Consider the following 72,089-nt stretch of genomic DNA (forward strand, 5'->3'; position numbering starts at 1 on the left):
ATGAAGCTGAGGAGAGAGAGATTAAAAATACAATCCCATTTAAGATAGTATCAAAAAATATCAAGTATCTAGGAATCAACCTTACAAGAGAAGTGAAAGACCTATACCAGGGAAACTTCAAAACGCTTCAGAAAGAAATTGAAGACGATCTAAAGAAATGGAAGAACATCCCATGCTCATGGATAGGTAGAATTAACATAGTCAAAATGACTATCCTACCCAAACTTCTATATAGATTTAATGCAATCCCTATCCAAATCCAGACACAATTCTTTAAAGAAATAGAACAATCAATCACAAAATTCATCTGGAACCACAAAAGAGCCAGGATAGCCAAACACATACTCAAAAACAAGAAGCTGGGTGGAATCTCCTTACCTAACTTGAAACTATACTATAAAGCCATAGTAATCAAAACAGCATGGTACTGGAACAGAGACAGGACCTCAGACCAGTGGGTTCGAACAGATTTCCCAGACATAAACCCCCAGATATACAGCCAACTAATATTTGATAAAAGAGGCAAGAATCTGAAATGGAACAAAGAAAGCCTATTCAACAAATGGTGTTGGCACAACTGGAAAACCACATGTACGAAAGTGAAAATCAACCCATACCTCACTCCTTATACAAAAGTCAACTCAAAATGGATCAAAGACCTTGAAATCAGACCCGAATCTATAAAATTTATTGAGAATAAAATAGGGAGAACACTTGAAGACCTATATATCAAAAAGGTCTTCGAGAATGGAACACCAATGGCAAGAACCTTAGCAGCAAACATAAACAAATGGGACTACATCAAACTAAAAAGCTTCTGCATGGCGAAAGAAACCTTACTTTATGCAAGAAGACAGTTAACAGAATGGGAAAAAATCTTTTCACTAGACATATCAGATAAAGGACTGATATCTAGAACTTACAAAGCACTCAGAAAACTGAGCCCCTCAAAACCAAACAAAGCCATTAAAAAGTGGGGAGAAGAAATGAATAGACACTTCTCTGAGGAAGACAGAAGGATGGCTAACAAACACATGAAAACATGCTCACCTTCACTCATCATCAGAGAGATCCAAATCAAGACAACAATGAGATACCACCTTACACCAGTAAGGATGGCTCACATCAAAAATACTGAGAACAATCTTTGTTGGCGGGGATGTGGTATGAAGGGAACCCTCATCCACTGCTGGTGGGAATGCCCCCTAGTCCAACATCTATGGAGAACAGTCTGGAGAGCGCTCAAAGAACTCAGAATTGAGCTCCCTTTTGACCCAGCAATTGCACTTCTAGGTATATACCCCCAAGGTGGAAGAACATTCATCCCAAAATACGTGTGCACCCCACTATTTATTGCAGCACTCAGTATAATAGCCAAATCTTGGAACCAACCACGATGTCCAACAACAGATGAATGGATCATTAAGATGTGGTATCTATACACAATGGAATATTACATGGCAGTCAGAAACGATACAATCACAGATTTTGCAGCAACGTGGATGGACCTAGATCATGTTATGTTAAACGAAGTAAGTCAGAAGACAAAAGATAAACACAGAATGGTAGCACTATTCTGAAGCACACAGAACATACATCTTAATCACAACTAATACTTAACAATCAAATAACAGGGTCTAACAGGATAGAAACTCCAAACACTGTAATAGTCAACATATACCTGGGAACAGTGCCCAAAACACATGAAAAACTAACAACACAAACTTTCGACTACACATTATACCACGAAGAAAACAGCAACACCAGAACAGCAGCATAGAGAGAACAGGTACGTAATCAACCTTCTACAACAAGGACTCATAATAGTCCTGTAGAGATCGTATACAGGAACACAGGTAAAGAATACCAAGGCAAACCACTGACTCCAATGGAAACATCCCATAACACTACGTATTAATGCCTCTATCTTACTATATGTAAAATAACCTCTCAGCTTCTCTGTCCACAGGCGTTCTTGGACACAAAGGGCGGACAAGCTAAGATGGCAGCTCGGGATACCACACGAGATACCATACCTAGTTTGCACTACGAGATGACCCCGAGAAAACTCTTTATTTTTTTTTATTTATTTTTTTTTTGAGAAATCTCTTTAACATACACTTTATCTCTAGGTTTACCTTCTTTTAGGGTTTCAAGCACGTGACCAGTCAAACCACCAAAGCAGTAACAGCAACGAACAGACTCAAACTACATACTCTATTCACTGAACACATTCAAGCAAACTAGCATTCCCTTGTTATTCTCTCCTCTCTTCTCACCACTTGCTTTTTGATTTTTTTCTCTTCTATTCTTTTCTTTACTTTCTATCTTTTCTTTTCTCCCTTTCTTTCTAATGTATTTTTCTCTTTTCTCCCTCCCTACCCCTTCCATACACCTTACCCTTTCCCCCCTCTGGAAACCCAACTATCCCTCCATCCCTCAATCCCATCCAGACCTCCCTCTATATTAAAACACTTCACCCTCAGTTCCTAATCTATTAGGCAACAAGATCGACCTCCTACCCCAACGAACCAGTACCCAGCACCCAAGAGAAGGGACACCCAGTCAAACCCACACCTCGTCCCGGACAAGAAAAGACAGCCAACTCCCCTGCGGACTCATGCTGCGAGGCCCTCCCTACCTACTCCCCCTAATGTGGACTGTTACTTGAATCCGGACCTAGGTCCAAAAGTATCCCCAATGCAAGAACTCTTCCAAGACCTCCCTGCCGCAAATTTTTACCAACCTGAAGAAGGTCAGGGGGTGGGATAGGAAGATGCCTGAGAACCCACACATTACAACAAAAACCCAAAAGACAATGGGAAAAACTGTACTTCCAACATAGGCATAGGACCTGTAATACACCACCTCGTTACCTGCTCTCCCCCAAATGTAAGGTAGTCTTTTGCACCACTTTGGCCCTTTAAAACCTTCACGAACTCATTTTTCTTCTTTTCTTAAATTTATTTATTTTTTTAAATGTTGGTCCTACATATACATTTGCGAGCACATACATTTTTATTTATTTCTTCTTTCTTTTTTTTTTTAATTTTAATTTTAATTTTTATTTTTATCATTTTTGGGTATGTGACCTGTGTCTGTTATACCCTCTGTCCACCCCCAGCTACACCAACAATATAATGTAGCACCACTTCCCCCTGCATAGACACACTAAATAAAGGGGAAATCTTACATATATTATATTATATATATATAAAACAAAAAGAGCTCTTATCTACTAGAGATAGGAACTCATAGTTGTTTACAATACAGGGATATCTCCTACCTTGAAAATATGTCATGTGGAATCAGCTTAGACCTCAGGTGATTAGATACCATTCATCCAGCCTTGAAATCTGGATCCCAGACAAAGGATTGGCACAGCTCTTCACAACAGCTACAGGAAACAAACTCCATCTGAGCCAGCCTTAATACTGCGGGGTCAACAACAAGGGCCAGCTCTAACATGATATCCTGACAATGAGGAAAATGCGAACAACTTGTCCTGAGAGCAGATTAGCATACCTTACCAGCTAACGACAAGACAAAACCAGAAGACGCGGCACCATTTGGTAGGCCCAAAAGCCAAGATCGTGACTTACAGATGACTGGCTACTAGAACCACGACCAGACAGTATACACCTTGGGCCCAATATAAAAGCCCTAGTTCAGGGTTTGCACTATGACTTGCACAATAATCATGATCCCTAGTCCCAAAGGTCTGACAGAGACAACTGCAACAGAATGGGGCTTCTGGAAGCACAAAGAAAGATGCTATCCTAGGAGCCATCCTAGGTTCAGTGCAAAGACCAAGATCACCAACCACAGAAGATGGATTAAAACGACACTGAGGCAACAGAACCTCTAGAACCACAAAGACTGACTTCATCATAAGTCCCACCTCAGGATCTGTGCAGATACGGAGACCTCTACACACAGAGCTCTGATTGTATCACCCTGGACAGAGCAGAAGTCTTCCACACACAAAAAAAAAAAAAAAAACACCACCGGGAGAATAAATGATCCTGAGCAAAGTCTAGAGCTGATCCCATGACAGTATACTCCAAGGACGGAGAAACCCCATATTTCTTAGGCCAAGTGAATTCCTTTTAGAATGACCCCAATATTTACTGTGCCAGGGCAGGAGGGGAAAAAACAAAAATACAAAAACCACAAAACCTTGGTTATTTCATATATACATATATTTTTCCCTTCATTTAATATTGTTATTATTATTTTTATATACCTATCTATTTTGGTCGATTTCTCTGTTTGGGTGTGACTACTGAAATCGTGGTCCCCAATTATACTTATTTTTTTTCTCTCTTCTTTTCTCTTCTTTCGTTATGTGCTATGCCATGTTTCTTATTTCAAGACCATGGCGTGTTTTTGGTTTGTTTGTTTGGTTTTTGGTTGTTTGTTTTGTTTTGTTTTGCTTTCTTTTTCATCTGTTTTTTTTTTTTTTTTTTTTTTGTGGTGCTTACCGATATAGATGGAGTCCCCACTGGATAATTGACTCTTTTTTTTTGGTACTGGTGGAGTGTTTCAACTTCTTTTTCTCCTTCATCTCCCAAATCGATGATGAGAGCCTCTAGAAGGATTCCATCCATTTTTGGAGTATTAGACTCTTACCCCAGTTTATTTATCTTCTCTTTTTCAGGCAAAATCATGCAACTTGAATTAGCTAGTCCTGCCTACAATTAGAGGGGGAGATAAGGGAGGCATTAAGACCAAACAGGGGCAAGACTACTAAGTAGTGGGTTGGATACAGAGGGGACCACATATTCTAGCCGCCCTGGGGGTGAGGGAAGAGGAAATGGGAGGTAGGACAAAAACGGAGGTGTAGGGAGGACAAATTGGTGATGGGAATCCCCCCTGATTTTATGTAAATATGTACCTAAAATGTTATTGTCAACAATATGTAAGACACTATGATCAAAATAAAAATTATATATATTAAAAAAAAAAGATGCTGGGGCTCAAACTCAGGTCACCTGCATGCAAGGCAAATGCCCTACTCACTGTGCTAGCACTTTGTCCCAGTATTTAACACATATAATATTAGTGGACACTAGACTAACAACATTTTGCTAATGAAAGTGTTGTCTTATTAATTTTAATGGTAAGTTCATAGATACAGAACTATAGGGTCAAAAAACCAAGGTTTTCAAATATTTGTGTTTAAAGGCACATGAGAATTGTCATAGGAACTTCCACCTAAATAATAAGGGTCATATTTTTTAAAAATTACTTTATTTAAACTTCTTGGTCACAAGATTGTTCATAATATGTTTTTTTTCCTCCACAGATGCAAAGTTACTCATGACTGAGTTTCAGTCATACAATGTACAGCACCCATCACCAGTGCATACTTCCTGCCACCGATGTCTCTAGTTTCTCTCTTGCTGATGGATCAGAATTTAAGGGGAGATTCTAAGAATACATTGATGGCCCTTTTTGGGTTTGCCTTTGTTTGAAGCTTGAGGACTGAGAGACTGATCTGAGATGAGGTAGAGGACCATGTGGAGTCAGCACTTCTGTTATGCTGTTGCCAGATCAGACTGGGATCATATTGCTAAGGTACTTAGGGAGGCTCTGTGAGAGGGCTCTGTGGTGCCTGGGTAGAATTGGAACATCCCATAGGACCCAAATACACTGCTTCTACTGATGAAAACTTTTCTGGAACTAAGTTTAATAAAGAATGTTATTGAATAAAAGCTACAAAAGATCATTATGATAATACTCACTAAGTTAGAAGTGTTAGAAATAACAATAGTGGTTAAAATCCCATAAAAATAACGATAAGGCTTCAATCTAATTTGTCAGTGGATTTTCTAAGCCAGAGAATTTGGATACCTCTCAGGAGACCCTCCATGATTCTTGATGTGCAAACGCGTATGATGTTTAACACTCAGCACAGCATTTGGTGGAAATAGTAGAAGGGCTTTGCAGGCCTAGGGTGCCCAGTGGTGGAGCAAACACCCAGCTTGGGCATGTGTAATCCCTATGTCACCATCACTACCAATGACAACAGTAAAAGAGCTTTGCAGAGATTGATAATTTTTTTACTTGTAAAGAAGTTACAATTTTCTGAAGAAAAAGTACAGTGTCAATAAAACTGACCGGGTTTGATCTCTGGAACTCCATATGACTGCCCTGAGCTTCCCAGGAGTTTTAAAGCATGTAGAACTAGGAGTAAGCCCTGAGCATTGTTGGGTGTGCCCTGCTTCAAGGTGAAAAAGTTTCCAATTACTGGTAAGAAACAGTATAATTAATCAAAAGCCAAATGCAAATGAAAGTGGCATATAGCAGAGAAAACACCTCAGAATATCATTTCTCTAAGCTTAATGACTCTGGATTTCACTGAAATAAAAACAGAACATTGATCTCTTGATTAAAGGATTGATAAGACCTCTCCTGTAGCTAGAATTTGGTGCTCAGTTCTTGCAGGTAGTAGAATGGACCAATCCAACTTGACCAGGCTTATTATTCCAAGTCTTTTTGAGCTCTTTAGAGAGCAAACTCAGCATTTCAAAGTTTGGGATAGAGTTAGTACTTGAGCGGTAGGATGCTGTAACTTCTAGTGGAAGGTAACTAGGCTACTCAAAGACCTCACATTTCTGTCTTTTCAAACCTGAGGTTGAGGGAGAAAAAAATTACAGTTCGCCTCCTGCTATGTTTAGAATTGCAAGGTCCAGACACAATAATGATTCCAGTCATGCAAACTCCCAAGTACTGTGGGTAAACCTTCCCTTGCTGTACTGGAATAAATGGTGCATAAAGCAGGTGAAAGCAGAAATGTTTGTTTATTCTGCTTCACAATCTCTATTCATAGAGGGAAATGAGAGGCATTGGATTATGGGATCTTTGTGTTTCTTTGCTTATTTACTTTTAAGTCTCTATTTGTTTTCTCATGCTGAAAATGAAAGCATTCATGTTGAAGAAGACAGTTCCATAATTCAGAAGGGAGCAAGAAGCAAAGCTTTCTCCCCGGCACCCTTGCATTTTCTTGTGCTCTGGGGTCTTCTGAACTCACTTCACAAGTTTGATCTCATGCTAGTCTCACTCAGACATTTGTTACACATTCAAGGTATTATTCTTAAACTTTTTCCTATAAAAATAGACTAGAGTTGGCTGGAACAAGGCAGAGGATGGGGGTGCTGATCAATCCCCTCCCCTCCTCTTTTTCCCTTCTCTTCTCTACTCTTCTATCCACACTCCATCTGCTGAAAATACAACTATAACCTCTGACTTCCTGCAAACTTAATGCCAAGATCATTGTTGATCATTATTAATTTTCTTTTTATTTTACATTTCCCTCCATTTCAAATAATGCCATGTATGGTCTTTAAGTACATGTGATTTTTGATAAAATTTTGTTGTTGTTGTTGCTGATTTTTGGGCCACACCCACTGATGTTCAGGATTTACACATGGCTCTGCACTCATGGTTGACTCCTGGTAGGCTTGGGGAACCATATGGATTTCCAGGGATAGAACTTAGGTTAGCTGCATGCAAGGAAATCACATAACCATTACTACAGCCCCTAAAGTTCAATTTTTAATAATTGCATATTTTCATGATGGTAAATAGACTGCCATTAATGTATACATTTTATGCATTTGTGGCATAACTAACTTTTCTTAAAAAAAAGAATTCTAGCTCATGTGATTTGGGAGTCTTTACAAATGTTTACAAAAATGTTACAAAATGTTTACATTTACAAAAATGTTTCTGATTTTTTTATTTTTAAAAACTTCGTGGGATACTGGAGTGATAGCACAGTGGGTAGACTGTTTGTCTTGTTCACGGTCAACCTGGGTTCAATACTCATCATCCCATATGGTCCCCAAGCCTGCCAGAATTAATTTCTGAATGAAGATCCAGGAGTAACTACTGAGCACCACCAGATGTGGCTCAAAAACAAACAAAAAAATTCTCGTGGAGCTGGAGAAAGGCAAGGTGCTTGCCTTTCATGTGCCCATCTGGGTTTGGTCTCTGGACCATATGATCCTCTGAACACTGCTAGGAGTGATCCTGGAGCATAGTATCATGATTCAGCTTTCAGAGCCATCTCCCTAACCTTTAACTCTATGTGGTTTGGGGCCCCACCAAATGGTGCTCAATGGTTTCTTCCAGCTCTGTGCTTAGGGGCCATTTGTAGTGGTGGTCAGGGAGCCAGGTGGCACTGGGGATCAAACCTGAGCCTTCAGCATACGAAGTATGCACTTAGCTCCACTGAAATATCTCTATGGACCTCTTAACTGTAATTTTTGTGGGAGGAGAGCACACAGGTAGTGTTCAGGTTTTACTCTTAATTATGTGCTCATATGTAGTTGTGGGGATTGTCTCAGAGTCAGCTGTGTGTAAGGTAAACACTTCATTCTTATCTCTTTGTCTATCTCCCAAGTACTTAAAAGAAAAATCATGATCAGATATTCTTTTTGGGAAGGACACACCTGGAAGTTTTCAGGGGCCACTTCAAGCTTTGTCCTCAGGGGTCACTCCTGGTGCTGCTTGGGGGACCAAATGCAGTACTGGGATTTGAACCAGAGTCAAGGCCACAGACTTGTGCCTTGCAACTGACTTAACCTTTGTACTATTTCTCCAGTCCTGTCACACATTCTTGCTTGAGATGACCCAGACTTTGTTTTCATACTGAAACATTTTAGAAGGATGCAAAGCAGGAGGAGATCACACCCACTTACACAGCTTTTTGCAGCTGGAGACCATAAGGGATTATGCAGGACTAGCAAATATCACCTGTCTCTAAAGAAGGTCCAATTCTCCAAAATGGAAGGAACAGAAAAGGTTTTAAACATACCACAATGAAAAGTGTGAAAAGTCAGGACAGAGGGAGACTTGGTTTTGTCATTAGTTGCCATTTTCTACTTAGAATAGAATAAAATAAAATATAAACTCTTTGCAACGTTATATTAGAAAATCACTGGAGTCTATTTCTTTGACCAGATGAGAACAATAACATAACTAAATTCTGTTAGATATTTGCATATTTATTGCTGAAAATACTCAAAAGAGGAAGTTCTGGGACTATTTTAGGATGCCAGCAGGACAATTAATTGATCACATACTGCATTTTTTTCAGGGGCCTTTTTGATGCTTTCTGGTGCTCAAGGTAGAACAGCTGGTCAGCATCTTCTTGGATCCTGAGAAGCCTCATTTTATTGCCATATTTACTTTGTGAGCCTCTTATGCTAGACCCTGAGAAATTACTACCCATCACCAATTGCTTCCTCTGCTCTCTGGGCAGTGAACAAAGAGATGAAGTGGCAGTGGAGCTGTTGTGTGGGGTCAGGAGCCTACAACAGCCAGTTCCTGGAACCAGACAAGTATGATCTGTGGCTGGAATTACACAAACACACACACTCAGATCTGTCTCTTTCTTTTCCACTGATCTCAAATAGTCCAGGAGACATAGGAGACCACAATGCACACAGGGTACTGACACCTCCCAGCAACCCTGAGGCCCTAATCCTATTGGAAACCAGTGGGTACAGTGGTCTTCCTAGTTTTGTGTTATCCAAATGACAATGAAGTTTTTTTTCCTAATCTCATTTGTTTCTGACAAAAAGTAATTCCAGCTCATAATTTTATTTTAAAAATATTGAGGGGGTGGGGTTGAGTCATACCCATCTGTGCTCTGGACTAATTCCTGGCTCTGCACTTCAGGATCATTCCTGAAAGGGATTGGAAGAACATATATGTGATGCTGAAGATCAAACCCAGGTTAGGGTCAGCTATTTGCAAGATAAGCACTTCACCCTCTGTATTGTATCTCTGACCCTCACTATTTATTTTTTTTATTAAGAGAAACTAGAGAGAAGGAAGTAAAATTAACCAAATCCTATTATTCAAAGATTATATCTAATAACATTTTTAATGAATATGAATTCAGGTAACACACAGAGCTCTATTCTTAGACTTGGATCTGAAGGCAAAATACATTTTTTTTTTTTTTGGTTTTTGGGCCACACCCGGCGGTGCTCAGGAGTTACTCCTAGCTATCTGCTCAGAAATAGCTCCTGGCAGGCACTGGGGACCATATGGGATGCCGAGATTCAAACCAACCACCTTAGGTCCTGGGTCAGCTGCTTGCAAGGCAAACACCGCTGTGCTATCTCTCCAGCCCCAAAATACATTTCTTTTACTGTAATTCTATAAGAATCCAAGGAAAACTTATGTTGCCTCTTGTGGAATTCAGCTCAGATCAGGCAGAACAAGCTGGTCCTAAGCACTTTCTTGGTTTTACTTTCCTGTCATCTGATCCTAGTCTTTTGTAGAACTTGCTCCTGTCCCAATCATCTCCATGCATTCTGGAAGTTCAAGGCTTTTGCTAAGTACATTCTTATATTAAGAGGTGCATAGAGTTCTGTGCTGTACAGAGATCAGACATGAGAGTCAGAACACACCACCAGGCTCATCTTAACAGCTATTCCTGCTTTTGCCCCTGGCACCTGCACTGCTCTGTCAAAATAAACTCTAAACAAGAGCAGCAAGACTGATTTCAGCATTGGAGGATTAGCAGCAGCACCAACACAACTTGAATTCCATCTCCATGTAAAGTGGAGATAGATTATCAGGTCAGATTTCCACCTAGCTCATCCTCTTTAAGTCTTGGTATTTTTATTGGTGATTGCAAATAGTGAGATCCAATTCCCAGGAAGAAGGTCAAACATGGCATATACAGCTAAAATAGGTTCAAGAGGAAGATCGGAAGAGGGTTGCTTTCCAGGAATCTCTGAACAACAGGTCTAGCTTTCAGTCCCTGGACCTGGTCCTAAGTCCAGTCCAGGCCATTTTTAGGTCTAGTCCAGGCCTTGTATCTGAAGGACTGTTGTGAAAGATTTAACTAATTTATGGTTTTTAAAACTGTTTTCTCATAGATTAATCTTACTAAGTTTCTTAGAGACTAATTCAATTTGCATAACACATGGAAAACCCAATATGTGACTTGGAGAGATTGGTGTATTATTTACTTGCTCAATTATCTTACTCATCCAAGCCTAGATATCAATGAGGATGAAAAGTGGAAAACCCCGTAGCTTCTTCCTGACCCCTGAGCAGCCTCCCAGTTCCAATTGTTTATTTTTGGACCTTGTTTTCCTCATTTGGAAAATAGCATTTATCTCTAAGGGCCTTCCCAGTCCTCAGAGTCTGCTAAATCTATATTCTATAAGCTCTAGAATGATATTGGAGCAAAGAAAGTTTTCAATAAATGCTTGTTGATTGAAATGGGGCCAAGGTAATGAGAGATACACTTTTACAAAATTGTTTCCTCAATGCCAGAACAAACTGTTCCCACAAAGACATGGAAGATTTTTTGAAAGACCTTAAAGCAGCCAGAGAAAGTCCCCCACAGCATGACTTGGCTAGATGGTGGTAGGATGAATAGCAGGAAATTGCACAATTTTGTAGGAATCAGCTTGAAAATACTATGGAAGGAGATAATCCTCTTTCAAGAGATAGGAAGCAGGAGAACACCTTGCTTAGCCTGAAATTATGGAAGAAGTTCACTGACCTTTAACATTTTTTTTATATGCTCAAAGGTCTGCTCTTGGTGGGGATGCTTTGGGAGGAAAGTTATTATCCCCACCAGCAGACAGAGTGAGCTAATGTTGGCACCTAAGTTCACTTTTGTGACCCCTATTTCCCTCTCATTGTATTCCTATGGCTAATTTGTGGACCATCCTCTCCCATACTTTGTCTTTTCATCACCAAAGGGAAAGGAGCCTCTTGTTTTGTTAATGCATCCAGTTTCTTTTTTTCTTTGTATTTTTATTTTTTATCTTTATTCAAGCACCATGATTTCAAACATGCTTGTAGTTGGTTTTAGTTATAAAAAGGGGACACCCCCCCCTTCATCAGTGCAAATGGTCCACCACATTACCTCCATTCCTCCTCCCACCCCTTGCCTGTATTTGAGAAAGAGATTCTCTTTCTCTCACTCACTACCATTGTCATGATAGTTTCGAATGTACATCCCAAAGATGACTTTCCTTACAAGGACATACCCTCTCCTTCCAGATGGTACCCACTGCCCAGAGGAGAAAAAATTGGCTTACTAAAGGAAAGTGAACAGGTGAGAGGAGGGGCAAACATAGAGGTGAATGTATGAATCCCACATACTGGATATATATGAATACCAAACATGACCTAAAATTGCTTGTTCATCTCTCCATATTTTGTATCTCCTGAAAAGAGTTTTTTAGGGGAGGTTTGGGACATACACATGGGAGTGCTCAGTGCATCCTCCTAGTTCTGTGCTCAGGGATCAAATCTGGTCATGTGGGAGGGGATATATGCAGGGCTGGTTGACCACAAGCAAGGAAAGCACCATACTTTCTGCACTTCTTTGAGCCCCTGAAAAAGAAGTTTGAGACAGACATAAATTGCCTGAAATTACACTAAAAGATCTACTTTTCAATCTAATTTTCAGCTTGGTCTGGCAGATAAGGAGGATCTGGCTAATAGAACAGGAGAGGAAGTGATGTGTCATTTCTCACAGCACCTCTTAAAGGGAGTCCCACACCTATTTGTTCTTTTCCTACCTTTCAAGTTGTAATGTAGATTGTAAGAGTGGAGTTAGAGCCACTACTTTGGGTCACAGTATGTTTTTGAATGATGTCTTCCTCCCAAAATCACACGTTGAAGCTCTACTATCTCATGTAACTGTATTGAAGGCAGAGAGACATTAAAGAAATAATTCAAACTGAATGAAGTTAAAGTATGGGTCCCTGAATCAATGGGACTTGTAACATTGAAGAGGATACCCAGGGGTCTGCAGACAAAATGTCAGATGGTAGCAAGTGAGCTCGACCAAGTCTAGACAGCAGGTTACTTCCAACAACTGCCATGCTGGCTGGCATCTTGAACTTTTGGCCTCCAGAACCCACAAGAAAATTATCTTCTAGGTATCTTACCTCAGATGTGTTTTTTTCTCATCTCTTACCTTTGTAGTTATTGAAATGATCAAGAGCCACATATTGGGTTGTGTTGTTGTGGCGAATGTATAATTGGTTATGGTGCTCTGTGAACACTTGAAGGTATTGTGTCTATGGTGGTCTTACCCTACCCTAAATTAGTATTAACAGTCTTGTTTGCTTGGCCTCTGACAGGCAAAGGCCCTACTATGACAAGGTGGCACCACTTATTTTGGTACCAGGGCAGTGCCTCTGGGAAAATATGTGGCAATTGGGTATGTGCTGGGTATCAGATTCTTAGCTCCATGTTGCAAGGCAAGTGCTCTGTGCTGAGCCATCCCTTGGATCACAAGTTTCTATCATTTGAGATACTCTATGTAACACAAATGTCTAGTAGGTATGTAAAAAATGTTCACAGTCACTTTTTATTAGGAAATGCAATTTAAAGCAATGAGTTTAATCTCATACGAGGAGAATGGCATATATCAGACAGACTGGAAGCAATCAGTGTATATGAGAATATGGTGAAAAAGGAACTCTTTTTTCACAGTAAGATTGTCAACCTGGCTCAGGCTTTTATAAAGGCAGTCTGGAGATTTCTTAGAATGTAATAATAAAGCTCCCATATGAGCCTGGCATTCACTCCCAAGACACAAAAACATAAATTTGAAAAGATATATATTCCCATAGTCATTGCAGTGCTTAGGACAATCACCAGAACAACACATCACCAATAATCAGGGAGATGCAAGTCAAAACAAAAATAAGATATCATCTCATGCTACAGATACTGGCACACATCATAAATAATAAGAACATCATTGCTGGTGGGGATATGGACAAAAAGGAACTCTCATTCCCACTCATATATGGGAATGCCATCTAGACCCAGTCTTTCTGGAAAACAATTTTTTTATTCCTTAAATAAACTGGACATTGAGCTTCCCATATGATCCAGCAATACCAACGACAAGGGCCCCATACCTAGGTCTACCCATACCACTACCCTAGGGCCATAAAAACCACAATATTAATAATGCTTTCTGCACTTCAATATTCATAGCAGAGCTTTTTAAAATAGAGAAAATCTGGAAACAACTCAGATGCTTGACAACAGGTGAGTGGCTAAAGAAATTGTGGTACATCTACACAATGGAATATTATGTAGCAGTTAGAAAAAAAATGAAGCCACAAAATTTGCCTATACATAGATGGATATGGAGACTATTATGTTGAGTAAAATGTTAGAGGGAGAGAGATAAACACATAATAGTCTCACTAATCTGTGGAATTTAAGAAAAAAAAAGACAGTATTGTAATAATACCCAGAGACAATAGAGATGAGGGTTGGAAGAACCAGCCTTCAATATGAAACTTACCACAAAGAGTGGTATGTTCAGTTAGAGAAATAACTACACTAACAACTACCATGACAATGATAGAGAAGAAATACATTGCCTGCTTTGAAGACAGGCAGGGAATGGGGGAGGAGGAAAAAATGGGGAATATTGGTGTCAGGAAAGTTGCACTGGTAAAATAGGTGTGCATTTTATGACTGAAACCCAATTGCAACCATTTTTGTAATCACAGTGCTTAAATAAAGAAATTATATATATAATATATTATATAAAGAATAACCCAAATAAAGAACAACCCAAATGTCCAATGACAGATGAATGGATAAAGAAATGGCAATGTATATACACAATGGGATATATGCAACTGTAAAAAATGATGCAGTTGACTGTCATTTAAATAAAATTTGTGCTTATTATGTTAAGCAAAAATATATCAGAGGGAGAAGAATAACTACAAAATTCTCTCACTTATCTTTGGAATGAAGAAAGACACACTAAAAAATAAGCTTGGGTTGGAGCGGGTGGTGCAAGCCATAGGGCATTTGCTTTGAATGCACTAACCTAGGACAGCCCTCAGTTTGATCCCCCTGCATCCGATATAGTCCCCCAAGCCAGGAGTAATCCCTGAGAGTCACCAGGTGTGCCCCCCCAAAAAAGGGAATAGATAGTAACAGTATGAAATTCTTGGCCTTGCATTATTTACACACACACACACACACACACACACACACACACACACACACACACACATATACATATGCCGTAACATCTGTCATTTTATTATGGCAGCTTAATAGACTATACAGAAGGTAGGATAAAAGTCACCTGCCAAATGTGGCTTGATCATAAGTTTCAACCATAATTGGTGGGTTCATTGATTCATGGGTGTTGTGAAACTGCCCTATCAGTCTTGACCCATGGTACCTTCTACAGAAGAGAACACAAACTCTGATGAGGTATCTGTTACTCTGGGTTTTATTTAAGTGACAAGCTTGTACTTGTACAATAACTGTCTTTAGTAAATAAAGATTGGTGATCAGGGTGAAAATTTTTCATGCTACATATTTGTTATTAGTGGTATTGTTTAACTTAAGGATATTATCAGTTCATCATTATGTTGAAGAAATTAATTTGCAAATAAATCTTTAAAATCTTGCAACCTGATTAAGCTTCCTCATTGAATATCAACTGCAACATAATAATTATTTGAACAAAGCTGATGGAGATTAAAAATATGTTCTACAAATGGACACTCTTACAGGGATAGTCTGATACTATGTGTAGCTTCTCTACTCGTTCTTCTTAGACTAACTAGAAAAAGAGCATAGCATGGGGAGTTCTCATTGTCTACCTAGAAGAGAAATAATTACTAACTACTACATCTGTGATACTTCTGGTTTGTTGGCTCACCCACAACCTCAAGAAACTAAACAGAGATTAAAATTATGATCTGCAGCTGTTATCACAAATGTCGGCAAAGAGTCTGCATTATTATGGAGAGGATTTTGTGGTGAGCCTAAATCCATAATCAGTATAGTGATGGTGATTGTTAAAGGGCTCAGAGTTTAAATTACTCTCTCTCTGCATACACATTGACTCTAAAAGTTACCCTTAAAACTTTTAAGAGCATCAAAGTTAATGTTCTTGAAATAACTTTGTAAAGTTGATAGAAGAGGTATGTTGAAATCATTGGTTTTGGTGTGTGGAAACTTCTCCTATATCATGATCTCAGAGAATGAATTGCCTGCAGTCCACGAAATGTTTACACAATGCACATGTGTGTATATATAGCACATTTACTGCCTTTAAATGCTGTTTGTTTTCCACCTCTCAAAATGCTCTTCAGAATTCTGAGATTACCTCTGCATTTGCTTATTTCCTATGACATTTGCTATTTCTCTGCATCTGGTCCAGTGTCGTTTCAATTTACAATAACCATCCTGCCTTTTAAACTATCCCCTTCCAACTGTTAACACTTTTCCTCAAATGGATGGCAATGTCTCTGTTGAGTATTTTCAGGATTCACAATGTCAAGTATAAACTCCCAATTTCTTAGTACTGTAGTGTGGGAACCTGACCTCTGATATATAGACAGTCTCCTTTCCTTTCATGCAAAAGGGAACCCCTTACATTTGTTTCTGTGGATTTATTTTCACTAAAAAGGCAGTTTTTTATTGTATAAAACATATTGTACAGAGATAGTATTGTTTGTTTGTTTTGCTTTTAGGGCCACACCCAGTGACACTCAGGGTTACTTCTGGTTATGTGCTCAGAAATCGCTCCTGGCTTGGGGGACCTTATGGGACTCCGGGGAATTGAACCAAGGTCAATCCTAAATTAGGGCATGCAAGGCAAATGCCTTACCACTTGAGCCACCACTCTGGCCTGCAGAGGTAGTTTTTATTGTATGAAACTTACTTAGTTGTGAATAGAAAGCACCAAGAACAAGGGCTTCTCCAGAGTAGAATAAGCAATCAAAGAAACAGAGACAAGTAACAAGAAAATGAAGGCTTAAAGAGCAAACACAACATACTTATTGTGTATCTCATGTGTGCCATATTTCAAATCAGCTAATTTTGCATATGCTCTCAGAGAACATTCATATAGAAGACGATCTAATCCCATCAAAAAATGGGGAGAAGAAATGAACAGATGCGTTGATAAAAAAAAAATACAAATGGCCAAAAGGCACATAAAAAATGCTCCTTGTCACTAATCATCAGGGAGATGCAAATCAAAACAATGATGAGAAACCATCTCACACCACAGAGATTGGCATACATCACAAAGAATGAGAACAATCAGTGTTGGCGGGGATGTGGAGAGAAAGGAACTCTTATCCACTTCTGGTGGGAATGCCATCTAGTCCAACCTCTATGGAAAGCGATATGGAGAGTCCTCCAAAATCTGGAAATTGAGCTCCCATTCGACTCAGCTATTCCACTCCTAGGGATATACCCTAAGAACACAAGAATACAATACAAAAACCCCTTCCTCACACCTATATTTATTGCAGCACTAGCCAGGCTCTGGAAACAACCAAGATGCCCTTCAACAGATGAATGGCTAAAGAAACTGTGGTACATATAGACAATGGAATATTATGCAGCCGTCAGGAGAGATGAAGTCATGAAATTTTCCTATACATGGATGTACATGGAATCTATTATGCTGAGTGAAATAAGTCAGAGGGAGAGAGAGAGACGTAGAATAGTCTCACTCATCTATGGGTTTTAAGAAAAATAAAAGTCATTTTTGCAACAATCCTCAGAGACAAGGAGAGGAGGGCTAGAACTTCCAGCTCATTTCATGAAGCTCACCACAAAGAGTGGTGAGTGTAGTTATAGAAATAACTACACAGAGAACTAACATAATCATGTGAATGAATGAGGGAACTGGAAAACCTGTCTGGAGTACAGGTGGGGGTGGGTTGGGATGGAGGGAGATTTGAGACATTGGTGGTGGGAATGTTGCACTGGTGAAGGGGGTGTTCTTTACATGACTGAAACCTAATCACAGTCATATATGTAATCAAGATATTTAAATAAGAAACTACGCCTGCCCAGTGGGGCTCGACTGTGAAAAATTGTGAGTGCTGCCTGTGTGTGTCTATCTCCTGTCGTGTCACGTGAAACTCATGGGCCGGAAAGAGGCTCCAGAAAACTCGCTCTCCCAGAAGCTCATTCTAGGGCAGGAACACCAAGGAACTGCTTCATAACGTGAAAACCGGCTATAAGCAGCCCTTTGCAGAAGCCAGGTTCCCTGCTTATGACGTTAGGCTGGGAAAATCTATGAAACTATGCCTGCCCAGTGGGGACCGACTGTGAAAAATTGTCATGTCGAGTGAAACTCTTGGGAGTGGGACAAAAGAGGCTCCAGAAGAAGGCTCTTTCTAAGGAAAGAACACCATCGCAACAAGAAGAAAAAAAATCACACTAAGAACTGCTCTGGATTACTGAAGCCTAGCATTTCTCTTCTGACTGTCTTCTCTGCTGCGTGCTCAGCCCTAAGATTTGATCCTGTGTGAGGCTTCATCCACGGAGGACTCCCCTCCCTTGGAGGCAAGTCGACCCATCCGGAAAGGGAACCAGAGGAGTGTGGCTGCTTACATCATTTAGCCAATGAATACCATCACAACACATAGAAAAACCCACAATACAAGTGTGACGATGGGGAAAAAACGCAGGCCAGCATCAGAGATAGAGAATGAAGATGACAACTTTGATGACCAGATAATGACCAACCAACTAATCAACCTCTCAGATAAGAACTTTAGACAAGCAACATGAAAGATTCTCAAAGAACTCAAAGAAACGATGGATCGTGTTGAACAAAACACTGATAAGAACCAAGAAAATATGAAGACAGAAATCACAAAACTCCAAACTGAAATAACATGTCAACTAACAGGCCTGAAAAAGTCAGTAAACAAAGTGAATGACAAAATGGATAAGCTCTGGGACAGGGTAACAGAACCTGAGAATAGAATTGGTGCTGTGGAAGATGAGATAAATAACAATTCCATACAGCAGGAGAGATTAGAAAAAAAAACTTTAAGCAAATGAGCAGACAATGGAAAAATTAGTCAAAGAATGGGAACAGATGAAAATAGAAGTCTATGATAAGCTCAACAGAAACAACTTAAGAATCATTGGAGTCCCAGAGACCCAGGAAGAAAATTTCCAGGAAGAATCAATGGTCAAGAACATCATTAAAGAGAAACTTCCAGAGCTAAAGAATATATGTGATCAAATCCTGCATACTCGAAGAGTACCAAACAAAAGAGACCCCAGGAAAAATACCCCAAGACACATCCTAGTCACAATGACGAATCCCACAGATAGAGACAGAATTCTGAAAACAGCAAGATCAAAAAGGTAAATTACATTCAAGGGAGCATCAAATATATAATAAATATATAAAAAATATAATAAAAAATCCCTTCCTTACACCTATATTCATTGCAGCACTATTTACCATAGCAAGACTCTGGAAACAGCCAAGATACCCTTCAACAGATGAATGGCTAAAGAAACTGTGGTACATATACACAATGGAATATTATGCAGCCATCAGAAGAGATGAAGTCATGAAATTTTCCTATACATAGATGTACATGGAATCTATTATGCTGAGTGAAATAAGTCAGAGAGAGAGAAAGACACAGAATGGTCTCACTTATCTATGGGTTTTAAGAAAAATAAAAGACATTCTTCCAATAATAACTTTCAGACACAAAAGAGAAAAGAGCTGGAAGTTACAGCTCACCTCATGAAGCTCACCACAAACAGGGATTCGTTTAGTGAGAGAAATAACAACGTTTTGAACTATCCAATAATGAGAATTACGAGGGAAATAGAAAGCCTGTCTAGAGTATAGGTGGGGGTTGGGTGGGGAGGAGGGAGATTTGGGACATTGGTGATGGGAATGTTGCACTGGTGATGGGTAGTGTTCTTTACTTGACTGAAACCTACCACAATCATGTATGTAATAAAGTTGTTTAAATTAAAAAAAAAAGATGTTTAAATAAAGGGAAAAAAAGCTTTATACATATTTGTTGACTAGAAATATAAGTTAAGCGGGCATTAGACCTACCAGTATATAGGTGGGGAAAACATTCAGCATTTGAAAATTTATACTCTCTTAAGGTTTCACACTGATAATTTTGTCCTAATTTTGAGAAAAATAATAAAGGCATACTTGACTTGATCATTTCTGTGAGCACAAAGTAAACAGTTTCAGTGTGAAAGTCTTTGTTAGGGCTACTGAATGTTAACATTCCATTGCAGAAATTTAATTTTCAACATCTTTTTGTAAAATAAAACTAAGGTCACTCTGTACTATTTGTTAAACAGTGGAATTTAAAGTAACGTATAATGTTAAATATTATCTTCTATATAATTGATAGAATATTTGAATAACCTCACTTGTTTCTCAGTTAAATAAAGATATATCTTTCTCTTTCTCCATTAAAAAGAAGACTATGTGGATATTTTCTATCATATATATGTATGTGTATGTACATGCATGTATGTATATATGTTTACATATATATGAATATCTGTATATATATACACACACCTTATTGCTTGACTAGAGCTCTACTCTAGATTTCATTGGCAGAAAAAATGGATCCAAAAATAACCACGTTTCTTTTGCTACTGTAGATAACCATGTGACCTGTTAATCATAAAGAGAAGTAGACTAAAGGAAAAGGGCAGTTATAAAATTAAATTTGCTTTACTGATAAAAAGAACAGATAAAGTTGGCATTACTCAGCTTTGTTATTCTTCCATCTGAAATTCAAATGTGAAGGCTGGTATTATGGCAACTATCTTGTGGTGTCAACTCTAACCTTAATGAGCTGCTGAAGCTATCTATGCCAACCACTATTAGAACTAACTGTTGAACCTAGTATCACTGGTTGTTGAGCTTATATTAGCAACGATCACTTCCAGACTTCATGTTAGGTGAGAAAAAATGTCAGATATGGGGTTATTATAGAGAAGAGCTCAGAGTCCAGAGTGTTAACCATAACACCATGAAGTGTGCTAGAGAAAGTTTCATTTATTTGCAATAGTGTAATTCTAATTGTTATAATTCTCAGTGGGAAGTGAGAGTTGGTTTTAATTCAATGTTGTTCTTTTATTCCTTTCCTTGATCATAGTACATTTTTCTTTTCTTTATATCATTTAATTTTTCTCAGTTTTGTTTATCCTGGTTTTTTTTTTTGCAAGTTAGTGCTTTTGTTTAGTTTCATTTACTTTTTTGAATGTGTTTTCCTCTACTTCTGTTTCTTCATGGAGTTTAATGTAACTCTTCCCCCAATGTCCTTTTACCTAAGCTTTTTTTTTTTTTTTTAGATGCTAATTCCTCATGTATGATCAGACCTGCCCACATCTGGGATGGGGTGGGCTGTTTTAAAATAAAGAATAAAAAAGTGCTGTCTTTGGGGGTGAGACAGAGTTCATCAGGAGAAGCAGCAAAAGGACAGGAAGAAGGACATGGCTTAGGAGCACACACAGGGGAAATATTGGTAAAGTAAACATATGGAAGAAAGACTCATGGCTGAGAAAAAACTGTGAGGAATAAGGGGAGCTGACTCCAATGAACATCTTAACTGACTGCTTGTGAATTTTTTCTCCACCATTCCCCTGCATCTTCAGACCCACCAGCCAAAGGGCCCAGAGGTGCTATGCCAGGGGAGGACTCACCCAACACGTGGACCTTTATATTTTTTATTTTTATTCTATAATTTACTAAAGCTTTTCTATATATAATACGAGATCTGACAAAGTAATAGTGTAACTTTATTGTGAATATGGTCTTTCCTTATTTTATTACACGACCCTTGACACATAACCCCCCCCCCCCCATTCACCCTGGTGCACATGAACTTGCACACGCTCGCTCACTCACACACACACACACACACACAGAAGACTGGAGAAACTAGTTTGCTTTAGGCCTATGAAAATTATCCTATAAAGAGTAGTAAATTCTGTGGCTGATAAGTACAATGTTGCTGCTGATAGCCTATATCATCACTTCATCCCTTTTCCTTGCAAGTATAATCTTGACAGTTTTTGGTTTATCAACCGAGCTATTTATGCTTATAAAGATGTAGCTAAACTTTGGAGGAGCAGGTTGAACTCTGTTGGAACGCTGAAGCCCAGCACATCTCTCTGGACTGTCTGCTCTGCTGCATCCTGATTTCCTGTGTGTGTGGCTTCATCTGCCAAAGGCTAGCCTTCCCTGGAGGTGAGTTGATCCTCCCAAAAAGGGAGGAGCCAGAGGAGCGCGACCGCTCCGCTTAGCTATGCAGCCCCGCATATCATTTAGTCAATGAATACCACCATAACTCGTAGAAAAACCCACAATACAAGTGTGACAATGGGGAAACAATACCGCGCAGCACCAGGCATAGAGAATGAAGATGGAAACTTTGATGACCCAAAAACAGCCAACGAACTAGTCAGTCTCTCAGATAAGGAGTTTAAAGAAGAAATATTGAGGATGTTCACAGAACTCAAAGAAAGTATAGGAGAACACTAATAAGAATCAAGAGAATATGAAGATGAAAATCAGAAAACTCCAACAGAAATATCAGGTCAAATAACAGGTCTGAAAAACTCAGTAGATGAATTGATAGGCAAAATAGATAACCTTTCCAATAGGGTAACAGCAGCAGAGGATAGAATTAGTGCGCTGGAAGATGAGATGAATAACAACTTCATACTGCAAAAGAGACTGGAAAAAATCCTTAAAGCAATTGATCAGACAATGGAAAAATTACTCAAAGAATGTGAACAGATGAAAATAGAAATCTTTCATAAGCTCAACAGAAACAACTTAAGAATCATTGGAGTCCCAGAGACCCAGGAAAAAAATCTCCAGGAAGAATCAATCGTCAAGAACATCATTAAAGAGAAACTACCAGAGCTAAAGAATAATGAAATCAAATACTTGTTGACAAATCTGAAAAATATCAATAACAACACAATAATTATGGGAGACCTCAACACAGATTTGTCAACACTTGATAGGTCAACAAGACTGAAACTCAACAAGAATATACTAGACCTGAAAAGAGAAATGGAAGAAAGAGGCCTAGTAGACATATATAGGACACTCCACCCCCAGAAACCTGGATACACATTCTTTTCTAACGTACATGGGACATTCTCCAGGATAGACTACATGCTAGCACATAAAACATACCTACATAATATCAAAAGGATAGAAATTTTGCAGGCTACCTTCGCAGACCACAAGGTCCTGAAATTATACATTAAATACAAAGGGACACAGAAGAAAAACTTTATCACCTGAAAATTAAACAGCCTAATACTGAATAACCAGTGGGTCTGAGATGAAATCAAAGAGGAAATCAAAACTTTCCTGAAAACAAATGATAATGAAGACACAAACTATCAGAACCTATGGGACACAGCAAAAGCAGTACTGAGAGGAAAATTTATAGCTTTGCAAGCACACATCAGGAAGGAAGAAGGAGCATACCTAAAAAGCTTAATGACGCAGCTCATAGAATTAGAAAGTGCTCAACAAAAGGACCCAAAAATAGGGAGACAGAAAGAAATAACAAAGCTGAGAGCAGAATCAATGAGGTGGAACTGAAAAAACAATCTGAAAGGTCAATGAAAGCAGAAGTTGATTCTTTGAAAAAAATAAACAAGATTGATAGACCACTGGCAAAACTAACAAAGAGAGAGAAATTTGATAACTCATATTAGAAATGAAAAAGGAGAGATCACTACCAATGTTGCAGAGTTTCAAAGGGTAATCAGAAACTACTTTAAGAAACTCTATGTCACTAAAAATGAGAACCTGGAAGAAATGGATAAATTCTTGGACTCCTATAACCTTCTATGGTTGAATAAAGAAGATGTAGAATATCTAAACTCCCCTATAACTATTGAGGAAATTAAAACGGTAACCAAATGTCTTCCTAAAAACAAAAGCCCAAGCCCAGATGGGCTTCACTAATGAATTTTTCCAAACCTTTCAAGAGGAACTACTACCAATCCTGGCAAGACTCTTTCATAAAATCGAAAAAACGGGAACAATTCCAAATAGCTTTTATGAAGCCAACATCACCTTGATCTCCAAACCAGACAGAGATGCTACCAAAAAAGAAAATGACAGACCAATATTCCTGATGAAAACAAATGCAAATATCCTCAACAAAATTCTGGCAAATAGGATTCAAGGCTTCATCAAGAAGATCATTATTATGATCAAGTAGGTTTCATCCCAGGAATGCAAGGATAGTTTAACATCCATAAATTTATCAACATAATACGCAACATCAACAAGAAAAATAAAAATCACATGATCATATCAATAGATGCAGAGAAAGCATTTGATAAGGCCCAACACCCAGTCTTGATCAAAACTCTCAGCAAGATAGGAATGACAGGAACTATTCTCAATATAGTTAAGGCCATCTACCACAAGTCACTGGCAAATATTGCCCTCAATGGAGAAAAACTAGAAGCCTTCCCTCTTAATTCTGGCACAAGACAAGGCTGTCCTCTCTCACCACCCCTATTCAATATAGCACTGGAAGTATTTGCCATAGTGATTAGGCAAGAAAAAGATATTAAGGGAATCCAGATAGAAAAGGAAGAAGTCAAGCTTTCACTGTTTGCAGATGACATGATACTCTACTTAGAAAACCCTAAAGACTCTACCAAAAAGCTTCTAGAAATAATAGATTCATATGGCAATGTGGAAGGTTACAAAATTAACACACAAAAATCAATGGCCTTTCTATACACCAATAATAATAGGGAAGAAATAGACATTAATAAAACAACCCCATTTACAATAGTGCCATACAAACTCAAATATCTTGGAATCAACTTGACTAAAAATGTGAAGGACCTATACAAAAAAAACTATAAAACTCTGCTCAAACAAATAAGAGAGGATACATGGAAATGGAAACACATACCCTGCTCATGGATTGGCAGATTAACATCATTAAAATGGCAATACTTCTCAAAGCATTGTACAGATTTAATGCGATCCCTCTAAACCAGTGGTCCTCAAACTATGGCCCATGGGCCACATATTGTATTTGTATTTGTTTTGTTTCTTCATTGCAAAATAAGATATATGCAGTGTACATAAGAATTCGTTCATAAGTTTTGTTTTTACTATAGTCAGACCCTCCAATGGTCTGAGGGACAGTGAACTGGCCCCCTGTTTAAAAAGTTTGAGGACCCCTGCTCTAAACAATACCCCTAACAATCTTCAAAGAAGTGGATCAGGCACTTTTGAAATTTATTTGGAACAATAAACACTGTAGAATAGCTAAAGCAATCATTGGGAAAAAGAATGTGGATGGCATTACTTTCCCCAACTTTAAACTGTACTACAAAGCAATAGTTATCAAAACAGCATGGTATTGGAATAAAGACTGGCCCTCAGATCAGTGGAATAGGCTTCAATACTCAGAGAATGTTCCCCAGAAATACAATAACCTAATATTTGATAAAGGAGCAAGAAATCCTAAATGGAGCAAAGAGAGCCTCTTCAACAAGTGGTGTTGGCACAACTGGCTAGCCACTTGCAAACAATTGAACTTAGACCCCCAGCTAACATAATGTATGAAGGTAAACTCCAAATGGATTAAAGACCTCAATGTCAGACCCAATACCATAAGATATATAGAACAATATGTAGGAAAAACACTCCAGGACATTGAGAGTAAAGGCATCTTCAAGGAGGAAACTGCACTCTCCAAACAAGTGAAAGCATGGATTAACAAATAGGAATATATTAAACCGAGAAGCTTCTGCACCTCGAAGGAAATAGTGCCCAGGATACAAGAGCCATCCACTGAGTGGGAGAACATATTCACCCAATACCCATCAGATAAGGGGCTAATATTCAAAATATACAGGGCACTAACAAAACTTTACAAGAAAAAAAAAACATTTAATCCCATTAAAAATTGGGAGAGCAATGGACAGACACTTTGACAAAGAAGAAATACAAATGGCCAAAAGACACATGAAAAAATGCTCCACATCACTAATCATCAGGGAGATGCAAATCAAAACAATTATGAGGTACCACCTCACACCACAGAGATTGGTGCACATCACAAAGAATGAGAACAAACAGTGTTAACGGGGATGTGGAGAGAAAGGTACTCTTATCCACTGCTGGTGGGAATGCCGTCTAGTCCAACCTTTATGGAAAGTGATATGGAGATTCCTCCAAAAACTGGAAATTGAGCTCCCACTCAATCCAGCTATACCACTCCTAGGAATGTACCCTACAATACAAATACAATGTACCTACAATACAAAAATCCCTTCCTTACACCTATATTCATTGCACCATTTTTTTTTTTAATTTTTATTGTGACCAAAGTGCATTACAAATCTTTCACTGCATCATTTATGGTACATAGTGACAACGAATGAAGGGCATTCCCACCAACAGTGCTGTCCTCCCTCCTCCCCTTTTCCCAGTATGCATCCCATATCTCCTTCCTCTACCCCCCAGTATGCTAGTGCAACTGGTCTCCACTTTACAGCTTGTTGTAGATTGAGCATCTATTCTACCGTAATTGGAGGTAAAAAGGATAAGAAAAAGGGGAGAAAAATATTTGGTGATAACTACCAAAAAAAGAAAGAATAGAGAGAGAAAAAAAGAAAAGAAAAATGGAAGAAAAAAGAAAAATAAATGGACCCGGCAAATAAAAATAAAAATAAATCTCTAAATAATAACCACAAGCGTTAAAAAGAATGAGAAAAGTGGAAGAAAAAAGAGAAGGAAAATAAAGTAAAAAACTAACAAATCAAAACAAAACAAGAAAAAGTATGGGTGCTGAAGTGGTAGGGTTTGGCGTTCCCCCCCCACATTTTTTTTTTGCATAGGCACAGTAAACATTGGGGAAGAAAGGGAATTTCCGTGGCCTAAGCAATTCAGGGTTTCTCCATCCTTGAAGCATACCATCATGGGATCAACCCCTGGCTCCATATATCTCATTACCCCATCCCAAAGGCTTTTTTGTGATGCCAGGAAACATTGCAGCACTTTACCATAGCAGGACTCTGGAAACAACCAAAATGCCCTTCAACAGACGAATGGCTAAAGAAACTGTGGTACATATATATAATGGAATATTATGCAGCTGTCAAAAGAGATGAAGTCATGAAATTTTCCTATACATGGATGTAATGGAATTTATTATGCTGAGTGAAATAATTCAGAGAGAGAGAGAGAGAGAAAGACACAGAATGGTCTCACTCATCTATGGGTTTTAAGTAAAATGAAAGACATTCTTGCAATAATAATTTTCAGACACAAAAGAGGAGGGCTGGAAGTTACAGCTCACCTCATAAAGCTCACCACAAAGAGTGATGAGTTTAGTTAGAGAAATAACTACATTGAGAACTATCATAACAATAAGAATGTATGAGGAAAATAGAAAGCCTGTCTAGAGTACAGGCAAGGGTGGGGTGGGGAGGAGGGAGATTCAGACACTGGTCTTGGGAATGTTGCACTGGTGATAGGTGGTGTTCTTTACATGACTGAAACCCAACCACAATCATGTTTGTAATCAAGTTGTTTTAATAAAATATTTAAAAAATAATAATTCATAAATAGACATAGTATAATAAAATCTCTTGGAACTCTTTACTGGTACTTAGCATTGTATTACACCACTGTACCAGTTTTGCATCAATTACTCATTCTAAGAAATCATTGTTTTTCTAAATTTAATACTATAAATAAAGCTGCAATAGAATAAAAAAATGTAGCTAAACATACAAAACACATACATTGCTTTCCCCTAAAAAGAAACCTTGCTCTAGCTTTCTCTTCCCTTCTCACATCTTACCGTTTTGAGATGTAAAGACCCACCTAAGCCTGGTTAGCATTAGATAGGTATTTTTTTCTGTTAGTTTTAACAATAAAGACCTTATGGGGAGGACAGTTGATGCTCAGTCCACAAGGCTAGAAGGCTCCTGATCCCATGCTTTTCTTTTTATGTCTGTCTTTTTTTTTCTTAATCCTCATGGTACTCTTGCTTCACATCCGTTCACTCCAGGATGGATTCCAGCAAGTGTCACCTCTGCATAAAATGAAGGGTTTCCGATGATGAGAGCCTCTAGAAGAATTTTGCTTATTTCCGGCGTATTAGACTTTTACCCCAGTTTATCACTTTTCTCCTCTTCAAACAAAACCACATATCTTGAACTACCTACTCCTGCCTCCCAACTAGAGGGGGAAATAAAGGAGGCATCAGGACCAAACAGGTGCAAGACTACGAAGTAATAGGATAGGTACAGAGGGGACCACATATTCTAGCAGCCCTGGGGGTGAGGGAAGAGGATATGGGTGGTAGGACAAAAATGGAGGAGTAGGGAAGACAGACCGGTGATGGGAATCCCCTTTGATTTTATGTAAATATGTACCTAAAATATTATTGTCAACAATATGTAAGCCACTATGATCAAAATAAAAATTATGTTAAAAAGGAAAAAATGAAGGGTTTCTCCCTGTTACCCCCATCACAAATACAGCACAAGGATCAATCTATAAATGTTCAAGTCTCATTTCAGTATCATTCCTTATCAGCCATGAATCTATGAATGATTGATTTTCTATCTATTAGATCCTTCAGCAAAACCAATAATTTTATTGTACATTTACTTAAAATTTGTTATTTGTACATTAGAAGCAATTTTATTGTTTTATACTTGCAGTTCTATTACTCCTTACCCTCCATGTTTGCCAAGATCCCTCTACCATTATCTTCCACCTTAGACTTCTAAGATTATGATCCTACTGAACTTATTATATCAAAGTTATTTCCATTAATGATTGTCTAATCTCTGTACCTTACTTATATTTTATATACCATATATAAATGAGATCTTCTAGTGTTTGTCTTTTTTTTCTGATTTACTTCATTTAGCCTGACATCCTCCAATTCCAAATTAGACCAAACTATAAGATTTCATCTTTTTGCATAGCTTATACGTTACTCTAAAGATACATTATAGTTCCAGCAAGTTTGATATGATTCTGTTGACTGATTTATTTCTTAACCATGAGCTTCATGGGGATAGTAAAAATAGGAGAAAATCACTATAGATACAAGTTTTCAGTCATAAGATAAATGAGTTTCAGAAAGAAGTGTTAACATAGTAATTATAATTAATAATAATTGTAATATATTCAAAAGTTTCTAAAACAATAGATCTTGAAAAGTTTTCTGGCAGGAAGAATTGTTTTTAAGTTGTATATTAAAGTTACTGGGGTGATCATTGGTAGTCTACGCATACATTGAATCATTGTGCTATACACCTCAACTCTAATGCTACCTGTAAATTATTTCTCACAAAGGGGAGAAGCAAGCCTCAAAAGCAATAAATCTTTCTCTCATTGCTTCTTTGTGCTTCATTTTTTTTTTTTCATGAAATCTGAAGGACTGGAGAGACTGCAGTAAACGATAGACCCCTTCAGGAATGGGCATGCTTTCTCTCCTGATAGCTCATTAGTGTGGGGAAGCTGATTCAGCTTGGGTTTATAATTTCCATCATTGCCTATTGGCTATAGGTTTCCAATTCATCCAACAGTATGATAAATTTGCAAGTGCACCAGAAAGTCTTGAAGGAGCCTGTGTAATATTAATATTTTTCCTTGACTCACTTTTCTTTGTTCTTTCTTTCTTTCTTTCTTTCTTTCTTTTCTTCTTTCTTTCTTTCTTTCTTTCTTTCTTTCTTTCTTTCTTTCTTTCTTTCTTTCTCTTCTTTCTTTCTTTCTTTCTTTCTTTCTTTCTTTCTTTCTTTCTTTCTTTCTTCTTTCTTTCTTTCTTTCTTTCTTTCTTTCTTTCTTCTTCTTTCTTTCTTTCTTTCTTCTTTCTTTCTTTCTTTCTTTCTTTCTTTCTTTCTTTCTTTCTTTCTTCTTTCTTTCTTTCTTTCTTTCTTTCTTTCTTTCTTTCTTTCTTTCTTTCTTTCTTTCTTTCTTCTTTCTTCTTCACTTTTTCTTTCTTTCCTCCTTCTCCTACTTCTCCTCCTCTTCTTTTTATGATTTTTAGGCCACACCCAATGACACTCAGAGGTAATTTATGGCTCTGAACTCAGAAATTACTCTTGGCAGACTCTGGTAACTAAACCCCAAGGTCAGCTGCATGCAAAGAAAACACCCTGTGTCACTGTTCTGTCCTTTGAGTTTCCTCTTTTAAATCAATTCATCTGCCACATCTTCTTGCTGGTTACTTGGTGCTAGGTCTCTTAGTTGGGGAATTGCAGATGGTTCTCAGTTCTCCTTGTTTCAGACTTATAGTCTTTATTTAGGCAGGGAATGTAGTTCTCTAAGTTGATTGACCCAGGACTTGGGTGAACAGACTTCAAAGAATGGAGGTCTGAGGGTCACCCTCAAATATAATTCTGATGCCATTGTCTTGGCTGTGATATGGCCATCAACAATTTCTTCAGGAATATTAGAAAGACATTAGGGATTTTAAAAAAGTCTCCAGGTGATTGAAAGATGGAATTTTTGAGACCCTCTACTCTTGAGGAAGATTTTTTGGTCTCCATTCTTGCTACCAAAACAACAAATTTTTGCGTGCTATCCAGAGGTAGAATTTTAAGCCTGTTATACCTCTCCTGAAAATATGGGTTTTCTTCTCCCCTCCCCAGGTGCTCTGGGATTAAGATTTTTTTTATGTTGGGGCCAGAGAAGTGGTGCAAGCGGTAGGGCATTTGCCTTGCATGTGCTGACCTAGGATGGACCGTGGTTCAATTCTCCAGCATCCCATATAGTCCTCCAAGTCAGGAGAGATTTCTGAGTACATAGCTAGGAGTGATCCCAGAGTATCACTAGGTGTGGTCTAAAAACAAAAGATTTGTTGGTGCTGTTTATTTTGTTTTTATTGGTTGAGGTTATATAATTTACATGACTGGTTTCTCATGTACGCCATTTTAACATCACACCAATCTCCAGTGTACTCACCTCCATCCTTCAAAAACCACAAAGCCCATCCTTTCAATCTTCCACTATTCCAAAAACTTGTGTGGATCAGTACTCTGATGACCCTTTATTGCTAGGTTACTGTGTTAAGTCCCACATATTGTGAGAGATCTGTTATTGCTGCATTTCCCCCAGTGACAGATGTTTGCTTCCCTCCCTCTCTCTCACCCTGCGGCGGCGCTCAGGGGTTACTCCTGGCTCTGTGCTCAGAAATTGCTCCTGAAAGCCACGGGGGACCATATGGGATGCTGGGATTTGAACCACCATCCATTCTAAATCAGCAGCGTGCTGTGCTATCTCTCTGGCTAGATATTTGCTTTCTAAAACTGGAGGGTGGGGAAGTGTAAAGTGGTTCTTACTGTTCTTCCCTTGGCAACTCATTTTCAACACACCTAAGCCACCTAAGCACATTTTCCCTTATCTCCTCCTCTGACTTCCCTCTTGTATCTCACTGGAGAGCTTTTGAGAGTGTCAGCCCTTCTGGTGTCCATAGCAGGCAATTACACTACCCAGTTAAACCAGCTCATTTTTCTGTTTTAGCAATATGCTAACATTTGAGCTTGTTTCTTCTTGCTAACTTCCTGCCCAACTTTTCAGGTAACTGACCCCATGTGCAACTCTTGTTTCTCTTATCAGAAATGAGTCACTTTCTCAAATTGCATTTCTTTCCTTTGATGGCCTTGAGATGTACTTCAGAAAAGTACTACTATTATAGGTGATTCAGGTTTATGTCATGAGCAATAGTGGTCTCCAAATTACTAAGTAGAAGTGGAACTTAACAATATTTCATTTTGAACTTGTATTAAGCCTTTGTACCACTTCTGTCCATTTTTATGCAATATGCTCTGGTTTAATCTGTCATCCCTCCCTGGATCTTTGTGCAGACTCTTCTCAATATGCTGGTAGGAATAATTATTTTAAAATGTACATCAGATCATGATATTTTTTCCTCCAAGGTTTTCTTGCCTAAAATATAAAAATCCTAAAAAAGAAAAAATTCTTAAAGTGCCGTCTGAGATCTCACTTGAGGCTACCTCATGTCCCATTGCCCTCTCCTTTTCTCACTTCTGCTCATTTCATTGCATTTGGCTTTCTGTAACTTGAATCTGTAAGGTATATTCTACCTTATGGTTTACAGTAGTTGTTCCATAGGTCTCTCTTCCTGCCTCTACTATATTATCCCCTTGTCTTCAAATCTGTGCTTTATTGACTATCCTGACAAACTATCTAAAAGGTTTTCCATTTTATTTTCTAATAAAAATGGGATTACCTGATCTAATTTTCCTTTTCTACCACTGCCTCACATACTATAAATTTTTCTTATTTATCAAGTCTTTTTATTTTCAATCTATCTCTGCTGACTTGCAAATGGCTAAAGCAGATAAATTATTATCCATTATATTTTTATCCACTATATTTTATATTATTACCCATTATATTTATGAAACCTAAAAGATACCTAAAATTGTATCTTGAATATAATAGGTTCTCTTATAGATGCCCATTAAATAAAAGAATGAATTCACAGTAACATTATTTGTGTATTTGTTGGCTGTTGAAAGTGATCTGTGTATCTATCCCTGGCAGATGGGTGACTAATTGTTGAGGCTGCCTAAATTCAGAAAATCCAATGCCAGATGAGTGACTAAAGAAACTGTGGTATATCTACACAATAGAATACTATGCAGCCATTAGGAAAGATGAAGTTATAAAATTTTCTTATACATGGATGGACATGGAGATTATTATGCTGAGTGAAATGAATCAGGGGAGAGAGATAGACACAAAATAATCTCACTCATTTGTGGGATATAAGGAAAATAAAAGACAGAAGACAGTGTGATAATGCTATCCAGAGACAACAGAGATGAGGATTAGGAGGACCAGTTCATTGTAGGAAGCTTGCCGCAGAGAATGGAGAGTGCAGCTATTGTAGAGAAGGGTCTACTATAAAAGTGACGTGTATGACACTCCTTCATCAACAGTAGTGCATAAAAAGAATAAAAAAGTATCAAAAAAGAAGAGAGAGAATTAAAGTGCCTGCTCCAGAAGTAGGTAAGGGAGGGTAGGCATGAAAGAAGAGGGCATCAGGGAAAGTGAGAGGAAAACTGTTGGCATTGGTGGCAGGAAATACACTCTGATGAAGGTTGTTGTACATTGTGTAATTACAACTCAATCATGAGTGAGTTTGTCTGTGAAAAAATAACTGTATTATGAATAACCTTGTAACCATAGTGTTTAAATAAAAATTAAAAGAAAATAAAACTCAATGCCATATATAAAGATTAAAATAAACATACACAAACACCCATATATACACAGTATATATTAAACACATTAGAACAAATAGTGGTCTGGAAAAGAGATAAAGGAAAGAAAGAAGGGGATAAAATGGAAGAAACTTTCAAGGATAAATTAGAGCAAGGCATTATAGAATAAGGAGTACACATTGATTTAACACTGAGCATGTGAAATGATAAAAATATATTGCAATTTAGCACTATTATAAAATCAAACTGTTCTGTGCTGAGTGCACCAGGAGAGAGAGAGAGAGAAAGAGAGAGAGAGAGAGAGAGAGAGAGAGAGAGAGAGAGAGAGAGAGAGAGAGAGAGAGAGAGAGAGAGAGAGAGAATTGTGACCAAACTCTTCAGGTTGATTTGTGGAACTGATGAAGGAGGGAGGGGAATACAAACTATATGCCTCCCTAAATGGAGTGATATCCTATTTCTGTGATGACAGAATAGTGATGACAATGACAGCACTGAATCAGTCCTACCTGCAATGTGTTTACTCAGATTTTTTAGCTTATCCCCAAAGGTATGGATTTGTCTGTTTATAGCATGAACTGTTTTGCTCCACCTTACATCACTACCAAGAAAATGTTTTCAACTGAAGAACAAATTCTCATCTAACTTTCTTTACTGGTACTTTAAGAAAATAGTGAAATTTTAAGAGCTGATGAAGTTATTTATTTACATAAAACAGACAACTGAGTACAATTCCCAAAGCAAGAGGTGCTACTCTTCAAAAATAATGAATGGAATTTCTAGGGTCTCCTACAGAGCTGAGGTTTCCTAGAATGTCTTTTCAAGCTTCATTGAAAAGTGGGTCACAAGAATTTATAATAAAACTTTACTCTGACATGCAGGGGGCAAACATTTTGTTTGAAAATGTACCTTACTTTGTCTAACTATTTATATAACCTTTTAAAAGTACTTCAGATTCTAAGAAATCAATTGCTACCCTCCATAAAAGGATACATCTGATCAAAAGAAAAAGGCACCCTACTGAATAGGAAAAAATAGTCACACATCATAATCAGACAAAGGGCTAATTTCCAAGACATATAAAGCACCCAAAAAAGTTGATTGGCAGGAAAACAAACAGCCCAATCAAAATATAGAAAAAAAATGGTACAGATACTTCCTCAAAGAAGACAAGCAAATAGTCAACAAGCATATGAGGATATTCATCATAGTTTTTTATTATTTGAGTATCAGGGAAGAAAATTTTATGATGAATTATTTTTTTCACAGCACTGGGAGTGATCTGTATCAAAAAGGATGGAAATAACCAATGTTGGTATGGATGTGGTGAAAAAGGGAGCTTCACTCACTGTTGGTGGGCATATTCTTTGGTTCAGACTCTAAGTAAAACATCAATAGATAGTCTCCCATAAAGTAAGAATACAAATTCTGTGGCTGAAATGATAGCACAGCAGTTGGGTGTTTGCCTTGCATGTGGCCGATCCGGGACGAACTGGGATGCTGGTATCCCATATGGTTTCCCCTGAGCCTGCTAGGAGCAATTTCTGAGTGCAGAGCCAGGAGTAACTCCTGAACACTGCTGGGTGTGGCCTAAAAACAAAAAGTAAAAATACAATTTCTACAAGAACCAGTAGTTCCACTTTTGTACATCTACTTTACAATACAAAAACATTAACATACAAGGATCTATGCATACCTATATTCTTTGCAGCATTACTCTCGATTGCCAAGGTCTGTAAACAAACCAAGTATGCAACATCAGATGACTGGATAAAGAAATTGTGGTGTACATAATAACAATGGAATACTACTAACTATGGGAAAAGATATTTTCTTGCAGTTTCCTACAACCTGGATGGAACTGAAGAGTGAAATGAGTCAGAGAGAAAATTCTAGAGAAATTCTAATGATGGGCATGGTATAGTGGCACTGCAAGTATAAAACAGTAAAGTGCAAGCTGTTATAAATAGCATTACTTCAATAAAAACAACTGAAAAAGAAAAATTGTATCTAAGGAATGTGATTCAGTGGTTAAGTCACACTTTGCATGCATGAGACTTGACTCACCACCATCATATAAATAAAAAAAATGCATCTGGGTGAGGGGTTGGAAAAGTGAAGTAAATCTCTGTGCTTAGGAAATGACAGAATGGCCTGGGGATGGGGTCTTTTCAATCTGTGTATGAGTATAGGGTTCTGAGGAATGAACAACTAAAAAAGATTACAGGTAAATTCTAGTAGAGAAACAGGTTAGGATGGAGTTAAAGGAGTGAAGGTGAGTGAAGAGTGAGAGAAAAAGGACTGACAAGGCTCTAGGATTTCATTTCTTCTTCTTACAAACAAGTCTTTCTGAGGGTCTTCAAGACAGAGGCCTGGGTCATATGGATTCCATTTTTCCAGAAATTCAAATGTCTCTCTAAATTTGCAACTTGCATCTGAAGTGGCAATCTACTCTGAAAATACACAGCAGAGGTGACTCTGGGCCTCCGAAACTTCCAAACACATTTTGTAGCTCTTTGCTGATTTTAAAAACAAAATTAAAGTCCTCAAATATTTCAACATTCTTAGCTCTGAGGAAAGATAATAATAAATGGAAGGGATTTAGTACTCCTAGATAGTTTCTTTGACTGAACAGGTCTGATAAAGGACAGGAATGCCTGGTGCCTGCCAATTTCTAGGATTTGTTGGTTATTGATGGAAGTTTTGTCTTCTGTTTCCACTGCCATTTCTTGCTCTTCACATGGAGTGTAAATGTGTCACTATGGCAGAGGGACGAATAAGAGGAGAGAGGAAGTGAGGCATTCTCTTATTCAAAACAGTTTCTTCTTGCACTTATTCATCTAACAAATATGCATTGAACACTATGTGCCTGACACTTCCAAGTGCCGGTCATTTCATTTGTGTAAAAGCACTGTGTTGTTTGCTATAACTGCCATAATAATTTACATAACAAATCCTATTGCTTCAAAAACAGAGACATTTTCTTGATGGTTCTGGAGTCCATTAATTCCAAGATCAAAGAGTTGGCAGTATGGGTTTTTGCTGGGGATGGGAGAGTACCCATCCTCATTGCATTGCATGCTGGCAATGTAGTGTGGTGTTCAGCTGGTGACACAGTGCTGGGGATCAAACTCAGAGTCTTGAACATGCAAGGCTATTTTCTGTCCCCTCTCTTCCTTTTATGTACCACTATTCCTACAGAGTTTCTTTTGTACATCCATGCCCCCTTAATCCTATAATCCAAAAGTTTTCTCTAGTAGTATAATTTCTGTCTAGGGGAAAATGGACTAGGGTCACTTTTATTAGCTTATCAAGGGACAGTAATGAAAACCCTACCTTCTAATTAATTTTAGAAGATTAGTGGTGGAGATGAACAGGAATAGAAGATTAGTTGCCTATAGCCTATAGTGGTGTGATCATATTCCCTTTACCTTTGACTAGCATCATTCTTTTGTAACAAATTAAATATGATTGGAATATAAGCCATTGTAATTTGGGCTAGAGGAGCCAAGGCAAGTTTAACTAAATACATGTGTTACCTAATGAAAGAAAAAAATAATCAAGAATACTATTAAATTTCTTCAACCAGATTAAAGTTGATTTTATACTCAGAATCATGGAATTTTTAGAGTAAACCTCTCTTTAGAAGCCAACTCATTGGTGCATTCTTTGCTATCCACGTCACAACTTACAATGTGTAATTTCTCTTTCTCTCTCTGAATTTCCTTACATTTTTCTGAGTAAAATTATTTCAATCAGTAAAACAAAAAATAGAAATGTAAAAAAGGAAAGTAATTGAAATGTTCAATTTAGCTGGCTAAGTAGAGTGTTTATTCAAAGCAACAGCCAATCTACCATGTGCTTTGTGACCAGATTGGGCTCAACTCTCATTAATGATCTTGTTTTTCCACATGGCCCGTAAGCGGGAGAATTGAGATGTGAATTCAGGGACTGTGATCCAAGCCAGCCTCCACCCCCTTTTTTTTTTTGTTTTTGGTTTTTGGGCCACACCCGGTGATGCTCAGGGGCTACTCCTGGCTATGAGCTCAAAAATTGTCCCTGGCTTGGGGACCATATGGAATGCCGGGAGATCAAACTTCAGTCTTTCCTCGGTTAGTGCATGCAACCGCCTATGCCACCGCTGAAAGCCAAACTCTTTTTTTTTATATTTTATTTAAACACCTTGATTACATACATGATTGTGTTTGGGTTTCAGTCATGTAAAGAACACCACCCATCACCAGTGCAACATTCCCATCACCAATGTCCCAAATCTCCCTCCTCCCCACCCCACCCCCACCTGTACTCTAGACAGGCTTTCTATTTTCCTCATACATTCTCATTAGGATAGTTCAAAAATGTTGTTATTTCTCAAACTAAACTCATCACTCTTTGTGGTGAGCTTCATGAGGTGATTCCAACCCTCCTCTCTTTTGTGTCTGAAAATTATTATTGCAAGAATGTCTTTCAGTTTTCTTAAAACCCATAGATGAGTGAGACCATTCTGCATTTTTCTCTTTCTCTGACTTGTTTCACTCAGCATAATAGATTACATGTACATTCATGTATAGGAAAATTTTATGACTTCATCTCTCCTGACAGCTGCATAATATTCCATTGTGTATATCAGTGGTCCTCTATGGCCCGCGGGCCACATATTGTATTTGTATCTGCTTTGTTTCTTTATTGCAAAATAAGATATATGCAGTGTGCATAAGAATTCGTTCATAAGTTTTGTTTTTACTATAGTCAGACCCTCCAATGGTCTGAGGGACAGTGAACTGGCCCCCTGTTTAAAAAGTTTGAGGACCCCCTGGTGTATATGTACCACAGTTTCTTTAGCCATTCGTCTGTTGAAGGGCATCTTGGTTGTTTCGAAAGCTAGACTCTTAAACGCTCCTCACTATTTAGTGGTAAATTTGGGCTTTGCAGCCACGCTCCACACTCAATCCAGCTGTCCAACCCAGCTTCCTCTTCTACCATTTTTTCATCCACACTATGCCTGCAAATGAGATGTACAAACTTAACCCTAGCATTCTTTACTGCCTACATGCTTGCAATCACTGCCTACCAAGAAGCAGTGCAAATTCCTCATCTGATCTATTTAAAGTTCATGAACAAACATTTTTGTCTGTTCCTTTGAGTTCTCTTGTGTCCACTATTAAGCTGCAAATCCACATTGGCTTGCAAGATGATTTCTGAAAGACGGCTGGCTCTCCTGCCCACATTCAACTCTTTCCCACACTACCTACTCTCTCTCTTTGCTTTAGAATCATCTAAATGATATACATTTTAAAATACATTTAAAAAATATTGCCCTTCTTGGGGGTACAGCAATAGTACAGCAGGTAGGGTACATGCCTTGCTCATGGCTGATCAGGAGTTCAATCCCCAGAATCCCATATGGTCCCTCAAGCTCACAAGGAATGATCCTTGAGTATGAAGTCAAGAGTTACTTCTGAACATTGCCCCAAAACAAAAACAAAAATTAAAAAAATCTTGCTCTTTTAAGGGACACAATTTTCTGTGCTTTAGACTGCTGGTTATTTGTCAATATTCACTTTCTGCTTTATTTCTTCTTTCTTTCACAATAAAAACTCTGGGTTTTATTTCAGCATTCATAGTAAGAAGATACTTCTCAGCTTCTCACATGACTTGGAAGGGTTGTGGAATTGGTACAAGGGTGTGCGTGAGCACACATTTTTACAAAATGTGTAAAAAGTAGTCACAAATGACCCTGGAATCTCTTCTTCTATTTCCTGTACATGGTATGTAGGCCCAGTGGATTTTGTTAAAGAGGGCTGCATATCCAAACATACACAATGGAGTCAGGAGGGAGGGCAGAGGCCAAGGATAACAAGGGTTGATCTCCAGCACAATGGAGTTGCTATTAGTTCTGGACTGCCTATGCTCAGGCTACTGTGTGAGAGAGAAAATGTAGCTTATCTTATTTGAACAATGGTTTTGAAAATTCTTGTTTCTTTGTTTCTCAACTGAATGAATCTTTAGGATCTACTCATGCTTCTTTGACCTCCTGTGATTTTCCTAAAGAATCTCTTTCATTTTATGTTTTGTTTTGGGAGGACTACACCTGGAAGTGCCCATGGCTTATTCCTGACTGTTTGCTTAGAAATCACTCCTAGAGTTGCTCAAAGAGCCATATGGGGTATAAAGGATCAAATTTACATTGATTAAGTTCATAACAAGTGTCATACTATACTATATTATACTATACTATTACTATCTATACTATTACTGTACTGTACTGTACTGATACTATACTATCTATACTGTACTGTACTGTACTGTACTGTACTTACTATACTATACTATACTATACTATACTATACTATACTATACTATACTATACTATACTATACTATACTATACTTATACTATTACTTTACTATACTAACTATACTATACTATACTATACTATACTATACTATACTGCCCCAAAGAATTTCTTCTGCTAACCACTTATCAGAAAAAACATGTGTTTTGCCTTTAAATAATCCTGGCTTTGACCAAAAACCAACCCACCACACCCCCAACTTTGAATTCCAGCTCCACTGATGATCATCAAGTCATTAAGGTGATTCTGGGCTACTTCCTTAGTTTCTCTGAGCATGTGTTTTTTGACTTGTAAGAACTGGAGGTAATGATACATGGAGTAACTTTCCACTCTTATGATTTGCCTCTTCAGTGAAATTTTCATAAGACTAGTGGGGTTGGGGGAAGAAATCTCATGAGTCACTCCTTTCCACTACAGGAAAATACCAGCCACAGAAATAAAAATGCTCACATCTGCTCTCAGGCACCCTCTCTCACGGAGTGAGCTGGAAATGTTGACACAATCTCTATTTTCCCCCTTTTTTGCAATATGGGCAGATCATTGCTCTTCTATTTGTAGATGCAAGACTGTGCTAGTCCACTCCTTGCATAAATTATTGCATTTCCAAATTTTTAGCTCATTCTTCATACACCCACTAACCCTTAGAGGTCATGGAAGGCATTTGATGGTCATACAGCTTTGATCACTGGGGTCCAGCAAAGTCCTTCAAGAATCTCATTCCTCTACCGTCTACTTCACCAATAGTATTTTATCTTAGCCAAATGGTCATCTTATCGCATGGCAGCTTTTTTTTTTTTTTTTGGCTTTTGACAGCATAAACATGATAACATTTTGGAGTTTTTTGACATTTCTTTTCTATACCATTTCTGAAAGTGTTATCACTTAGGAATTTTAATTTCTTACACAAGATGGAATTTTTTTTAAATATGCACTGCTTCACGAATTTGCGTGTCATCTTAGCACAGGGGCCATGCTAATCTTCTCTGTATCGTTCCAATTTTAGTATATGTGCTGCCAAAGTGAGCACTGTGTCACTTATTTAATTCCTTATGTTTATTTCCAACAGTATCACCTTAGGGGAAATTTAGCTATAATCTCCCTCTATCATCTCAAATGTGACTTCTGCATTACCATTGTTTTTTAATCACCTCTATTATTAAATAATATAATTATGTATTATGCTATCATAGGTGGATGGACTGCTGTCTTACATATGTCAGTAACATAAAATAGATATGAAAGAAGAGCTGTGTATGTAGAAGTTCAAATATCTTCTCCCCACTTATCATTGGACCGCTTGTACACAAAATGGCCTGCCCACCCTCTTTAGAAATCTCTAAATTATACATTATGATTTTCCCTCCCAGTGTAGCTCATTATGAGAGATATTTTGTCTTTTGTTCACTACTTTTGTACTTTTCCCAAAATTTGGAATACTTTCTGGTACACAGGACATGCTTAGATAATATTTGTTTCACCTTTGAGTGACACTATCAGTTTTTATGTAGTCCTGATTTTCAACTGTCTGAGGATGTCTTATCTACATTGCCTCTGATGTCAGGCTGAGCTTTGTTTCCCTACTCAACAACACCTTCCTCTATCAGTTGCACTTGTTTTTCTCTGTCTGCTCACACTTTTCCCCATGTGCCTGACCTGGTTGAAATTAAATGTACTTCATATTTGAAGTTTAGTAAACCAGGCTGATTGATCTCATTTCAGATTAAGGAGTTATTACTCGGTCATAAGAAAGATGGCAAAATCTTGTTTCTTTGATAACATGGGTGCTCTTCAGGTCATTAGGCTGAGTGAAATATATAGTGGAAGACACACTGCATGATTTTACTAACTTGTGGAAACTGAAGAAGGCAAACTTACAGAGAATAGAATGTTGCTTACCAATGTCTTAGGGAATGAGGGAAAAGGACAGATATTGAATAAGGGGTACCAGACCCAGCTGTAAGGCTAATAAGATCTTTTTAAAGCTTGGTTATGATAATAACTGATACTCTTTTATATGCTTGGAAAAGAAGGATTTATATATTCTTGCCACTAAAAAATAGTAATTATGTGAGATTTAAGTATTAATGCAACTGTGGCAATACTTTTGTAATATATAATTATATATAAAATTATACATATATAAAAACAAAACAGTATGCACCTTAAGCTTATATAATGTCACATGTCAGTTATATCTCAATAACACTATGAGAATTTCCAGTTGCCTGCTAACCTAATACATTTGTTATTCAATCTGCTCCCCTTTGTTTTTCTAATTTCTGCTTTCTTCTCAAACTTCCAACACCCCTCTGCTGAGAAAATAAGAAAGGAGATATTTCTTTGAAACTGTACCAAAAGAAAAAACAATTAATTAAAAAGATATATACACATTTATGTCTATTTTTGTCTTCTTTCTTTTTTTTATTTAAACATCTTAAATATATATATGATTGTGATTAGGATTCAGTCATGTAAAGAACACCCCCTTCACCAGTGCAACATTCCCACCACCAATGTCCCAAATCTCCCTCCATCCCACCCCACTCCCACCTGTACTCCAGACAGGCTTTCCAGTTCCCTCATTCATTCACATGATTATGGTAGTTCTCTATGTAGTTATTTCTATAATTGCACTCACCACTCTTTGTGGTGAGCTTCATAAAGTGAGCTGGAAGTTCCAGTCCTCCTCTCATTGTTTCTGAGGATTGTTGCAAAAATGACTTTTATTTTTCTTAAAACCCATAGATGAGTGAGACTATTCTGCGTCTCTCTCTCTCCCTTTGACTTATTTCGCTCAGTATGATAGATTCCATGTACATCCATGTATAGGAAAATTTCATGACTTCATCTCTCCTGATGGCTGAATAATATTCCATTGTGTATATGTACCACAGTTTCTTTAGCCATTCGCCTGTTGAGGGGCATCTTGGTTGTTTCCAGAGCCTGGCTATTGTGAATAGTGCTGCAATAAAAATAGGCATGAGGAAGGGGTTTTTGTATTGTATTCGTGTTCTTAGGGTATATCCCTAGGAGTGGAATAGCTGGGTCAAATGGGTGCTCAATTTCCAGATTTTGGAGGAATCTCCATATCGTTTTCCATAGAGGTTGGAGTAGATGGCATTCCCACCAGCAGTGGATAAGAGTTCCTTTCTCTCCACATCCCCGCCAGCACTGATTGCTCTCATACTGTGTGATGTGCACCAATCTCTGCAGTGTGAGGTGGTATCTCATCATTGTTTTGATTTGCATCTCCCTGATGATTAGTGACGAGGAGCATTCTTTCATGTGCCTTTTGGCCATTTGTATTTCTTTTTCATCAAAGTGTCTGTTCATTTCTTCTCCCCATTTTTTGATGGGATTAGATTTTTTTTTTCTTGTAAAGTTCTGTCAGTGCCCTGTATATTTTGGATATTAGCCACTTATCTGATGGGTGTTGGGTGAATAGTTTCTCCCACTCAGTGGGTGACTCTTGTATCTTGAGCACTATTTCTTTTGAGGTGCAGAAGCTTCTCAGTTTAATGTGTTCCCATCTGTTGATCTCTGCTTTCACTCTTTGGAAAGTGCAATTTCCTCCTTGAAGATGCCTTTAGTCTCAATGTCATGGAGTGTTTTATTGACGTGTTGTTCTATATACCTTATGGTATCCGGTCTGATATCAAGGTCTTTAATCCATTTGGATTTTACCTTCATACCTGATGTTAACTGAGGGTTGATGTTTGCATTTTTGCAAGTGGCTAACAAGTTCTGCCAGCACCACTTGTTGAAGAGGCTTTCTTTGCTCCACTTAGGATTTCTTGCTCCTTTGTTAAAAATTAGGTAATTGTATGTCTGGGGGACAATGTCTGAGAACTCAAGCCTATTCCACTGATCTAAGGGTCTGTCTTTATTCCAATACCATGCTGTTTTGATAACTATTGCTTTGTAGTACAGTTTAAAGTTGGGGAAAGTAATGCCTCCCATTTTCCTTTTCCCTAGGAGTGTTTTAGCTATTCGAGGGTGTTTATTGTTCCAGATGAACTTCATAAGTGTTTGATCCACTTCTTTGAAGAATTTCATGGGTATTTTTAAGGGGATCACATTAAATCTGTATAATGCTTTGGGGAGTATTGCCATTTTAATGATGTTAATCCTGCCAATCCATGAGCAGGGTATGTGTTTCTATTTCCGTGTGTCCTCTCTTATTTCTTGGAGCAGGGCTTTATAGTTTTCTTTGTATAGGTCCTTCACATCTTTGGTCAAGTTGACTCCAAGATATTTGAGTTTGTGTGGCACTATTGTGAATGGGATTGCCTTCTTGACTTCCTTCTCTTCCTTATCATTATTGGTGTATAAAAAGGCCATTGATTTCTGTGTGTTAATTTTGTAGCCTTCCACCTTGCTATATGAGTTTATTGTTTCTAGAAGCTTTTTGGTAGAGTCTTTGGGGTTTTCTAAGTAGAGTATCAAGTCGTCTGGATACAATGAGAGCTTGACTTCTTCCTTTCGTATCTGGATTCCCTTTATATCTTTTTCTTGCCTGATCGCTATAGCAAGAACTTCCAGTACTATGTTGAAGAGGAGTGGTGAGAGTGGACAGCCTTGTCTTGTGCAAGACTTTAGAGGAAAGGCTTTTAGTTTTTCTCTACAGAGGATAATATTTGCCATTGGCTTGTAGTAGATGGCTTCAACTAGATTGAGAAAAGTTCCTTCCATTCCCATCTTGCTGAGAGTTTTGATCAAGAATGGGTGTTGGAACTTATCAAATGCTTTCTCTGCGTCTATTGATATGATCATGTGATTTTTCTTTTTCTTTTTGTTGATGTTGTGTATGATGTTGATAGATTTACGGATATTAAATCATCCTTTCATTCCTGGGATGAAACCTACTTGGTCATAGTGTATGATATTTTTGATGATGCATTGTATCCTATTTGCCAGGATTTTGTTAAAAAATCTTTGCATCAGCATTCATCAGGGATATTGGTCTATAATTTTATTTTTTGGCAGCATCTCTGTCTGGTTTTGGTATCAAGGTGATGTTGGCTTCATAAAAACTGTTTGGGAGTGTTCCTGTTTTTTAAATTTCATGGAAGAGCCTGGCTAGGATTGGTAGTAGCTCCTCTTGAAAGATTTGAAAAAATTCATTAGGAAATCCATCTGGGCCTGGGTTTTTTTTTTTTTTTTTTTTTTTGGCAGATGTTTGATTACAGTTTCAATTTCCTCAGTAGTGATGGGGGTGTTTAGATATGCTACATCCTCCTTACTTAAATGTGAATGGTTATAAGTGTCCAAGAATTTTTCCATTTCTTCTAGGTTCTCATGTTTTGTAGCATAAAGTTTCTCAAAGTAGTCTCTGATTACCCTTTGGTTCTCTGCAATATCTGTCGTGATCTCCCCCTTTTTATTTCTAATATGGGTTATCAGATTTCTCTCTCTTTCTTTCTTTGTGAGTTTTGCCAATGGTCTATCAATCTTGTTTATTTTTTCAAAGAACCAACTTCTGCTTTTGTTGATCTTTCGGATTGTTTTTGGGTTTCCACTTCATTTAGTTCTGCTTTCAGCTTTATTATTTCCTTCTGTCTCCCTATTTTTGGTTTCTTTTGTTGGTCATTTTCTAATTTTTTTGAGCTGTGTCATTAAGTTATTCAGGTATGCCTCTTCTTCCTTCCTGATGTGTGCTTGTAGAGCTATAAATTTTCCTCTCAGGACTGCTTTTGCTGTGTCTCATAGATTCTGGCAGTTTGTGTCTTCATTATCATTTGTTTCAGGAAAGTTTTGATTTCCTTTTTGATTTCATCTCGGACCCACTAACCAGTGGCACCCAGTAGCAGGGTGTCTAATTTCCAATTGTTAAAGTTTTTCTTCTGTGTGGCTCTGTAGTTCACATCTAATTTCAGAGCCTTGTGGTTAGCAAAGGTAGCCTGCAAAATTTCTATCCTCTTGATTTTATGGAGGTATGTTTTATGTGTCAGCATGTAGTCTATCCTGGAGAATGACCCATGTACATTGGAGAAGAATGTGTATCCAGTTTTTTGGGGGGATGGAGTGTCCTATGTATATCTACTAGTCCTCTTTCTTCCATTACTCTTTTCAGGGCTAGTTTGTTTTTGTTGTGTTTCAGTCTGGTTGACCTCTCAAGTGTTGACAATGCAGTGTTGAGGTCTCCCACAATTATTTTGTTGTTATTGATATTATTTTTCAGATTTGTCAACATTTTTATTAAATATTTTTCTGGCCCCTTATTTGGTGCATATATGTTTAGGAGAGTGATTTCTTCCTGTTTTATGTATCCCTTGATTAATACAAAATGTCCATCTTTGTCCCTTATTATGTTATTATTTATTTCTTCTTTCAGACTTGTCAGTAATTGTATTAGATAATTTACTGGTCTCTTATTGGGTGCACATATGTTTAATAGTCTGATTTCTTCTTGTCACAATTTTCCCTTGATTAGTACATAGTGTCCATCTTTGTCCCTTACTACTTTTCTGAATATAAAGTTGGTGTCGTCAGATATTAATATGGCCACCCCAGATTTTTTGAGGGTGTTGTTTGCTTGGGTGATTTTCTTCCAGCCTTTGATTTTGAGTCTATGTTTGTTCTAACTATTCAGATGTGTTTTTTGTAGGCAGCAGAAGGTTGGATTCATCTTTTTGACCCATTTTGCCACTCTGTGTCTTTTAATTGGTGAATTTAGTCCATTGACCTTGAGGGAGATGATTGTCATAGGATTTAATGTTATCTTTGTGATAAGTTTGCTGTGTTTGTTGGTCTCTCTTGTCTTAGAGTAGACCTGTCAGTTTTTCCTTAAGGCTCGTTTATCATCTGTGAAGTTTCTGAGCTGTTGTTTATCCACGAAGCTATGTATTCTTCCTTCAAACCTGAATGTGAGTCAGGCTGGGTGCAGTATTCTCTGTGAGGCATTCATTTCATTCAGTCTTGTCACAATATCCCACCACTGTCTTCTGGCCTTGAGAGTTTCTTGTGACATGTCTGTGGTAAGTCTTAATGACGCTTTTTTGAATGTAATTTTCCTTTTTGATCTTGCTGCTTTCAGTATTCTATCTCTATCTGTGGGATTTGTCATTGTAATGAGGATGTGTCTTTGGGTGTTTTTCTTTGGGTCTCTTTTAGCTGTTACTCTTTGGGCATGCAGGATTTGATTGCATGCAGTCTTTAACTCTGGGAGTATCTCTTTGATGATATCTTTGACAGTTGATTCTTCCTGGAGATCTCCTACCTGGGTCTCTGGGACTCCAATTATTCTTATGTTGTTTCTGTTGAGTTTATCAAAGACTTCTATTTTCATCTGTTTGCATTCCTTGAGTACTTTTTCCATTGCCTGATTGTTTGTCTTAAGGTTCTTTTCCCATTTCTTCTGTTATGTTGAGTTTTTCTGCATCACATCTCTCTCAGCTGCTGATACCCTGCTGTCGAGGCCATCCACTGAGGTTTTCAGTTGAGCTACTGTGTTTTTCAGATCTGCTATTTCAGTTTGGAGTTTTCTGATTTCTGTCTTTGTGTCTGTTCAGATCGATCTATGCTTTATTTGAGTTCTACAAACACCTTCCATATTGCTATTTTAAGTTCCTTATCTGAGAGGTTAATCAGGTGGTTGGAATTTATTAGGTCATCCGAGCTTTCATATTCATTTTCTGTGCGTGGTGTTTGCCTGCGAGGTTTCCCAATTGTCACGCTTGTAGTGTGGTTTTTCCTGTGTGTTGTAATGGGGTTCATTGGTTAGAAAGAGTGCACAACCGTGAAGTGAAGCGAAGTGGCCACGCTCTTCTGCTGCCTCTAGTTGACAGTTTTTGGGCGTGTGCTCCCTAGGCCTCTGAGGAGACCTTTAGGAATTCAGAAACACAGACAGACAGGCACAGGCAGGAGAAGTTTCCCTTGAAGTCCTCAGAGTGAACAAAGGCACAGCAGGGCGGATCCTCCACAGGCCAGAGAGTTCAGCTTATTGGAAGGTGACCCCCCACAGCTAGAATGTACTTACTGGGCAGCTTCAAAATGCAGTTTTTTTTGTGCGCTCCCTAGGCCTCTGAGGAGACCTTCAGGGATTCAGAAACACAGGCTGACAGACATCTATATCTATTGCAGCACTTAGCACAATAGCCAGGGGTATACCCAAATGTTCAATAGCACATGAATGGATAAGGAAATTGTGGTATATACACAAAGGAATACTATGCAGCTGCAAGAAAAGATGAAATCATGCAGTTTAATGCAATTTGGATGGAACTGGAAGCTATTAGATTATGTAATATAATCCAGAGGAAGGACAAATAGCTGATGATTTGACTCATTTGTGGTATAGAGATAAAACAGGGAATAGACAGTATCAAATAATGATAAACCCTTGGCCTTGGATTACCAAACTAATGAACAAACTGGGATAGAGACAGTGTCAGACAGTGGTGAAAAATCATGGACATTGTGTGGTGATGATGTGCAGTAAGTTTGTAGATCAGTACTATAAAGATTAACTTTATCATATCAAAATTACCTAAATGAAATTAAAAAATTAAAGAAAAACCAACTGGGGAACATTCTTCTGTGTCTCTGTATCTATCTTTTCCTTCCTCTCAAAGTGAGTAGAATGTTACCTGTTCTAAGAACTAGCCAACCATCTATCTGCTATAGCCATTCCATTTGTTGAGTCAAGAGTTCACATAAAAGCCATACTTCTTTCTCCTTGTTTATTAGGTGACCTGCTCTATTTTCACCAGTCCATTGGTTTAAAATGGTTGAAAATTACATGAATTCCTGAACTTTGGTCACAGCTAGCCTCTCTGTGTTTGTCAGGCTCTGCTCTTGTTTTAGTCATTCTTGTCAGTCATTTATGCTCCTTCTTCCCACTGCCTCAATAACTCTCCAGTTCATCAGTTTTCCCAAGCTCTGTTATCACATCTGCAGAGAACTGTTCCCTAACTCTTTCATAAAATAAACATGCTGTACTATCTTTTACTTTCCCCTATAAGCCTTTATTTCACAATCTGAAGGAATCTCATAATCTCTTTGAGGATTTATTCAGTCTCTGGCATGTGGGCTTTTCTAAGTTTTAAAGCTATAGTCTCAGTACCTACATTAGTGCCAGGCCCATAGTTGGCTACCAATAAATATTGTATGAATCTTTTAAATATATATATATTTATTTATATGGCATGTGGGTCACACCAACAATGCTCAAATGCTACATTCAGCTATGTGTTTGAGAGACAAAGATATGTTGGGGATCACACTGGGGCCAGCTGCAAGCAAGGCAAGTGTCTTAACTTCCATATTCTCTCTTTCCTATCCCATAATTATTTTTTTGTATTTAACTCAATTACTCCCAATGACACCTTGAGAGTCATTCTAACCTTTTTCTGACTCCAGGTAACATCCTCTCTCCCAACAATGTTTTTTACACCCTTTAGAGTTTGCTGCCCCAGTGTCTCTTATGTTCTTCACCTTTGCTACACTCAAAGTCACTGCCTCAGATCTTTGTCATCTTCTAACAGTTACAGTGCAACAAGCTTTGGTACTGGTCTTTTCCCAAAAGAGAGCTTCTTAAAGAATAAACTTAATCATGTATCTTCTGCTAAAAAAAAAGCTTTCCATAACACTTCCTCATTTAATGAAGAAATTCAGAACTCCTTAGCCTGATTTGAGCTGGAGTTGATGGTCTTTATGTATACCCAAATCCTTTCAGGTCACTGCTCTTTCCTTTACAACCTATGCTCATAAGCTCATATTTAAAGGACTTGCAATTCCAAGACTCATTTGCTTACTCTGTTCTTGCTACTTAAGTGCTTTTCCCCTTTTCTTTTTCTTTTTACTTATTTGCTTTTCGGAATACACTAGGTTCTGTGTTCTTTGTCTTCTCTAGGACCATATGATAGGAATAGATCCAGACTTTCCAACATACAAAGCATGCACCCAGTCCTGTTGTATGATCTCTCTGAAAGTTATCCTTTTATTTGTTTGTTTGCTTAATTTGGGTCACATTTAGTAGTGCTCAGAATTTACCCCTGCCTCTGCTCTCAGAGATTATTCCAGGCATTGCTCATGGGCAGTATGTGATGCCAGAAATTGATCCCAGGTTGGCCTTTTGCAAGGCAATCACCCTACCTGCTATATTATGACTAATTGCTACTTAGTCCATAAGAGGTGAAGTCAAATATGTGAGTTACAGATTTCTGTAAGAAGGAAGTATTTTTTTCCTTTGTACTCTCAAAACTTTTATTGCTTTCTTTCTTAAACATGATCACTTTTTTAATTACATTTATATATTTTAATTAAATTATATACTATATTACATATTTCATTTAAAGAGTCACTTATTTAATCATTCAAAAGTAAATTCTTGTTGATAAAGTAAGGTATGCTGAGTACCAGAAGTATAAGATATAAGACAGACAAAGCATTTTTGATGCTAGACAGTACAGTGGTTACTGAGTGCAAAAAGGTGCGACTCCCCTGAACCCCTCAAACTGCTCTCAAATAACAAAGGGGAGATAGATAATAAAAATAAATAAGTAAAATAATCAATGTGGTTAGACAATGGTTAGTGAAATGTTATCAGAGAATTCTGGAAAGAGGTGTAAGGAGAGTGCTCTGGTCGAGGAGTTATAATAGCAAATACATGGCAGCCAAGAAGGCTTATGACAACAGCATCTGCATAATAAACTAAAGAATGTGAGGTGAGGAATGAGCCACCTGGACCTCTGAAGGACAAATTACTGGAGCTGAGGCAATAGCAAGTGAAGACTCATGAAAATGAGAGTGAATGTATGGTCTCCTGCAGACAGAGCAAAACCAGTGTGCTTGGAACACAGTAAGCAAGAGAAAGAGAAGCAGGATCATAGGAGAAGGGATGGAGGGAGACAAGAAGAGAAGCAAAGTGTGATTTGACCCCATGCCTGAACAGAATCCCTCCTGATGTGTAGATAAAGGACTAGGGAAGATTATAGAGACCAGAAGGAGAGTCTGCAATGATCTGGGCAGAAACTCTTGCGGCTTGGACCAGGATATAGTCTCCATTAGATTGGGAGCTAAGACTCAATTCAATTTGTGTTTTAATCCCCAGTCTACTAGCCCTACCTCAACATGCAACACAGCCTTAACTCAAAGGCATGGGAATAAATGAAAGAACTAAGTTAAATTGTCCAATCAAGAAACTAGAGCTCATCAACTGTTTGTTTATTTTAGAGCTGGATTTTACAGGATTTTGTTTCCAGTGGGCAAGCCTTGTTTTCAGTTATTCCTAATTGAATGGCCTAAAGGCCACAGTCTGAGTATAGTGTGTGTGGGTGTTTGTAGGAGGGCCAGTGCAATTAAGATATGATTGTGAAATTGTCTTTTGTGCACTACCTTTGGATATTTGAAACACGTTTTTCAAAAGAAGAGAAAAGGATGGGTTTCTCTAAAATAGGTTGCCCTCGGTCATTAAGCACCCCAAGGTTCCAGGCCCTTTTGAGAAAGCAGTCCACATTTGCTAGAAGGCAAAGTCAGGCCTCCAGACATTGAGCTTCATCTTTCCAGTTCTAATCTAAAGATCAGAAAAGGGAAAATATAAAAACACTTAGAAAATGATTCCAAACCACATTTGAATCATCTAGTTCATCCAACGGATGTATAAACATGGGAATAGATGTTTTTAAAATGGAAAATACATGGGAGATGTGGGGCTTGGGTGGTAATTTCTTAAACTCACTGCTAAATTAGGTAATTCTAATGGCCTTCCAGACTTGGAAGGTTGCAATGAGCAAAGTTCCTACAATGCTCTCGCTTGCCAGGGTGGTGCTCAAGAATTGTTAGTATCATTCTACCTTTTCCCTAAAAATTTCTATGGCTATTTGCTGAAACCCCAGATATTCTTGACCCACGGTATATCAATATCACATTTCTCGTCTGGTACTAAGCAGGCCAGAGGCATGATGATTCTGCACTCCTTCATATCAACATCAAACATTGATGCTTGTCTTAATGTTAATTTCTTCAATATTTAAGTTATTTTTATTTCAGGCAAGATGAATCTATTTTCATAGAACTTCTTTGTTGTTGTTATGAGACGAAACAAAAAGTATACATATATTTGTCTGTATATGTGTGAATATGTGTATGTTTTGTGTGTTAGTGGTCAAACCCAGGGCTACAAAACATGTGCTCAAGCACAGAGTTACATCCTTGGCCCAGTAAAAAAAAATGTTCCTAACCCACAAAATTCATTTACTTCTCATCTGATTTAAACAGAAGTGAAAACATGTCTGTGTGTCTTTCAAAGAAGTGTGGGGCTTCTGACACTGAACCTAATGATCAAATCATGAAAAGTATCAAGAACACTTAAATGCATCTTAAATGGAAAGAAGACAGTCTGGGAAATCTACATACTATACCATCTTAGCAACATGACACTTTGGAAAAGGTAAAACTAAAGGGACCATAAAAAGTTGATGATTACAGAAGTGGAAGGGGGAACGTAATAAATAGGCAGAAAACACCAAAGATTTCCAGAGTAGTGAAAATTCTCGGTACTTAAAAGAATAGATATATGTCACTATATACTTGTTCAAATACATAGAATGAACAAAACCAGGAGACTTCTAATTCATTTTGGTTGATAATGATGTGTCAGATTTAGGCCTTTGCTTATGGGGGGGCAAGCAGGCAAGACTCTGACAAGATGTTTTTCTTGAAACCTATTTTAAACACAGAAGGTAGAAGCCAGGAGCCTTATGACAAACCCCTAGGCTGAAAGAGGGAGAGAGAAGTAGGTTTAGGATCAAGATAAAGTCATATAGAGAGGGCCAGGTACAGGCAAGAATAAGGATAAAACCATCTGGGGGAAATGAAGCCCAAGTTTGTAGAAAACCAGCAGTAAATGGCAAGAGTAGAAGCAGTTCAACTGTCCACATATCCACAACTGCCAGCCCCCTCACTCGGGGTGGGTTTTTTTTTTTACCCACAGCTAACTACCAGCCAATGACAGTTAGGTAGGGGCCTTTTTACAGGGGAAGACCCCTTTTATGGCTACTACTGGGGTGTTACAGTAATGTAGGGTAAGAATGAGGTGTCAATGTAGATTCATCTTACAATGGTAAAACATTCTGGCGGGAGATTAGAAGGGACTCTGTGTACTTAAAGGGATAAACTATATCAAAAATCTTTGTAGTTTCCTCTCAACTTTATTGTAAACCAAAGAAAACTGCTCTTAAAAAATAAGTCTTATAAAAACATTAGTCGCTGTTAACAGCCCCATCTCCTATAAGTCAGTATACTCCTTTATCTCCAACTTCCTTCTTCTGCTCTGCTTGTCTTCTCATGATCACTATATAATAAAATGTATTTATCATATGTAATCTATCTAAAGTTGCTAATTTTACATACAAGAAATTGGGATATATTTTATAATTATGGCAACTAGAAGTGTTCTTTCCATCTTTCTTTAGCCAAATAGGCCTAAGAGATAGCAAAAGGGTAAAGGCACTTGTTTCGCATACAGCTGACCTGTATACAGTTTGATCCTGAACACTGCCTATGGCCCCAAAGCATTGGTTAAGAATGACTCCTGAAAAACAAAACAAAACAAACAATCAAAAAAGAATGACCCCTGTGCACAGAATCAGAAGTTGAACACAACCAGGTGTGACTCCCCAAAACAAACAAATAAACAAAAACAACCAACTAAATAAACAAAGAAAAGACTTCATTTCTTTGGTGGCATAAAAAAAGATAGAGAAAGGTCTTCCAACATTGTCATCTTAGAAATGATAAACTACAGTGTTATGCTGCTGTTTCATGTTTTATTTTCTCCTGTAGAATATCAGTTTCCCAGAGCAGGGATCTTTATTTTGTTCCCTGCTATATCCTAAGTATCTAGAATGGTGCCTCGCATGGAACAGACCCTCAGCAAAACCTTGTTAAATGAGTTCATGAATTCATGAGTGAATGAATATTTGCCATGTTTGTTGTTAATTGACTGTTGATAACGAAACTAAGAAGCTGAAATGAAGACATCTTGGGCCTCCTCTCTGCTGTTCTGCTGCCTGGGATTTAGTTCCTCTCCACCATTGTTCCCTGAGGGCCTTGCCTTCTTTAGAGGTGAGCGTACCACCCACAAAATCACCATAGCAAATGTTTAGGGTGGAAGTCCCCCCATAAAAATTTTTTTGGAGTTTCTTTTTCTAATGGATAGTAATTCCTTTATATCTAAAATCTCCCCGTTTTAATATGTGCCACAGGATACTATTGGAGACTAATGGAAATAATAGCAAACCAAACAATCCATATTACCTAGTTCTAGTAGAAACACAAAACTCAAAGGATACCATTTATACTATCTACTATGAATTCCTACTAACAAGTCCAAAGAGAAGGTGGGAAACTACATCTATATAATAAAAAACTACATCTATACAATAATTATACATAGTGAGGAAATACATCTGAGAACTATATACATATTCTTCTTAAGTCTTATGAAATGGTCTGAGGGGAGAATAAATTCTAGATAACATCTTCAGGCAGCAATATAGTCTTGTGGAATCTGAAAAAAATGGCTTGCAGTAATAATGGACCAGGAGATATGGCAATGAGAAGGTATGGAGCCAGTGCTTGTTCCCATGACAAAATGCTTCAAGAATGGAGAAACCCTGAATCTCTTAGGCCACGGGAATTTTTTTCCTTCCCCAATACTTGCTGTGCCTATACAAAAAAAAAAAAAAGTGGGGTAACACAAACCCTGCCACTGCAGCACCTTTTCTGGTGTTGTTTTGTTTTATTTTTTGTTTGTTTTCTGATATTATCTTCCTTCTCCTTTTTCTTCCACTTTTTTTTTTCTTTTCCACTTTTGTGGATATTATTAGGTGATTTTTTTTTTAGTAGTTGATTCCAAATTCTTTCTCCTCTTTTCCTTAACCTTTTAATCTCCAACAGAATAGCATAATTTGAATCATTCAGCCTCATAAATTGGGGGGGGGGAATGATACCAGGACCAGTCATATGAACATGTAGTGAAAATAAAAAAATGACCAGAGTGGAACACCAAACAGAATAGATACCCAACCTATAACAAGCTGTAAGGCAGCGACCATTTGCAGTAGGATTCTGGGGGGTAAGGGAATGAGATGTGGGAGACATGCTGGGAACGAGTGGAGGGAGGATAACATTGGTGGTGGAAATACCCTTCATTCATTGTCACTATGTATCGTAAATAATTCTATGTAAATGAACTTCAGTCACAATAAAAAAATTGTCTATCAAAAAAAAAATAATGGACCAGGAAATGTCTAAGAACCAAGTGTTTCTCAAAAGCAGAAACAAGTTGCATGTAACAGTCCATGATGAAGGGAAATGGAAGCAAAGGAGGCAGCCAAGAACACATAAGTAGTAATGGTGGCATCATCTTCTTTTTATGAGAAATAAAAGGCTATATACAAAAAGGAAAGGCATATACAACACTAGGGGTCTCAAACTCAATTTACCTGGGGGCCGCAGGAGGCAAAGTCGGGGTGATCCTTGAGTGCAAAGTCAGTAGTAAGCCTTGAACATTGGGGTGTGTGACCCAAACAACTAAAACAAAACAAAATAAAAAAAGATTCCTCTAGGGCAGGGACACAAAATGTTGTATGGAGGGCCGCAAATGGCCTGTGTGCAGCGAGTTTGAGACCCCTGACATAGACAGACATTATGTATAATATGGACAAACATTAAACAGAAATAAAGGTGGCCATAATGCATACACACATGCATAAATGGACAAAAAAAGATTGACTCATAGATCGCTTTTGGAAAACTGATTTAAGTAGAATGGGTCAAGGTGCTTCAAGATATAAAGCAGCACGCCAAGTGGACAAGTTTTTTAATTCATTGGAGTAATCAACATAGATGAAAAACTGCTGAAAAAGGCTTCATGGTTTAGAGCGTGCGTAGAATATTCTTAAAATAATCATAATGTTCAAGGCTAGACTCTAAGTAATATGGCAATGAGTACTGTAAAAAGAGTCTACACCTTGGAGCATTGTATCACATGTCTTTACCATACAGGTTTCTTTTCTGAAGTCAAACTGAGGACAATGGCATACTATATAGAAGAAAACTATCATGAATTAAAAATAAGTTGCAAAAATATACTAAGTGACTGAGCACTGTAGCAAGAATTCATGGCATTCAGATGCCTTACTCAAGGATATCTTGTGGAGAGAGACATTAGATCATACAATTAGGCATAATCAAATGAAAAATGAATAATTTAAAATATTGTTAAGACTATCAGAATGAGCACTATATTCAAATCCAATATCACTGTAATGCGAAACTAGATTATCCAAACTATATTTCCATAAATCACTGTGCATAAAAATAAAAGGTAATTATAAACAGAATAGAATATAAATTAAGAAACTAAAATATTATAATAGTGAGCACTGTATTGGGAGTCCATGTTTTCCCAATGCATTCTACAATTATTTCTGTGGATAAAAACATTAGAACATTATTATAGACATCAATAAAAAGCAGTTAGTTGAATACTGGTTACTCTAAACAGCTGTATCTGTTTCTGCAGGTCTCTTTGAAGTATAAAAATAAATACAGGCTTGGAGCCGGAGAAATGGCATGAAGTTAGAGCATTTGCCTTGCATGCAGAAGGATGGTGGTTCGAATCCTGCATCTCATATGGTCTCCATGTGCCTGCCAGGGATGATTTCTGAGCATAGAACCAGGTGTAAACCCTGTGCGCTGCCCGGTGTAACCCCCCCCAAAAAAAAGAATATAGGCTCATCAATATAACAATTAAAACTAGAAATAATTATAAATTAATAATATTAAAATTAGCATTTAAAATTATCCTACAATTAATTGCTTAAATTAATATATTTTTGTTTTAAATAAAGTATTCTATTTCCACACCAAAAAGGAGTTGGAGAGTTCTAAAACATCTTTTTTTTGGAGAAATTCTCTTTATTATCTGTATTTTTGTAGCAAATGCTATGAAGATAAATATCTATACAAACTGTATCAACTATGTCAACTTTTAAATAAAGATTATAAATCCTTTTCCATTTGAATGATGACTATTCCATTTTTCAACTCTATTTTCTAATAAATTTCTATTTAAAATTCTCAATTTACATGTTATAACTCTTAAAATTATTTTATATTTGAGTCTATAATAAGTGAGTCTGTCAATTATTTTAATTTATTTTTTTGAATATAATTTTTTTATTTAAACAACTTTATTACATACATGATTGTGCTTGGGTTTCAGTCATGTAAAGAACACCACCATCACCAGTGCAACATTCCCATCACCAGTGTCCCAAATCTCCCTCCTTCCCACCCGACCCCCGCCTGTACTCTAGACAGGCTTTCCATTTCCCTCGTACATTCTCATTATTAGGATAGTACAAAACGTAGTTTTTTCTCTAAGTAAACTCATCCCTATTTGTGGTGAGCTTCATGAGGTGATCTGTAACTTCCAGCTCTTTTTTCTTTGTGTCTGAAAGTTATTATTGCAAGAATGTCTTTCATTTTGTTAAAACCCATAGATGAGTGAGACCATTCTGCATCTCTCTCTCTCTCTCTCTCTCTCTCTCTCTCTCTCTCTCTCTCTCTCTGACTTATTTCACTCAGCATAACAGATTCCATGTACATCCATGTATAGGAAAATTTCATGACTTTATCTCTCCTGACAGCTGCATAATATTCCATTGTGTATATGTACCACAGTTTCTTTAGCCATTCATCTGTTGAAGGATATCTTGGCTGTTTCCAGAGTCTTGCTATGGTAAATAGTGCTGCAATGAATATAGGTGTAAGGAAGGGATTTTTGTATTTTGTGTGTGTGTGTGTGTGTGTGTGTGTGTGTTCCTAGGGTATATTCCTAAGAGTGGTATAGGTGGGTCATATGGGAGCTCGATTTTTCCATAAAGGTTGAACTAGATGGCATTCCCACCAGCAGTGGATAAGAGTTCCTTTCTCTTCACATCCCCGCCAACACTGCTTGTTCTCATTCTTTGTGATGTGCGCCAATCTCTGGGTGTGAGGTGGTACCTCATAGTTGTTTTGATTTGCATCTCCCTGATGATTAGTGATGTGGAGCATTTTTTCATGTGTCTTTTGGCCATTTGTATTTCTTCTTTGTCAAATTGTCTGTCCATTTCTTCTCCCCATTTTTTTGATGGGGTTAGATGTTTTTTTCTTGTAAAGTTCTGTCAGTGCCTTGTATATTTTGGAGATTAGCCCCTTATCTGATGGGTATTGGGTGAATAGTTTCTCCCACTCAGTGGGGGGGGGCTCTTGTATCCTGGGTGCTATTTCTTTTGAGGTGCAGAAGCTTCTCAGTTTAATATATTCCCATCTGTTAATCTCTGCTTTCACTTGCTTGGAGAGTGCAGTTTCCTCTTTGAAGATGCCTTTAGTCTCAATGGCCTGGAGTGTTTTGCCTATGTGTTGTTCTATATATCTTATGGTTTTGGGTCTGATATCGAGATCTTTCATCCATTTGGATTTAACCTTCGTACATGATGTTAGCTGGGGGTCTAAGTTCAATTGTTTGCAAGTGGCTAGCCAGTTTTGCCAACACCACTTGTTGAAGAGGCTTTCTTTGCTCCATTTAGGATTTCTTGCTTGCTTTTTTTTTTTTTTTTTTTTTTTGGTTTTTGGGCCACACCTGGCATTGCTCAGGGGTTTCCTGGCTGTCTGCTCAGAAATAGGCAGGCACGGGGGACCATATGGGACACCGGGATTCAAACCAACCACCTTTGGTCCTGGATCGGCTACTTGCAAGGCAAATGCCGCTGTGCTATCTCTCCGGGCCTAGGATTTCTTGCTCCTTTATCAAAAATTAGGTGATTGTATTTCTGGGGAACATTCTATGAGTATTCAAGCCTATTCAACTGATCTGAGGGCCTATCTTTTTTTCAATACCATACTGTTTTGATAACTATTGCTTTGTAGTACAGTTTAAAGTTGGAGAAAGTAATTCCTCCCATATTCTTTTTCCCAATGATTGCTTTAGCTATACTAGGGTGTTTATTGTTCCATATTAATTTCAAAAAGTGCCTGATCCATTTCTTTGAAGAATGTCATGGGTATCTTTAGAGGGATAGCATTAAATCTGTACAATTCTTTGGGGGAGTATTACCATTTTGATGATGTTAATCCTGCCAATCCATGAGCAGGGTATGTGCTTCCATATCCGCGTGTCCTCTCTTATTTCTTGGAGCAGAGTTTTATAGTTTTCTTTGTATAGGTCCTTCACATTTTTAGTCAAGTTGATTCCAAGATATTTGAGTTTGTGTGGCACTATTGTGAATGGGGTTGTTTTCTTAATGTCCATTTCTTCCTTATTACTATTGGTGTATAGAAAGCCATTGATTTTTGTGTGTTAATTTTATAGCCTTCCACCTTGCTATATGAGTCTATTGTTTCCAGAAACTTTTTCATAGAGTCTTTAGGGTTTTCTAGGTAGAGTATCATGTCATCGGCAAAGAGCGAGAGCTTGACTTCTTTGTTTCCTATCTGGATTCCCTTGATATCTTTTTCTTGCCTAATTGCTATAGCAAGTACTTCCAGTGCTATGCTGAATAGGAGTGGTGAGAGAGGACAGCCTTGTTTTGTGCCAGAATTTAGAGGAAAGGCTTTCAGTTTTTATCCATTGAGGGCAATATTTGCCTCTGGCTTGTGGTAGATGGCCTTAACTATATTGAGAAAGGTTCCTTCCATTCCAATCTTGCTGAGAGTTTTGATCAAGAATGGGTGTTGGACCTTATCAAATTCTTTCTCTGCATCTATTGATATGATCATGTGATTTCTATTTTTCTTGTTGTTGATGTTGTGTATTATGTTGATAGATTTACGGATGTTAAACCAGCCTTGCATTCCTGGGATGAAACCTACTTGATCTTAGTGGATGATCTTCTTAATGAGGCATTGAATCCTATTTACCAAAATTTTGTTGAGGATATTTGCATATATGTTTAGGAGAGTGATTTCTTCCTGCTGTACTTATCCCTTGACTAATACAAAATGTCCATCTTTGTCCCTTACTTTCCTAAGTATAAAGTTTGCATCATCTGATATTAGTATGGGCACTCCAGCTTTTTTTTATGGGTGTTGCTTGCTTGGATGATTTTCCTCCAGCCTTTTATTTTGAGTCTATGTTTGTTCTGACTAGTCAGGAGCTTTTTTTGTAGGCAGCAGAAGGTTGGATTGAGTTTTTTGATTCATTTAGCCACACTGTGTCTCTTAACTGGTGCATTTAATCCATTGACATTGAGAGAAAGAATTGTCATGGGAGTTAGTGCCATCTTTATATTGGAGTTTGGTGTGTCTGTTGGTCAGTCTTGTCTTAAAGTAGGCCATTCAGTTTTTCTTTTAAGAATGGTTTTGAGTCTGTAAAGTTTCTGAGCTCTTGTTTGTCTGTGAAAGCATGTATTGTTCCTTCAAACCTAAAAGTAAGTTTTGCTGGGTGCAGTATTCTAGGTGAAGCATTTATTTCATTGAGTTTTGTCACTATGTCCCACCACTGCCTTCTGGCCTTGAGTGTTTCCGGTGACAGGTCTGCAGTAAACCTCAAGGATGTTCCCTTGAATGTAATTTCTATTTTAGATCTTGCTGCTTTCAGAATTTTGTCTCTATCTGTGGGATTCGTCATTGTGACTAGGGGTATGGGTGTTTTTTGGGATGTGTCTTGGGGTGTTTTTTCTGGGGTCTCTTTTAGTTGGTACTCTTCGGGCATGCAGGATTTGATCGCATGTATTCATTAGCTCTGGTAGTTTCTCGTTAATGACGTTCTTGACCATTGATTCTTCCTGGAGATTTTCTTCCTGGGTCTCCGGGGCTCCAATGATTCTTAAGTTGTTACTGTTGAGCTTATCATAGACTTCTATTTTCATCTGCTCCCATTCTTTGAGTAATTTTTCTATTGTTTGATCATTTGCTTTAAGGCTTTTTTCCAATTTCTTCTGCTGTATGGAATTGTTATTCATCTCATCTTCCAGTGTACTAATTCTATCCTCAACTGCTGTTAACCCGTGGGAAATCTCAACCATGTTTTTCTTCAATTCATCTCCTGAGTGTTTCAGACCTGTTATTTGACCTGAAATTTCAGTTTGGAGTTTTCTGATTTCTATCTTCATATTCTCTTGATTCTTATTAGTGTTCTCTTTTATACTTTCTTTGAGTTCTTTGAACATCTTCCATATAGCGACTCTAAACTCCTTATCTGAGAGAGTGACTAGTTGGTTGGTCATGTTCAAGTCATCAGAGTTGCCATCCTCATTCTCTATATCTGGCACTGGCCTGCATTGTTTCCCCATTGTCACACTTGTATTGTGGGTTTTTCTACGTGTTGTGGTTGTATTCATTGGCTAAATGATGTGCACAGCTGGGAAGCAGAGTTCAGCGGCTTCCCCTTTCTGGGCTTGTAAACTCACCTCCAGGGAAGGCTCCAGGGAAGGCGAGCCGTTCGCAGATGAGCCACACACAGGATGAAATCAGGCTGAAAATGGAGCACAGCACAGAAGACAGGCAGATAGGGGTGCTGGTACCTGAGTTCCAGCAGAGTTCAGCGGCTTCCCCTTTCTGGGCTTGTAAAGTCAGCCATTTTTTACTCACTCACTCACTCACTCACTCACTCACTCACTCACTCACTCACTGGGTAGCTTCAGAATGCAGGGTTTTTTTGGGTTCGCTTCCCAGGCCTCTGAGGAGAGCTTCAAGAATTCAGAAAAGACAGAGAAGCACAGGACAGGGCTCCCTTCGTGTCCTCAGTTTCCTCAGAAGAAGCATAGCAGTTTGGAGACTCTGCAGGTGAAGCAATCAGCACTTCACCTGGCAGTCCCACAGTCAGCCATTTCTTACTCACTCACTTACTCGCTGGGTAGCTTTAGAATGCAGTTTTTGGGGGTTCGCTTCCCAGGGCTCTGAGGAGATCTTCAAGGATTCAGAAAAGACAGAGAAGCACAGGACAGGGCTTCCTTTAGGTCCTCAGTTTCCTCAGAAGAAGCACAGCAGGGCGGAGACTCCGCAGGTGAAGCAATCAGCACTTCACCTAGATTTCTAAAACATCTTGATCATCATATTTAAACTAACATTGTCTTGCCACATTTTTACATAGACTGTGCAATGACCCATTTTCATTTCACTATAATGGTTCAAAAGAGAGAATAAGTTGTATTGTTCATGACTATCCTTAGAATTCATAGTGTACTGTGACAAGTCAATGTTTTCTAAAGAAAAGCTTACATAGATCTGTAGATTTTTCATCTTCTTGACAATATAGGAAAATTGTTTCAGATGTATTATGAGCACAGGTGTTAATTTCCAAATTTCTGTCCTTTTCAGAGAATACTTTTGTGTTGCAGTGGCTACAATAAACCCTATTAAAGTCTCTCGGGTTTTCTTTTTGAAAAATAAGGCAATCTTGCAGTATACATTTATCTGTAGATGTCAAAGGCAAGATAAATGAGTAAAGAGTAAAGAGCGCAAATGTCCAAGTTTCTTGGTGACAGACTAGGCATTGAACTGACCTTGGAAAAGTGTAATTATAATAGATTCATTAAACTGCTTGTGTCTCTGCCAAACTTGTCTTTCTACTTTTTAGTCAACAAAATGATCACTATTTACCTCTTTCTGTCTTTTCTGCCTATGAGCTTTGTTCAAGTCTTAAAGAGGACCATTCATCAGGAATAGAAGTAGTTCATGTGGATCTTGTTGATTGTGCCCTGAAAATGAGCACAGGTGTTAGTTTTCCAATGGGCATGTTAAATATTTTGGACTGATATACCTGTGTTGTCCTGCTTACAAGGCTTTTATGATTTTACTGAACTCTTCTGCCACATTGCCTTTATGTTTCAATGGATTTGACCTGTTAATGTCCTACTTGTAATGGTTCTGGAACCATCAACCTTGGAATATTTTACAGACATTTTTCTTATTATTTCAGATATTTTAATATTGAGTTCATGTAACAAGTTTTTTTTTTCTAAATTAGAAGTTCATTGAGAGCAGGACCAGTTCCCTTATCTACAGAACCAAGATGCTGGAACTAGTCATTTTCACACCCTCTAATCTCTGTTTCAGTTTATGGTGTCAGTTTATTATTCCTTTTATCTGTTGGGGTCTCGGTTTGTTTTTCCTAGTCTCATCCTTTCAAGTAACTATATTGGGTCAGAGGGGTGTCTTATAGTTTTATCATGTGCCATTATCCTCTTGTTAATGTGTGATTTTCATGTGTGATTAACCTTATTCTGACAAGACGTAGTAGGACCCAGAGTTTCTTGGCAGGGTTGCCATCTGTAGAAACATAGGCATATACTTTTCTTGAATGAGATTACCAGCAATCCACTTATATCAATTTTTTACCAAATAGGTAAATTAATTTTTTTGCACCTGAGCATCTTCTTTAAAGTATCTTTCTGCAGCTGTGTAGGGTTATCTTTGAGGTAAATTCAGGGTGTTTAGTGAAAGTAATGTTAAGGATAAAATGTCCATCCCTTTTGCTATATTTGAATACTTGAGTTTTAAGTATTATGTGAGCTCTTTCAACTATGGCTCGTCCCTGTGAATTATAGAAATTTTAGTGATATGTTTGATTTGCCATATTTTGAAAAAATGAGTGAAAAGTTTTGAAGTGTCATGTCCTCTTGGAGATTTGTTGAGGTTTGATTACCCCAGAGTTCCCAAAAAGGAAAGGCAATTTTCATTCCCCTGTCTAACAAGAAGGTCAGACACAAAATCTTTTGCCAATCTTCCAGATGCTCCAAACTATAGGGATAGCTATCCTGCTGCAAAGGACCCTATCCTCTCAGCTTTTCTCCTATTTATTCATACCTAAAAGTTTTACTGGTGTAGAGAGGTTCAATGTCCATTTTTATGTCTTGGGGTATGCCCATGACAGAAAATAATTGTAGCATTAAGGTGCAAACAGCTTTGGTACTCAGAAGTCATTGGTATTCTCTAGATAAAGTGTGAATATATATTGATGTCCACATGGATATAGGGGGTTTGTTTGTTTTTGAAAGTACTCAACATGTGGAATAACCATTTGCCATAATTCATTTGTCGGTAAACCTTGGGGGCTGGCCCCAAATACATGTATTATTTTATTGAAAGGTGTTAAAATATTACACTTATTGATAATCTGGTTTGCCTCCATGGAATATGATAATTCACATGCAGACATCATTTGTCTGTAGCTCTGCATATTCTTTTGCAGGTGACTTAAATATTGGCATGGCTAAACTTTCAGCAGTTTCATTTCCTTCCTCCAGAATGGGCTTTTATGTGATTAATAAAATTATCTCAGAACATTTTTTGCAAAAGGGCTTGTAATTGCTAGAAAGCCAGAATGGAAAGGTCAGAATAGACTTTTGTGTGATGGATAAAATTGACTCAGAACATTTTTGCAAAGCAGATTATAATTGCTGAAGCAGGTTTTGAACAACCTGGTTATGAGTACTTAAAGAGTGGTTACTATGCCTGGGAACAATCCTACCACATAAGCTGAATTGCTTACTACATTTGGAATAGCAAATAATTTAAACTAGCAGGTTCCACTTGTTGAGAAGACTTGTAATTTGTAGACACTGTTGTGGTCAGTGAAGGGCCACCTTTTCCTGATGATGACCCATCAATGTAAAATACTAGGGCATTGTGTATAGGGAAGAAACAGATAATAGAGGAGATTACAAAATGTGTCATTTTGAAGAAATACCAGGACTTTCCAGCCAGATATTGGGAGAAAAATTCTCCTGAAAATTCTGGTAGGGCTTGTTGAAGAGGCTTACTGAGAGGCATTCTACTTCCATTTATGGAATTGGCAGGACTATTATTTCAGAATCAAAACCTAACAAAGAAACCACTCTGAGCTTTGCTTTGATGATAAGAGCAGTGATCAACTTCAAATAAGGCACAAATGTGTGAGGTTCTTGATGTGTAAATAAAACCATTCCAGAGGCCCAGACAGCTGAGTAATAGCATCTGTAGGAAAATAAAAAATTGCAAAAACTTAAAGCCATGCTTCTCTATGTATTAACATGGAAAGATAGGACTTTTGGAGTTGGTTCATGAAAAATAAAACTAATTCCCCTTGGGGCTTTTAAATGAAATATCTAGGGCTTTTTTAGTTTGGGTTTCTTCCAATGTTCTGAATAAGTTGCAAGTTCAGAGTTTGGATCCCCAAGAGAGGGACAGATCAAATTTATATCACCGAAGAGTTTTTGAAAATCATTGAGTCATTAGATTTTTCTGATAAATAGAAATCTTTTGGGGATGCGCTGAAGTGTGCTCCAATATGAAACCCACATATTTAAATGGAGACAAAGTCTGATTTTTTCTGTGGCTATTGTTAAACCTGCACAACTGATGACATATTTATACAAGCATTATAATTCTCTGCTCATAAAGCAGGTCATGAGAATATTATCCACATAGTGGACCAAATATGATTGGGGAAACATTTTGCAAGCTGGACCTAAGACCACATCAACAAAAATTTAACACGTGGCTGGTGAGTTTGCTAGGCCCTCAGGTAAAACTGCCCTTTGAAATAACTGCATGGGGGTTCTATTATTGAGAGAGTCAACTGAAAGACAAAACACTTTCTGAATGGAAATATTTAAAAAACAATCGTTTAAATCAATTACCATAAAGGGCCAGGTATTTTTCGAATGACTACATGTGAAGGTAAGCCATTCTGTAGTTTCCCCATGGGAACCATAGATGCATTGACAGCTCTTTAATGAGATAAAATTATCCAGCTACCTGATTTCTTCTGTATTATAAATATAGGGAAATTCCATTTAGAAAAGAATGCTTAAATATGTCCCAGTCTTAAGTTCATGCCAATTAAGTTTCTTAGTTTCTCTAGTTTTGTGTGTTCATGGGCCACTGGAAAATCCAGATTGGAACATTAGATTTATATTCAATTGGAATGGGTTCTGAGTACTTTAACCCAGCGGGCCCATTTGATAAAGAAAAACCTCTGAACTGGTGGGCTGGAAGGGGATTGGGTGATAAAGCAAAACATCTAAGCTGGTGAACTTAAATAGGGATGGGCAAGGGATATAATAGTCTATCCTCCATTGCTTATGCAAAATGAGACCCCAGAGATTCATGGAAAATGGAGTTACATATGGTATTTCTGGTATAAGCACTTCAAAATCTAATGCTCTGGCAAACAGATGCTGGAGGTAAAACACCACTTATTTCTTTCATGTTATAAGGTATATCCTACAAAACCCAATTGCGTAGCCAGAGTTTTAAAGCAATCACAGAAACATTCCTTAAAACTTCCTGCTCTAAATTTCAAGGATTAACATTGGGTTTTCTTCTTTAATCTTAGCATTAATTAAGCTATTAATGAACTAGCAGAATGAGCAGGGTTTACACTTCTAAAACCTCTTTCCCTGATGCATTCATATTTGTCAGGCATAATATAAGGAAGTAGTAATATTTGAGCTATGATCACATCTTTTTAAAGAATCCAAATTGAAGCCAGAGCGATGGTGTGGAGCAGTAAGGCATCTGCCTTGCTGGATCTAGCCTAGGACGAACTGTGGATCTCCTGGCATCCCATATGGTCCCTCAAGCCAGGAGCGATTTCTGAGCACATAGCCAGAAGTAACCCCTGAGTGTCACTGGGTCCAAAACCAAAAAAAAATAAAGAGTCCAAATTATTTTTCCAATGTGGTCTAAATTTATAATTCCCAGATGAACAGAAATACTTTATGGGTCAGACTGCTTCTTCCAGTTATCAAATCCACAGTTCCTGAAGGAACTTGCCCTTTTATGCCATATCTTATCTTGTAAGGGCACTGAGCTGTTATTATGGTTAATTTTTTAGGGCAGGATATATCAATGGCACAGCTTCCTGAAGTGGCAGGCTTTAATGAGCTTTTGTTGTAGAGTTCTTTTGGGCTGGGATAGGGAAGCTGAATTATTGACTAAAAAGTTACCTGGTTTTGTGGAACTTGGGACGACCCCTAGCCCAGTTTCCCTAGATAGGATGATGAAGTCTTAGCCTCAAGGGGCAGGCACAGAAACTGGAGCAGAAAAAAATTGCATCCTGCAGTCACTATGTAAATGTCCCATTTTGCCATAGTTAGATCATATGACATAAACTCGTGGTGCTGGTTTTGGACCCCTTCTCTGGTTGAAAGAAATATGATAAGAAGATGAGAAACAATCTTTATACCAGTGGAATCCTTTACCATACACTGAGTAAAGTCCAGGTGGTCTCCTTGGGTGAAGTCCACCATGCCCATTAATTGGATAATTGTGCTGGTTCCCTGAAATTTGCATTTAAATAGCATAGCTTGATAAAGGGGTAGAGGTGGGCTATGAGGGAGAACTGTATCCAACATTCCTACAAGCATGTAGAAATCCATGGCATCGTCTGTGCTATCTCTCCACCCACTCCTCAACTTTAAGCTCTCCTTCCCTTATCTTCACTTCCTCCCTTATCTTCACTCCTTCCCTTCCCTTTCCTCTGAAAGAGAAAAGAAACATAAAAGAAATCTATTACATCTTCTCTCTCCCTAATAGGACATAAAATAGCCTGACAATTATCACTGGCATTGTCAAAGGCCACATTTTCATCAGGTCCTGCTGTTTAATCTTTAATCTGTTTCTGGATAGCCTCTATCAGTTTTTCTAGAAATTCTGCATGTGGCTCAGAAGCTCCCTGGAAAATCGTGTATAGCTATCTGTAATGGAAGCCTCATGCTCCAAGACCAGATAATCAGAAAGACATGGGTCTGGAAGCAAATGCCGATACAGGAAATACTTCACACACTCTTAAGGGGGTAAAATGAGTTTAAGAACACCAACATGGAAGCCTTCCACTCCTATGATGCAGATAGCTCAGTGGAGGAAAACCGGAAATGCAATAAAGCATTATCATGAGACCCAGGATTTTTATTAGGAAGAACCAAATCACACTGTGGGCTGGGTAATAGGGAGAAACCTGGGTCTTTATTAAGATATTTCTTTATTTCTTTATTTATTTATTAAGAAATGACAGACTACACCCTGTGGTGGAGAATAGGGAGGAACTTGGTTAATCCAACAGCTACTCTTAAATTCATCATCAGAATCAATTTTCCCAAGCCCTCAGTGCAAGCTTTCTCATGAGTTCCAAAACATCAAGGAAGTAATTTGCCCATTTGTTTATTTCTGAGAACTCCCCTTCTCCTATCAGCAGATCATAAGACAACAGGACTCCTGCAACTATTCTTCCAGAGTTATCTAGACTATTTAGCTTAGTCTTAGTTCCTTCAATAAAACCACATCTTCCACTGTAAAATTTGGGAAACATGCAGGCAGGTCTTAGTCACAGTATTAAAGTCCTAATGGATTCAACACCCACTGCACTCCAGGTGCCAAAGAATTCAACATAAAATAGTGAAAGTGGGCCATATTCTGAGCGTGCTTTCTTAAATCTACTGAGATATTCCATATTTAAACTTACGTAGGTTGAAGTTTGATTGTTTTCTTGATGGGAGGTAGCTAATTTCCAGTTTGTTTTAGTGCCAATTTCTCTGAGAATTGTCAGCTCTAGGGGAAGTGGAGTGAGATCTTACAGATCTGTTTTCTGATCCAGCATTTTATTGGACTGTCACTAACTCATTTTTGATTTTCGTTTTATTTAATACATCAATATCAGCTGGGTCTCCTCTGTCCTAGCACCTGTGAGAGGTGGTAAATTACCAGTCTCAGGGCTTGACCAAGTGTAATTACTGGAAATATGCTTTTGATTTCTAGAGGTGGAAGCTTTTTAGAAACAGTAGGGGGCATTTCAGAAACAGTTGAAAGCATTTCAGAAAGTTTGGCTCAAATTTTTCCCATTTCTCGATACAAACTAAAATAACAAGAAGAACCACTGCCAGAGTAACCAATGTAGAAATTAAATATGTATATTTTATAAACCAATGTATAAATTAATGTATAACTATGTCAGTTTGTTTTGTCTTGAGTGTTGGCATGAAAAGAGAACATTATTTATTTTTTGTTTTTGTTTTTTTGGTCCACACCCATTTGACGCTCAGGGGTTACTCCTAGCTATGCACTCAGAAATCGCCCCTGGCTTGGGGGGACCATATGGGACGCTGGGGGATTAAACCGCGGACCTTCCTATGCTAGCGCTTGCAAGGAAGACACCTTACCTCTAGCGCCACCTTCCCAGCCCCCAATTATTTTATTTATTTATTTGTTTATTTATTTATTTATTTATTTTTGGTTTTTGGGTGCTCAGGGGTTACTCCTGGCTGTCTTCTCAGAAATAGCTCCTGGCAGGCTCGGGGGGCCATATTGGACACCGGGATACGAACCAACCATCTTAGGTCCTGGATCTGCTGCTTGCAAGGCAAACACCGCTGTGCTATCTCTCTGGGCCCTTTATTTTTTATTATCACAACTTTAAGCCAAATAGAAGATAATTTAAAAATTCAGTGATCAGCCAAGAGACTATCCCAGAGAACATCTTTCCAGTTGTAGATGGAGTTCCTGCTCGAAGTGACAGGTATAAATGAGTCTGGTAAGGTCAGATTCCAAGATGTAGGAGACACTTGTGAGATCAGAGTCACTGGATGTAGAATTCACTGGTGAGGTTGGATCTCAGGTGAGTAGAGCACTCACAAAAAAGCATCCATCAGTCACTTCCAGAGAATAACTCAATTTATTGTACATGGGGAAAGGGTATTTAAATTAGGAGAGGGTAAGTTGGAGAGTAAGGTGTGAACTCTGTGTCAGCCAACTGGGTAGGATGTGAGAGGGGATTATCAACAGGGTGTGTGCTACTGTGTTTAAGAAAGACAAGATAAGGGGATTATGGAAAGTAGAGTGTGTGCTATGGATGTTAAAACAGGATATGGTGATTAGCTACGAGTATGTTCTCAATAAATGTGTTCTGACTTAATAAGCTGCTGTATAACAGTATTCCACAGATTTTTTTTTTTTTTGGTTTTTGGGCCACACCAGTGATGCTTAGGGGTTACTCCTGGCTATGTGCTCAGAAATTGCTCCTAACTTGGGGGACCATATGGGACTCTGGGGATCGAACCGAGGTTCATCCTGGGTCAGCTGCATGCAAGGCAAACGCCCTACTGCTGTGTTACTGCTCCAGCCCCTTATTTACACATTTTTATCAATTGTTCAGTGGTAGGCTTTATCACCCCCATTTTTGGATAGTGAGAATGAGCCTTGAAAAACTTTCTCAAGGTCACATAATGGGAAAACAAAGCTCTTAAATGTGTACTTTTCTTCTGTTGACACACAGGTCCCTTTTCCATGAGTCACTGACTTTTCTGCTTCTGCACATTTTAACATCTAGGTAGTGCAAATAAATAAATAAACAAACAAACCAAAGGCGAATTGGGACATCAGCAATCAAGGTCTCTGGACATAAACCAGATTCATAGAAAACAATGCAACCCCAAATCATCTGGGAATAGATGCGTTGTACAGAATAGCAAGCAATTTGGTTTTAGTTGTTTTCATTTTTAAAATCTATTCTTTGAAGAATTAAAACTTCCTGCCTCAAAAGAGATTTCTTTTTGACCTGGACACCATATCATATAATACTAAAAGCTACTCCAGGCTAGGTGCTCCAAGGGCCATGTGGTACAAAGTACTGAACTCTGGTCTCTCATATACAAAGCATGTGTTCCTGCTCTGTGGGCTATTTCCCAGGCCCCTCAAATTTTTTTTAGAAAACTCTTCTGTTAGCATAATTTATACTGGCAGCACAACTGTTACAAAGAGATATCTTACAAGTTTAGTAATATCCTATGCAATAATCATCTTGGGAAAAACCTGCTAAGCCAATATTGGCTTAATTCAGAATTGCAACTAATTCAAAACAACTGCTCATTCACTAGCCAACTGGCTAGCTTATTGGTTTTTTAACAAAAATTACAGAAAATATATTTTAACTACAAGAGAGCTGTGTTTGCTATTAGCAAGGCTGTACTGGAAACCACTGTTGCCATGAGCAGGGAATTGCCATCATGATCCCCTAGTGGAAAGACTGTCAGTGGTTAGTCAGGATTCTATTAGACTTGACATTTTTCTTTTAAGTATAAGGAATAATTAAAAGTGTTCTGAATTTAGGGGAGTAGTTAAGACAGAGATCAGAATTATTTTTAAACTTTATTTGATTGATTGGTTTTTGGGTCACAATTGGCAGTGCTCAGGGGCTACAACTGACTCTGCACTCAGAAATCACCCCTGGCAGTCTGGGGAACCATATGGGATGACAGGAATTGAACTGGGTCCCTCCCGGGTAGGCCACATGCAAGGCAAACTCCCTACTGCTGTTCTATATCTCTCTGGCTCAGAGATCAGAATTTTTAACATTCAAGGGCCTTAATTGTTTTTGCTTTCCTTGAACCCAGTCAATCCACTCAGAAGAAATACCCAGAATGGGTGCTGTGAAGTAGTAGTTGATCAAAAATAAAAGGCAGAGAATTGTATTCTATGAGTCTATAACAAAGTTTATTTGTATGTTTTTGTATTGATGGATGTTTGTGCTAATTCCAATGTTTGACACATAATAGATACAGCAGCATTTATCAGTCAGGGTATGGTTGTTGTGTTGTGGATTGAATGATGTTCTTTTAAATTGAAAATTTGAAGCACCAACTTCATGATATATATAAAGTGTAGGCATTTACAGAAGTAACAGGTTAGAGAGTTTTATAAGCTCCTGATTTGACACAAATAATGTTCTTTCAGCAGGGCCCTAGAAAGTCAATCTCTCTCTCTTTATCATGCATGACACCAATTTCAGTCTTTCATCCTCAAGAACTGTAGAAAACTTATGTCTATTGTTGAGCCACCTAGTCTGTGATATTTATCTGTGCCGATACTAGCTAATTAAGATAAGTAGATTGGCTATGAGCAAGTTATTCACTAGAAAGGGATACAAAAATATATTTTATACAAGGTGATTGAACTATATTCTATGGGCATATACAGGGTAAAACAACTTAGCAAACTGCCCATTGAAGATTTATGTTAATGGTGTATTTAAATTTTACTTCCACTTAAAGAACTCATCTTTACCACCATCCTTCTCAATAGCCTTAGTCTGTTCAAGCTGCTATAATGAACATCAGTCTGGGTGGCATATAAACAACAGGACTTTATTTCTCATGATTCTGGAGGATTAAATTCAAGATCAGGGTGCCAGCAAGCATGCTGCAGGTTTTTTCATGGTGTAGATGTGAAGGCTTTGAATAGTGGAGAGAGCCTCTTAACAGAAGAGTTAAGAACTCCATTCTCGGGCCGGGTGGTGGCGCTAAAGGTAAGGTGCCTGCCTTGCCTGAGCTAGCCTTGGACGGACCGCGGTTCGATCCCCTGGTGTCCCATATGGTCCCCCAAGCCAGGAGCAACTCGTGAGCGCATAGCCAGGAGTAACCCCTGAGCGTTACTGGGTGTGGCCCAAAAACCAAAAAAAAAAAAAAAAAAAGAACTCCATTCTCATGACTGAAGAATTTGCTAAAGGCTCTGCCTTTTAATACCATCAACACTGGGGACTAGGTTCACCCCTCAAATGTTGAGGGGACAAGAACATTCAGTTCATACCACCAAGTTTCATCTTTGTTTCAAAAAGATTTTAGAGCCTTTTAGTAAGATTATAGCAAGCAGAATGAGGTGGGCAATTAATATATAT

At 38.0% G+C, this 72,089-nt stretch overlaps 1 non-coding gene across 1 annotated transcript; it reads right to left on the bottom strand.

The window, feature by feature from the left end:
• Positions 1–40,365: 40,365 nt before the first annotated feature.
• Positions 40,366–40,472, bottom strand: LOC126033031 (U6 spliceosomal RNA). The gene has a single exon (XR_007504187.1). It is a non-coding gene; the product is annotated as a U6 spliceosomal RNA (small nuclear RNA).
• Positions 40,473–72,089: the final 31,617 nt, after the last annotated feature.

This window comes from Suncus etruscus, chromosome 16 (assembly GCF_024139225.1).
Source record: "Suncus etruscus isolate mSunEtr1 chromosome 16, mSunEtr1.pri.cur, whole genome shotgun sequence".
Taxonomy (NCBI): domain Eukaryota; kingdom Metazoa; phylum Chordata; class Mammalia; order Eulipotyphla; family Soricidae; genus Suncus; species Suncus etruscus.